The 54735-nt window shown below is 35.8% G+C and overlaps 2 protein-coding genes across 3 annotated transcripts; both read left to right on the top strand.

The window, feature by feature from the left end:
• Positions 1-7515: 7515 nt before the first annotated feature.
• Positions 7516-13071, top strand: LOC111906538 (long chain base biosynthesis protein 2a). The gene is made up of 12 exons (XM_023902290.3): positions 7516-7786; positions 7884-7949; positions 8923-9011; positions 9170-9315; positions 9411-9535; positions 9617-9710; positions 9813-9976; positions 10092-10253; positions 10944-11070; positions 11163-11329; positions 11437-11544; positions 12598-13071. Exons 1-12 carry the CDS (start codon positions 7661-7663, stop codon positions 12691-12693), a joined length of 1470 nt encoding a protein of 489 aa, XP_023758058.2. The 5' UTR covers positions 7516-7660; the 3' UTR covers positions 12694-13071.
• A 3911-nt stretch (positions 13072-16982) lies between these two features.
• On the top strand, positions 16983-32585 carry LOC111906533 (uncharacterized). Of its 2 annotated transcripts, XM_052764144.1 has the most exons (4): positions 16984-17393; positions 17741-17951; positions 18867-23639; positions 32416-32585. In XM_052764144.1, exons 1-3 carry the CDS (start codon positions 17223-17225, stop codon positions 23630-23632), a joined length of 5148 nt encoding a protein of 1715 aa, XP_052620104.1. In that variant the 5' UTR covers positions 16984-17222; the 3' UTR covers positions 23633-23639; positions 32416-32585. The 2 variants fall into 2 exon arrangements, with proteins under 2 accessions (XP_023758052.1, XP_052620104.1); XM_023902284.3 differs by lacking the exon at positions 32416-32585 and having other exon boundaries at positions 16983-17393; positions 18867-23784.
• Positions 32586-54735: the final 22150 nt, after the last annotated feature.

Here is a 54735-nt window from a genome sequence, read left to right as displayed (position 1 = left end):
TTTTTTTACTATTTTTGTAATGTAATTAGTGTAAATGGCTATTTTTGTCATTTTCTCTAAATGAAAATGTATTTGTTCTGAATGAAAATCTATTTGCCAAGTGTCATTTTCTCTTTGATTTGGACAAATGATATTTTCTCATATTTTTAGATTTTATTGTTTTCCACATGTAATTATCTTATTTGAATAAATGTCACATACTTACGTATTCTTCCCTTAAATCTAATAATTAATACAAAATCAATCTTGAAATAAATCATAATCAATGCTATAAATAATACAACAAGAAAATCATTCATACAAACTTTCCATATGTGTCGATGTCTATTTCCGTAAATAATTTTTTAATGTTAAAAAGTTTATATTGATTCTTTTTTCAATAAACTCGTGTAAAACACGGGTCTCATACCTGGTTATTTTATAGTTAATGATAATAATTTAATTAGTTAGTTTTAAATATATATATATATATATATATATATATATATATATATCATTTAGTATTTTAGTTATATAATTTTTTTCTACAACACTTATCATATATATACATACATACATACATACATATATATATATATATATATATATATATATATATGGAAAATTGGTGTTAACCAATTTATTTTTTAACACGTTCAAAATGGATTTAATATGAATGAAAAATTAATCCTTAAAGTAACAGTGTTGGAAGAACAAAATAAAAGAGTTTAAAGGCGGGAGAAAGAAAAGAAAAGTTCAAGGACCTTTCTTGCAAATATTTCTTTCTTTTGTAACTGAAATTGTAATTAATATTACAATTTAATTACATATTAACACACATTAATTTTGTGATTAATAGATGTATTTAATTAGGAGGTTATAGAATGTGTAGTATAAATACTACTACTATACAACCATTTGAATACACCAAAAAGAATGTAAGAAAACTCGCTTCTTCCAGACTTCATCTTATTGTTTTTCTAGCTATATTGAAGATATAATACAAGCCTATTAAAGGTTTGAATGGTCTAGAAGAACCACTTCTAATTGTTGTATCCTGGAAAACAAACACCCGACAGCGGACGAATTTGTTTTAAAGACAATGTGTTAAACACATGCCTCAACTTTTCCTATTGCTTATTTATTTTCGTACATTTCCGTAATATTATTCCTACAATCTTAAAACAAAATTCGTTTGTACGGATCCAACTAGAAATCGAAAACAATTTTACTTACATTATTTTGATATTATACGATTTTCATAGGAAAAAAATGGATTTTTTGTGATTTTGAAGCACCTTTGGTCATTAAGTCATTAAGACATGTATTTGTTTTTAAGTATCAGATTTTCCAGCTTCGATACTGATTCTATTAAGTACCTAATGAGTTAAGAAGCTAGCTTAACTCAAAAACACAATTTACATGTTGCTGTGAAATGCTCTAATCTGTCTCAATCTTTGAAAAATCATAACTTAGTCATGGACACTCTTTTTTGTTGAATCCAATTCTCAAAGTTTGGTATATGAGTCTACTTCGTTTCATTAGTTTTTGCTGAAAGCTGAAAACAAATCTAACTAGGGTGAAAAATACGATTTTCGTTGACTGGTTAGATTTTAACAGCAATGACACACAGTTTTGTAAAATTCATAATAATTTGTATAAAAATCGTGTGCACTTGTGCAAGTAGTCCTTTGAAAGCTAAGAGATAGGGCTACTGGATTATGAAATTAGATTGTCGTGTTGACAGGTTTAAGTGGAGCTAAAGAAGTCTTTAACAGACTGCATTGTTTTGTGAAAAACAAAAAGGCTTTGTTTAGTAAAAAACGACTTCAATTTTATGTAAAACAACTTGGTTTTACTTAAAAACATTACATTTTAAATAATTTTGTTGAAAGAAAACATCAGATTTTCTGATATCATAATTTTTGCATAAGTTTTCTTCATGAGAAATCAAATTTTAGAATTTTTGCATCAAAATCAAGTTTTATAATTGTTCAAATATAGATTGTTAATTATGTTGAGTTTTTTCCAAGCAAGAGGCAAACATATTTTCTGGTAATTAGAATTATAAACATTTATATTTAGAGTATAAACGATTTCAGAAATGTCATTATCCAAAGTGGAACGATTTCCGAAGTAAACTCTATGGATGCTAACTCCATTTAGTGATGGATTGATATGGGTGCTACACGCCATGTGTGCTCAAAGAGGGAGTGACTCGAGAATTATAATTTTGTCCAAGTTGAGGCAAAAATTTGTTCTTGAAATTGTGATTCTAAGCACTTAAATTTGGTGTTTAAAGCATTCCATAAATGGTATAACATAGAAAAGAGCCAAAACTTAATGATGTGTTGTATGTTCCATAGAAGAACTTAGTGTTTGGATGGTTTTTCAACAAACATGGATTTTGTTTGGTGTTTAAGTCCAATAAGTTTGTACTAACTTAAATGGTATGTTTGTAGGCAAGTGTTATGCGGATGGTGAAATGTTTAAATTCCATATATTAGCTAATGAGCCTAATATCAATGAGTTGGATAACTCTTCCGCTTACTTGCTTAAATTTCTAATGTGTAACATGCTAGATTTGGACATGTTAATGTTGACACGTTAAGAAGGTTAATCAAACTTGAACACATGTCTCGCTTTCATATAAGTCAAAATATGGATGCAACACTTGTGTTGAGTCCAAATTAATACACCAATCATTCAAGTTCGTTGAAAGTACAACTAAACCCCTTGGATTAATTCACACAAATGTGTGTGATATGAAGTCGAATCCATATAACGGTGATATAAGAACTTTATCACTTTTATTGACGATTGCATTAAACTTTGTTATGTTAATTTACTTAAAAGTAAAGATGTACAAGTTTAAATTGTACAAAAGTGAGGTTGAGAATCATCTCAACAAAAAGAGTCAACGTGGATGCAAATATGCATCACCATTTGAGGAATTCTTTACAACTCATGGTATTAAACATGAGCTTAAGGCACCTTATTCACCATAACAAATGGCATCACCAAAAGGAAACATCATATCTTAAATGAAATGATGAATGTCATGTTGTTTCTTATGTTTTGGGTTGCCACACTTAATGTGGTGGGAAGTTGTGTTGTCAACTAATTACCTTTTAAATAAGGAACCCCAAAAGAAAACGGAAAAAAAAACATCTAATTTACGGTCGGGTATAAAATCATCTTACAAATACATTCAAATGTGGGGGTGTCTCACAAAGGTTTTATACATAACCCCAAGGTTGTAAGGATTGGACATTAGATTGTTGGTTGCATCTTTATTGGTTATGCATAAAACAATAATAGTTCTTATTATATTCCTCTATATGACTCTAAAATGTTGGAGATTTATAAAGGCATGCTAATAGAATCGACAAACGCAAATGTGCTTTTTATGTTTTGATAAGTGCTCCAAAAAATAACTGGGCATAACAAATTTTCTCATGAAGAAAAATTGGAGGAAGAAATTTAGCCTCAATGGAGTAAAAGGCCCTAGGGCATGATTTGAGAAATCTTTTGGAGATGATTCTTACAATTATATGGTTGAAAAAGAGCCTCAAACTTTCAAAAAAAAAAAGGAATTAACAATGAAAAAGATTCCTATGAAATACCTCAATGGAGAGAGGCAATTAAAAATGAAATAGATTTTATCTTGCAAAATCACACATGAAATTTAGTGGATATACCTCTACGATGTAAGCCACTAGGTTATATATGTATTTTCGAGAGAAAAATGAAAGGAGATAGATCCAAAGAATATGAGAATCAGTTAGAACATAATGGTCTATGATTTCAATACAAATATGTACTGATTTCTTGTTTGGAAATTTAGAATCAAATGTTACTTCTATATTCGAAGAAGATATTTCCATTAAATCGACTAATATTGGTTGGAATTCATCAAAATAAGATAAAGGTTTTGGTGAATATTAAAATATTCAATATGAAGTTGAAAGGACTATGAGTGGAATTTGAGTATTCTAAATTTGGAATCATATGATCGTTTCTTAGAAGATCATATTGGATTAAGTTGTAAGAACTAATAATGGTTCTATCATTTGAACTATTGAGTTTGAGAAATCATTGCGATTTAGTGGATTTCCAAATGAGAAGTAAGTGCTAATGAGATACATGTTTGGATTACAAACATAAGAATGTCTTGATTAATTTCATTTGTATGCTCTTATAATTATATGTGGGTTAATTTCTCAAAATTTGGAAGCATATCAATTTGATATGAAACTAAAACTTCTAAACATAGTTTTGTTCTTAGAAATTTCCATAGTTTTACTTGATGACCCATAGTTTTGTTCTTAGAAATTCCCTTGGTTCATAACCATATGGGCTTGGTTTATCCTATATTCTTGGATTCCCGGATTTTCTCATACCTCATACTTGATAGATTGACGACTTTTTTTTTCTTCATATGTTAGCATTAAGACAAAATGAAAATAGGACATGAGGAACTAAAATTTTATAACTAGGATGCAAGAAACTAAATTTTCATAACAATGCACATCGATTGTTTAACTTTCATCCGATTGTCTTATTTTGGGCCTCTCTATTGTGCACTTTTTAGTGAATACCCTCCTTTTTCCCTCACCCAAAGCTAGCACCACAAGTTCCACCTAAAACCAAAGATACCCCTAGCTACTTCTTCACACTCCATATAACTTTTTTCACATCATCTGCCGTCAGTGGCGAGGGTATGTTAAGGTTTGGTGGGTCACTTGACCCACCTATTTTTTTTTCTCTATATAATAAGGTATGTGCAATTAAAATCGGTGACCTATCTTAATTAATTTGAGTGAACTACCCTACCTTAGTATTTTAGAAAAATAAGAGAGACGATGCTACGTTATAGTCAAGATTGTCGACACCCCTGATATTGGATTTTTTTTTTGTGATTATATGAAAGTTTTCATATGGACGCCTATAAAAAGCTATAAGGACACCCGTTGTGAACCAAAAAAAGAAACCGATAATGTTAATCTTTCAAAATTAACAAAATTTCTATATGGTTACCCACATTTTCGGAGGATACAGTCATACAAATAATGTTAATCTTTCAAAATTATAAAATTTAAAATAAAATAATATCACAGACAGGGAAGAATAAAAGAAGATTGAAAAATGAAAAAACCCCAAAAACAAAATTTACAAAAAAATTTAGGTCACCGAAAGATGTTCGCCGTCCTCAACATCTGTCTAAAAGTGCTAAGTTTTGTCGTCGATAGCATCACTTAGGTCGGCCAATCTCCACCTATTTCCATCGATTATTTGTTGTCTCTTAGTTGCTTTAACGGTTCTGTCCACCTTCACCCACCTCCGTCGATTCACTGTCAATTTATGCCGGCCGGAGATCAATCGGACGCCTACTTCTCCACTTCGTCTGATGGCTAGCCTCGTTTATCTCCATGTATCAGTTTTCACTTTTTTACTTTGTCATCTAGAAGTAATTTATATATAAAGATATCCAAATAAGTATAAAGCAACACGTCAATGTCTAGTAGCCTAGTCTAGAAAATATAAAGTATAATAGATGTATTAAGCGCCATTTTGAATATAACTAGACTAGAAGGTAATTTATCTTTTGAGTATAATGTAATCGATTTTACTCATTTTAGTTGGAGGTTCTTTTTTTTTTTTCAATCTTTCCAACAAATTTTTTTAATGATTGGTAATTTTTTTAGGTTATAATTATATACCATATACAAACTTTGATCAAAGATTTTAGAATAGTCCTAATAATTTATTTGTTTATTAATTACTAAATCTTCATTCGTTTATTGTTTTTATGATGTTTATTATTTATTTCTCATGTTAAAGTTAATAATTTAATATTACATTTTGGCTTATATAGTATTTTTGATTCCAAACGCATAACTTTTTGACCAGTTTATTTTTACATCTAATTCAAATCGGTTCACTTGTGAGTTTAAATCCTATATTCACCGCTGCAAAAAAAGTATATGTATAAATCTGGTTTTTATAGTCCATACTTTATATTTTAATAGTCCAATAGTGAACCATGTGGTTTTACGTTCTAGACTCGCCGCTGACTGCCGTTCATAAAAACAAAGTTTAACTTTCATCCTAATATGTATTTGATTTTAGCAAGTATGTGAAAAATAAAATAAAAATAACTTTTAGTAGTTGGACGCTACATACTTTTTCCTTTCATCTATTAACCTTCAAAACTACCTAGAAAAACATAAAAATTCAACTTTCTATTGTATTTTCTGTTTTTTCCACGTGGAAGTGACAGTTGCATTCAAATGGTTAGCAATTGGTTAACAACAAATTAGCAAATATCAATATATCTAATTCTAGCATATTAAACATTGACTAAAATAAAAAAGGATGTTAAATAAAAGCAAGATGCTACATTAATCAACAAAATGCAAGTAAGAAAGTTTATGAAAAAATTGTGTTTCTATTTGTGCATGTAAAATGACTTACTAAGAATAAAAAGTAGGAAACTTTCTGATGCAAAAGCAAAACTAAATGAGATGTGATGATTGTGGTTTACCTAAAACTACAACGCATAGTAGACTATGATTTTACGTCATAATATAATTCCATAATTAAGTAGATCTTCAAAGTATGATGTATTAAATGGAATTAAAAGTAAAAATACAATATCTTAATATGTAGACTTTTTGAAAGTTTAATGCTATAAATAAGAATATAATACCTATCCTGATGGTTGATATGCAAGGTGGATGGAGAATGTTTGAAGTTCTGCTTGGACATGAAATCAGGCGACATCAAACATAGACTCTTGATTATAAATGCAGGTAATATTGCATTTTATTCCACAAAATTAGGTTTTTGATATCCCTTGGATTTGTATGTGTATTATAGATAATGATGAGATCTTTTCAATACTTTTAGAAAATAATTGGAATACACTTTGTTGGCTTCTTCTTTTTCCTATCTTTAATGTTGTGGTGCACATATGAAAAAACCAATGACTTCCTATCTCATGATACCTTTGAATCATAAAAGTTACTATTTAAACTCCTGATGCAACTTGCAACTTTAACACCTTAACTATATTTACAATTATGATTGAAACAATATCTATTTAATCTTGAAATCTTCAACATAAAAAACTAATAACAATGAATCTCTAAACAAAGATTAAAATAATAAAAAAAAAACATAACATTTCTTTGAAGTTAAATATCGGTCTATATTTTTTTTATTCATCTTCCTATCCATATTAAATATTAATATGTATCATATTTAATAAAATTAAATACATTTTAACGAAAAATGAACAGAAAAAGAATATCGAAGAATATTTAAATTTAAATTTATTTTATTTAGTCGGATAATAAGTCATTTAGTTTAATGGGTTAATCAAGCTCAAGTTGAGTTGACGGATTTTTGCTGGATCTAACTAGAGCCCATTAGAGCCCAATTGGTGAAAAAAGAATAATTAAAAGTAGAGGGGCTGAAACTACAATGAAGTATAAGTGTAGGGAGAAATTATATAACTTAAATCAATCGAAAGCCACCGGAAGCAGAAAGTTCCACTTCCTCATATCCAATCACTCAATCTCTCCTTCTCTCTGAAGTAGCCGGCGTTGTGTTTCCTTGCCGATCTTCGATCTCATAACAACTTCGTTACTGAAGGGAACGTCATTTACTCGTCAAGATGATTACGATTCCGTATATAACTGCCTTGACAACCTACTTCAGCTACGGATTGCTCTTCGCTTTTGGTCAATTGCGCGATTTCTTCCGTAATATCGTTGACTGGTGGAAAGCTAGCAATCTTCAGGTGCATCATATCTTACTTTTGCTTTCGCTTAGGCGTTTCTCCCATTGAAAAGTGTTGTTAGTATGCTTAAAAGGATCACTCTGTTATGTATTATCAGGGATATGCACCGATCTGCTTAGGGCTAGAAGATTTCTATATTCGCCGCCTCTATCTTCGTATTCAGGTAAACGTAATTTGCGCTTTTGTTGCTCGGTTTGTTATGCTTGTTGATAGAAATGATGCAGTTGGAAACGTTTTCAGTTAGTTGATTTGTTTTTTGTAATTCATAAAGCATGATTGGGATTGTTTAATTAGTAAGGGACATGCTAAAAGGCTAGTTTGATCAACCAGAAAGAATATGCACGTTATTGAATGTATCTGGGCACGTACCGAGGCAGATCCCTGTAAAGATGCGATTTGAGTTGGATTGGGATCTAACTCACGAGTTGGAAATCATAAAATGGAAGCTCAGATAGGGGATCTAGTGCGTACTTGAATTTGCCTGCAACTCCTCAACCAATTTACAAGTAATTGTTGATTGCTCGGAGAGGGGATCTAATTACCAAATTTAGTATCGAAAGGATTCATTTAATCAGGGGTGGGGGTTGTTTGGATGTGTGTTTAAAGTGATTGTTTGCAATAAGCAATTGAGTGTTTGGCAAAAAGAGATTATGATTAATTGATTATGATTTTCTGATTATTTAGGGTCAAAATAGTTAGATTTGGACAAGTAGGTAAGGAATTTCCGTAAGCTGATTATTGAGATAACTGTAAGCTACCTAACAATCCTTACTTTAATCAAATGTATTATAAGGGATATTGATTTTTATCCTTTAAGTTGCAATACCTACTTTGTAAATCCACATCTAAAGTCTAAACACACTGGGAGCTGTAAGTTTGGACATGTTGGTTATTCCTAAAAGGAGTCAAGACTATTTTTTTGGACAATGTGGACTATATATATATATTTTTTTTGGCAAAAATCAAGTTTTTCTTGATACTGAATCTCTAAAAGATCCAATGGGGATGCAATTGTTAGTCTCATTATCACCCTTTTAAGTAAAGCTCTAGTAAAATTATCTGTCTGCCTGCTTTTCATGTTGATATCTGGTTTAATTTTCTTGCCTGAAAAATTAAGTTTGCTTCTTAATATGTAGGATTGTTTTGGACGACCTATATCAAGCCCCCCTGATGCTTGGTTTGATGTGGTGGAGCGTGTTTCCAATGATAATAACAAGACACTCAAGTGAGTGTTTAAACTTTAAACACACATTATATGTTTGCAACATTATTATGACATGTTATGATTTATGTCATCATCACTTCTCCTTGTATATAATGAATCTTTAAAAAAGCTGTCCCCACTACTTATCCTAAAATTACCAAATTTATATATTTTTGCAGGCGAACTAAAAAAGTTAGCAGGTGTCTTAATTTGGGATCATACAACTACCTTGGATTTGCTGCTGCAGATGAATATTGCACCCCTCGTGTAATCGAGTCTTTGAAGAAATACTTTGCAAGCACATGCAGTAGTCGTGTTGATGGAGGTATAATTCTATTTGACTATTTGTAGTAGTTTTATCGTGAATAAAATTTGAATTCCTTTTTTTTTTTTTTTTTTTTTTTGTATAAATTTATATAGGCACAACAGCACTGCATGCTGAATTGGAGGAGGTGGTGGCTGATTTTGTTGGAAAACCAGCTTCTTTAGTTACTGGCATGGGTTATGTCACTAACTCTGCTATCCTTCCTGTCTTGATTGGAAAAGTAAGTCCTGATATATCATAACTAATCAATCTGTATAACATTTTTTATATTGTTTTTCATTTTTTATGTGGATTTTCACAGGGAGGGTTAATAATTAGTGATTCTTTAAACCATAACTCTATTGTAAATGGTGCTCGAGGTTCAGGTGCTACAATTAGGGTATTTCAGCATAACAGTAAGTCTATCCACACGGTTAAAGTTCTATCTAAAATACCCACGTTTTTATTTTTATTAATTGTATTATATTGACTACTTTTTTTTTTTTTAAAATATAAAGCACCTTCTCATTTGGAGAAAGTCTTGAGAGAACACATTGCTGATGGACAACCAAGAACACATAGACCTTGGAAGAAAATCATTGTTGTGGTTGAGGGAATATACAGCATGGAAGGCGAAATTTGCAAGCTTCCGGAAATTGTTTCCATTTGCAAAAAATACAAGGTGATGCATTTGTTTTAACTTTTAAAATCTATAAAAATAAAATTCCAGAACACGTTATTACTAAAAAACTGGACACTGTTCTTATTTATATGCTGCGTATATATATATGTAACAGGCGTACGTGTATTTGGATGAGGCTCACAGTATTGGAGCAGTTGGGAAAACAGGAAGAGGGGTGTGTGAGCTTTTAGGTGTGGATACTGCTGACGTGGATGTTATGATGGGAACTTTTACAAAATCGTTCGGATCATGTGGTGGTTATATAGCAGGATCAAAGGTCTGTTTTGTTTCACACATGATTTACTGGGGGTTAAAGTGGAAAATTACAGAAAAATCATAATATTTTGGGCAATTTTGCGTTTCAACCACTTAATACTTTATTTTTTTCTCCAAATTAATCCTTTTGACATGATATATAACTGGTCAAAATGGTTAATTTGGAAAATTACCTTTGAAAGCTGAGTAACGAGTGTCACCACAACCTTATATAACATGTGAAAAAGGTTAATTTGAAAAAATATCTGAAACTTCCGTGGTTTGATTCGAAAAAGGAGTAAGTTACATTTTTGGTCCCTGAGTAATGAGTATAGCTAGTTTTTGGTCCCTGTTCCAAGTAAAATGACTATTTTTGGTCCTTGAATATAGCTGAAATTTGCGATTTTGGTCCTAAAATATAGTCGTTTTAGTTGGAGCAGTGTCCAAAAACGTTACAAAAATCTCGAATAAAGACCAAGGCTGCAAGAGAACTATTTAGGAACAAAATTGAAAAAAACAGCTATACTCAGGGATGAAAAATGTAACTTACTCTGTAAAAAATTAAGTATTAGTGGAATAGTGGTTAAACCACAAAACTTCCCATGATATAATATAATATATATATTTTTTGTAGTTGTTCCCTAATAAAATGATTCTTGTCCCATGTGATAAAATGAAATATGCGCTGTTGACATATCTATTTGGATTCCAGGAACTCATTCAATATTTAAAATATACCTGTCCTGCTCATTTATATGCGACATCCATATCACCTCCTGCTGCTCAACAAATTATATCTTCCATTAAGGTTATTCTTGGAAAGGATGGCTCTAGTCGAGGTCCAAATAATTATAATTATAATTCTCAGCACTAATTTAATCATTCGCACAATAATTAGCTGACTTTTTTACTTTTTATTCGTCCAAAATAGGTGCTCAGAAGCTTGCTCAAATTCGTGAGAACAGCAACTATTTTAGATCAGAATTGCAGAAAATGGGGTTTGAGGTTTTAGGGGATAACGATTCGCCTGTAATGCCTATAATGCTCTATAATCCTGCAAAAATCCCTGCCTTTTCAAGGGAGTGTCTTAAACGGAATGTATGTTTCTTCTATTTCTATTTTTTTTTATCTTATTACAAATTATGTTTTCTTAAGGAGACTATGGTTTGTGTCTTTGTGATTGAGTTGTACTTGTATGGTGACAGGTGGCGGTTGTTACTGTTGCATTTCCAGCGACTCCTCTACTGTTAGCTAGGGCACGTATATGCATTTCTGCTGCTCATACACGGGAAGACATGATCAAAGCCTTAGAGGTAAAAACTTTACCTTTACCTTTACGTAATTTATTTCTTTAGGTTTTCTTTTTTTATAATTTCTTACCTTTTGGTTGTTTTACATTTATTATTGGGCTTGCCTCGTATGGTTGTTAGAGCATCCACTCTGGTGATTTTTTATTTGTTACAGCTTTTTGTGCTCTCCACCATAACAAAAATCTTTCATCAGCTTATTCATGGGCCCCACCAATTTTAATTTATATATATCAGTAATATTACAATTACAATAAGTATTAAAAATATAAAATATTAAAATAATAATAAGTGCTCATATATTTTTAAATATTATGAAATTTCTGATTTTATACTATTTATGCATTTCTAAACATTATCAAATTTCTAACTTTTTTTATATTTATATTTTTACATAACTAAAAAAATATATTTGATATTTGATATTTTGAGCGTTACGGAATTTCCAACTTTAAAAAAAAAAAATTTATGCCTTCATGTAATTAAAATAAAATAAAGTTTAATTGCTATAAAATTTCTTACACTTTATGAAAAAAAAACATATAATAAAAGTTGAAAATGATGTAAAATAAAAAATAAAACGAATGTGAATAAGTTGCTTGTACAAGTTACACATGAGTGGGGCTTTAAAAGGAAAATGACCCCCACCCAATGGTCATAAGCTTTTTCAAGCATTAAAAAAGCTAATCTTAAAAAAGTAAAAACCATACTTTGGATGCTTTTATAATTTATACATACGGTGAAGTTTAAGGCTGGTCAAAACGAGTTGAGAGTTGACACTTGAAACGCCTACACTTTTTTGTCAAACATCTTAGAATTTCATAAATATTTATATATTAAATATGCTCTCAAAATACCAGTACAAAAGTAATAATCCGAAGAAAGCAACTGAGTTAGTTTTTTTCTTTGGTATCATACATTTGAGCATGTATCAACAACCCAAAATTGACAAATATAATATGAGACCTTTAGCTAGGTGCTGAATGAGTAGGTTTGTTTACTACAATACAATGTAGTAGCATGTGTTTTGAGTATAACATAGTGAGGTGAATCTGTCAGGTTATAAGTAGAGTGGGTGACATGGTGGGCATAAAATATTTTCCAGCGGAACCCAAGAAGGCGCAACTTGAACAAGGCAGAACGAAAGTGGAGTAAAATGTTGGTTTTCAATCTGTTAAAGCCGTGAATGGAATTGCAATTGCTCTTCCAAAAGTGTAACTGTATTTTAACTCACCATATTCTACAGATGCAGCTACAGCTATGCTATGTCCCTCTCTGTGAGTGTGCGTTTTAATTCTTGTACCTCTTATCTTCTCCAGTCCTTGAAACGTTCTTCACTCCAATCCCATGCTCGGGCATGGGTTTGTTTCGTTGGAGAATGAATGGGATACCAGTAAATATTTGTATGATTTGTTCTTGTTTTTTCTTTATAATAGATTCTTGGTCTCATAATTGCTCCTCTTGTATTGTATCATTAGTCTTGTTATGGTTTAACTCGATTTTTCATGGATATGATTACTCATCTTTCATGTCTTTTTTGTACCTACTCCCATCTAAATGCCGTATAACCTTTTCTAATTCAATTCATGATAAACGCGGTTTAATATGCTCTCTTCAGTCTCATTTATATTAACTAATGTTTATGTCGCTATGGATGGTTTGGTCATTTCTTATAGCCTTAAAGTTTTATTAGTTCATGAAAACAAACACAATGTTTATGCATGATTTGAGAATATATATATATATATATATATATATATATATATATATATATATATATATATACTCCGTCCCATAATTATTGTCTACTTTTGATTTTTGAAGTCTTTATTCGTCAACTTTGACCTTAAATATTTTTATTTGTGTTATATATTACTTTATGCAACTTATAATAATGAAAATACATATAAAATACAATTCATTCATATATTTTGCATCAAATATTATGTATCAAAAATAGAAATATTTTAGATCAAAGTTGAAGAATAATGACTTCAAAAGTTGACAATAAATATGGGACGGAGGTAGTATATATATATATATATATATATATATATATATATATATATATATATATATATATATATATATATATATATATATATATATACTTCCGAAGTCAAACTCAACTCTAGCTAGACCTGACAATCGTGTCTTGTTCGGGTTGGCGGGTCAAAATATATTAATCAAAACCCGACTTATTTAACTATACACGTCACGGGTTAACGGGTTTGGAACATAAACCAATATATGGCCTTTCAATCTATTATTTATTTATACGGGTTCACAGGTTGGAGGTTCGTGGATCAGATTTGAGTTCGTGTGTTCTTGGGTTGGATCGCAACAAATGAATTGTCTACTATGTTGTGCCTCCATAGTTCACGTTCAAGCATTGACGTCGTTAGATAATGATTCAATCATTCATGCCGCCGTTCTTTGTGAGTTTGTTCTGTCGTTCGTCACATAGGGGGGAGTGAAAGAGAGTTTCTTCGATTTTGTTTGTGAGATATTGAAATTATTTAGGACAAACACCAAATGCCAAATGATCAATGGTATCGGACATCCTATCCTATTAACCTGTATAATGTATAATATTTAATACATTAAAATAATATAATTTTTTTATTAAAATTCTAAACGGGTTGGTGGGTCAATCCGTATATTTTTAAGAAACTCATATATGACCTGTTTAATAAACAGTTTGACAGGTTAGCGGGTTAACAGGTTGAAAAACTCAATCTAAACCCGTTTATTTCGTGACGTGTTGTGGGTTGTATCGATAATTGCTAATCCTAACTCTAGCTTTACTGATAATTATCGCCTAAACTAAAAGTAGCCGATTTCATGACTTGCAAAAGGGAAATAGATAGAAAGATGATCTGAATATTTAAAATAATAATATTAAATATGAGTCATAATTTTTTTAAGTGGATAGGAAGATGATAGTAGAGAATAAATGAAGGATATTTGATTTCTCTTGATATTATTGTGATTTTTCTTTAGTTTGGACTAGCATTGTAGTGCTTGCAAGTCTTGATGGATTAGAGTTATGTCTATTATTTTACTTTAGACATTATTAGACATAGATTTGGATTCGTCTAAGTTTATTCTACTGAATCATGGAGTTGTCGACTAATTGATAGATGTTCTCCTTCACCGTAAAAAATGATATGTTTGGCGTACTAGCTGAAAAACTAGCTGTTAAATAAAAAGATAGCTAATAGTTGAAAAACTAGCTAATAAAAAATGACGTTTGGTAAAATTAACTAAAAAGCTAGCTGAAAAATATGAAATAACATAAAAAGACATTTAAAAGAATGTGTTTTTATAATTAATTAAGGGGTATATTTGAATTTTTTTTTAAAAAGCTTCTAAAAAGCTAGTCTAAGTAGCTTTTTTAAAAGCTAGCTTATAAGTTACTTTTTGATTTGCCAAACATGACAACTTAAAAAAGCTCGAAAAATAAGCTAGCTTTTCAGCTAGCTTGGAGCGCGCTAAACACAGCCAAAACATGCAAACATCACATAAAACAATCGATTGGGAACCATACATGAGGCTAAGCCGCTACAAATTGAAGTAATTCAAAGCCAAAACAACTTGTTTGATGAAACTAAAATCTATTATAATAATTGAAGATAATTTTGCCACATGTCAAACTCTAATAAGTTTTAACATTTGTCATTTTATGATATTTTTTAAAATAAATAATATCCACACGTCAATTTATGGTTTTTTCTTTTAATTTTTAAAATTAAAAAACTACATAATACTTATACTTATATATGTACACTATCAAATGTAATAAATATTATACTAAATTGCAATTAATATGTTTCTTATTTCAAAATTTTATTTTAATAAAATACTTATTATTTATATTTTAATATTTTATTTTTTTAATTAATATGTATAATACACAAGTTTTACACTTAGTTTCATTATAAACTAATACAAATAGAAAAACCTGATTTTTGGTATAAATTTTAAAATAATCAACACTAGCAATCCCTTCTTGTTGCTGATGGATGTCATTTTAAAACTAAAATGATCCAAGGGTCGTAGTTTTCTCTAGGGGTGAACATTTGGACCGAACTGGACCGGACTGGACCGGCGCTTGGACCGGACCGGTTATGAAGAATATTGTGGACCATGGACCGGACCGGATAAGTCGTGTCTGTGTCCGTGTCCGGGTCCAGGTCCGAGGTTTTTGGTTCTTGGACCCGTTTGGAACGGTACAACTTTAACTGTATAGGGTACAAGTCGTTAAAATAAGTTTTTAGGTTTGATACAATACAACTTGTAAAAATGATTATGTTTCCGTTTCATGCATAACTAATCTACCTTAATGTTATAATATTATAAGTTGCAAAATTAATTTTCCAAATAAAATCAACTAACATATAAATCAAGTTCATCAAGATCTCTTTCATATGATTTATCTATCAAAGATACATAAAATTCAGAATTATAGTATAAAATGATAGTTAAAAAGTTGAAATATTTCAACTTTGATAGCTCAACTTTGAAGGATTGTAACTTACTGAATATAATACCAAAATCAACAAAATTATAGTCTAAATTTATCTACAAACTGTAAACTAAGTGTTGGAAAAAACCTTAGGTCAATCCGACTTCAAACGAATGAGTTATGGTTGTTTAAAAAATTTCACAGATTACAAAATTTTAAAAAACTTGCTGAAAAGCTGAAAATTTTTCAGCTTTGATAGCTCAGCTTTGAAAGACTGTAACTCTTTGAATATAATATCAAAATCAACAAAATTATAGTCTAAATTCATCTACAAACTGTAAATTAAGCGTTGGAAAAAACCGTGTGTCAATCCGACTTAAAATGAATGAGTTATGGTTGTTTAAAAATTTTCACTGATTACAAATTTTTAAAAATGTTGCTGAAAAGCTGAAAAATTTCAGCTTTGATAGCTCAACTTTGAAAGTCTATAACTCATTGAATACTATACCAAAATCAACAAAACTATAGTTTAAATTAATCTACAAACTATAAGTTAAACGTTGGAAAAAATCGCGTGTCAATTCGATTTAAAACGTATGAGTTATGGTTGTTTAATAATTTTCACAGATTACAATTTTTTTTAAATCAGGTCCAATTGGTTCTAAACCCGGTAAAAATCAGACCGGACCGGGAAAAAAACCGAATCGGACCGGGATGGATTCCTAGAACCGAGAACCGGCCTGGGGGTCCAAAAAAACGTTCCGGTCCGGTCCGGTCCACCGGTCCAAATGCTCACCCCTAGTTTTCTCAATTTGGCTGAGGTGAACTTTGGAAATGCCAATATATATATTTTTAAAGAATTACAGTTTTGAGTAAAATGTGAAAAATATATTGACTTTCGTATGATTTTCTAAAGTTTAAAAGGTTAATTTGTAGTTAACGTATTTAGCAGGGGTTAGAACTGAACCTTGCCAAAAGCTGGCCGGCAAAGGGAAAGAGTCTCATTTTCTCAAGACTCGGAACTGACGAATCATTTACAGTCGCTTCTCCACTCCTTTGCGTTGTTCCTATGATCTACTCGTCCTTCCTCATCAATCTTCTCTCCATTTCAATCTACATAGTATGTGATTGATTGATCGATCAGGTTAGTTAACGTCTGTGTGTTAGTTGTTTGTGATTTGAGACAAATCGTGCATTGTATGTTTGTACAATTGCAATGGCGTCGACGAATGCGGCAGCGAGGGAACATGTTGATGAGATACGGAGGAGGAAGTTCTCCATCGGCGGAGAACCGAATCCGTTAACGGAGGATCTTCATCAGGCGGTTAAAAATCTCTCTGCGGAGCTTTACGCCAAGGATGTGCATTTTCTTATGGAACTAATTCAGGTATATGATCTTGCATGTAGTACTTGTTTAATTTATTTTCTCTGTTATCATTTCAAGTAGAATATATAACTGTTCAAACATGGTGTTTTCGCTGTACATATTATGTTTCCGCTCTGAATTCTGATTGTTCTGTCTATAAATGTTTATGGTGGTTGATCGGTCACTGCTTCTTAAAATTTAAACTTGATTACTTCAAAAATCTCTGAATTCTTTTGTAATATATATATTTTTTAAGAATTATAAAGTGATTTTAAGTTTTTATCAATTAAATAACCGAGTTAACTTGCTAAAAGTTATGGCTCTGTTCGTGACTATAAGCTGTTATTTGGTTTAATGCTATTTCACAGAACGCGGAGGATAACGAGTATCCGGAAGGGGTTGATCCTTCCTTGGAATTCGTGATTACGTCCAAGGACATAACAAACACCGGAGCTCCGGCGACATTGTTAGTTTTCAACAACGAGAAAGGGTTTTCCGATAAGAACATTGAGTCGATTTGTAGCGTGGGACGTTCTACTAAGAAAGATCTCCGTAAGCGTGGTTATATTGGCGAAAAAGGTAACCTCTGATGTTTATTTTACTTTTGTACTCGTATTATTTTTTCTTCTGCATCTTGAATTTCTTGCAAATAATGGACAATGGTGCAGATTACGTTGATGGTAAATTATTATTCGGTAATCTTTTTTTTTTTTTTTTTTTTTTTTTTGCTGCTAACTTAATACTTAATAGGATAATCTATTAAAAATGACTATGGTTACATGATGATTGCGTTTATGTAATTAAAACGTTTTTAAAGATGTTTGGATAAAGTAACTATGTTTGTTAGGTGTGTGAGAAAAGTAAATTGTCTTCTTGGACATAGAGAGGTCAAAATTCAAGCTTGAACATCGATAGTGTGTTTGGACTATTTCTCTAACCACACCTTGTTCTAAACATCAACATCTTGTAAACTTCAGGTTATTTTCATGTTATGAAAGGATTTTTTTTTTTTTTTTTTTTCCTTTTGTTGATGGTCCTAGAATGATTTGAACAAAAACTTCTGGCGTTTCATTTTTAGGTGCATCTAGGGATTTTAAAAAAAATTCCACCTCAAACATTGATGCTTATGTTACATTCACTGAATAATTTTTTTTTTGCATGTGTGATCAAGCTTGATATTTAATCTTAACCCAGTTCCGAATTGACAACAAGAAGCTTCTAAGCATGCATGCATAACAAAGACAATGTTGTTACATACGGGACTGGTGGAGTATTTTTATTTATCAAATGGTATGGATGAGAGTGATTCACATAGAATGATTCATGTTAATACCACGACACAATTCAGCAGCCTCTATATTAAATTAACATTAGATGATTCTTAATTAACAGGTACATTCCACATGCTTATGGATTTTTTTACATCGGATCTCTGTTTTTGTTTGATCTATTATTTTCACTTGTTCTGATACATTGTGTAATTTGTGATTGCAGGAATTGGATTCAAGAGTGTGTTTCTGATAACAGCTCAGCCTTATATTTTCAGTAATGGTTATCAGATAAGATTTAACGAAAAACCTTGTGAGCATTGTAATGTTGGTTATATTGTTCCTGAATGGGTGGAGGAGGATCCAACACTATCTGCCATTCAAAGTGTATATGGTTCTGCTACTTCCCTGCCTACCACAACTCTGGTATTGCCTCTAAAACCAGAGAAAGTCAAACCAGTCAAGGATCAGCTTTCCAGTGTCCATCCTGAAGTTCTCTTGTTTCTTTCAAAAATAAGGCGGCTTTCTGTCAGGAAAGGTAATGAGGATCCTAGGCTCGACACTGTTAACGCAATATCTATTTCCAGTGAGAAAAACTTTTTCACATCAAAGAGCATGGACGCTGTTTCTTATACAGTTCATCTTACTGCTGATGCTGATGATAGTGATGATGAAGATGAAACAGAATGTGGGTACTACATGTGGAAACAGAGGTTTCCAGTGAAGCAGGAAAACAAAGTTGATGTTAGAATGGAGGTAGAGGAGTGGACAATCACCCTGGCTTTTCCAATTGGGGAAAGACTCAGTAGAGGTTCAACTTTGCCTGGCATCTATTCCTTTCTACCAACGGAAACAATCACAAATTTTCCATTCATAATCCAAGCAGATTTTCTGTTGGCCTCATCAAGGGAAAATATCCTCTGGGACAACAAATGGAACAAGGGAATACTCGATTGTGTGCCTCTGGCGTTTCTAAATGCATTTACCTCACTGGTGAAATCAACAGAAAATGCTCCCGTTTCCAGTCTCCCATTCATGTTTAGGTTCTTACCTGTCTATGAGTCATCCCATCCAAAACTGAACCATGTCAGGGATGCCATCAAAGCAAAGCTGATGAACGAGGCTATTGTCCCATGCGAGTCACACACTGAACAGAAGTTGTTTTGTAAACCCAATGAAGTTGGCAGGCTGAAGCCTGCTTTTTGGAGCATACTCAAAAAGGCAAGGAGACAAGGTGTTAGTTTTTCCAATATTTCGTCTCATGGAGCATATCTTCTGGCTTCTTCGTTTGATAAAAGTGATTACAATGTGATTCTGGATTTTTTGGAAATCAAACCTGTAAGCCATGAATGGTATGCCAAATGCATTGGGAGCTCCAATCTTGTAATGGGTGTCTCAGAGGATGTTTATATACAGCTTCTGTTATTCATTGCTGGGAGTTGGGGGTCTTGTTTTTACAAGACCAACATGAAGAATACACCACTGATAAAGTATATTGGGCGAGATGGCAAGGTTGATGTAATTACTCTAGTCTCTGGTACAAACAAGCTGCTGGCTGCTGATTCTGATTCTGATGATTCTGATGATTTCTCATGGTTGATAAACTGGAACACCGAGTTCCAATGTTCACTAGGTAAATTTTTTCTGCCAAAAGTCACACAAGAAGCGATGCAATCATGTTCGAAGAAGACAACACTAGTGAAATGGCTTAAAGAGAAGGTGAAGGTTGAGTTTGTTAGTGTTTGTGAATACGCTGAGCTTCTTGGTCCTTCACTAAAAAGTAACAGCAAGCTGGCTGTGATTTATGCCCATTTCCTACACAACTCTTTACAAAAGGATTACTTGCGGATGTATGAAGTTCAGAATCTGTGTTGTGATATGCCGATTGTTGATAACTACGGGCAAGTAACCAGAGAGCATAGAGAAGTTCTTGTGCCTGCTAATGGAAGCAAATGGGTGGAGCTGATCGGTTCAAATCCTTGGAGGCAGCATAATTATGTTGAGCTGGGTGAAGATTATACCCGTAGTATGACCCATTTTGGTGATGTCACATCAGGGAAAGAGCTTGTTTTGTTTCTTCAAAAATATGTTGAAGCTTCTGATGTTCCTAATCTATCCCCCCCTAATGCTGCTATTCCTACTCTCTCTTCTCCTCTCACTAAAAAGAACACATTCTTGCTTCTAAAATGGCTACGTAATTTAAGGTTATCAGAGGTTAGTTTACCAAAAAGGTTTTTGTCATCAATAAAAAATGGCAGCTGGTTGAAGGTTTCTTTGAATGGAAGTCCAGGCTACCGCCCGCCCTCAGAGTCATTCATGTTAGACTCTACAAAAGGGAGTCTTCTACAGAATGGTTCTGTGCTTGTTGATATTCCATTGGTGGATGAGAAATATTATGGTGTCACAATGAAGAAGTACAAAGATGAGTTAGAAACAATTGGTGTTAGGTTTCAGGATTCAGACGCCTGTAAATTTATTGGTAAGCGTCTCATGGATCTTGCAACTTCTTCACAGCTTACCAAAGACAATGTCCTTTCGATACTGAAGTTTATTGAGTATCTAGGAAAGCATTCTATCCCCTGTGGAGAGTTCATCAAAGTTATCAGAGAAAAAGAGTGGCTTAGGACAACTCGAGGTGATAAGACTCCTAGCAAGTCTGTTTTGTTCAGTCAGGATTGGAATGCTGCTTCACAAATTAGTGATATTCCGTTCCTTGATCAAGATTACTACGACACAGAAATACTTTCTTACAAGAATGAACTTAATCTGCTGGGTGTGGTTATGAATTTTGATAATAGTTATCAGCTTGTTTTAGACAACCTCAAGTCCTCATCTTCATTGACTTGTTTGTCTCCTGAAGCCATGTTACTGATACTAAGGTGCATACAGAATTTGCAATCATCGGATAAGCTTGTGCAAGCAATTAAAAACAATAAGTGCTTGAAGACAAACTTGGGTTACAGATGCCCATCTGAATGTTTCTTGTCTAACCCTGAATCTGAATGGGGTTGCCTTCTTAAGGTCTTTGGATCATTCCCGGTTCTTGATGAAAAGTTTTACGGGAGGTCTATCTTTTCTATGTCGAACGAATTAAAGAAAATAGGTGTGATGGTGGATTTTGAGGATGCCAGCAAAGAATTCTCCCGAACTTTCAAGCAACAGGCTTCGCTATCTTCAATCAAAAAAGAACATGTCCTTTCGTTTGTGCAATGTTATGGAAAGCTAATGAAACTGGAAATCAAATTTTCTTCGGATTTCAAGAAGTGCATACGAGAAGAAAAATGGATAAGGACGAGACTTGGTGGCTACAGACCACCAAAAGAGTGCATTCTTTTTGGTGCTGAATGGGAACCAATTTCTACAATCTCCCTGCTTCCCTTCATTGATGACAACTTTTATGGCAATGAGATCCATAACTATCGCGCCGATCTCAAGGGGTTGGGTGTTATCACAGATTTCAAAGATGGAGCCAAGTTTGTGGCTAATGGGCTTTTCTTACCTCAAGATTGCAGTAGTCTTACTCCTGCAAATGTTTACGCCCTTCTTGATTCTGTCAAGAAACTGAAAGAAGAGAGTGGAACAGATCTTCCTTCTGAATTCCTAGACAAAGTTTCTCAAAAGAATTGGTTAAAAACCTATTTTGGCTACAAACGTCCTGACGAGTGCTTGCTTTTTGATTCTTCCTGGGATTCCTTGTTGAAACGCAAAGATGGTCCTTTTATCGATGAAGGATTCTATGGAACTCGCATTGGATCCTACAGAAAGGAGCTTAATGTTTTAGGAGTTATCACCGATTCCAACAAGGAATGCCAGTTGCTTGCTGGTTACCTTGAATGCCACTCCAACTTTGAAACAATTGGTCGTATCTACAACTACTTGTCTACATTTAAGTGGGAGCCAGTTGATGAAGACAGTAAAAGGATATGGATCCCAAGAGGAACCGACAATGGTGAGTGGGTACTGCCTCAAGATTGTGTGCTTCATGACAAAAACAATTTATTTGGCGAGCAGTTGAACGTTTTGGAGAATTGCAAGTATGATGGAAAAATTCTGGACTTGTTTGCAAATACTTTGAATGTGAAGGTTCATCCCTCGATTGATGACTATTGCAAGCTTTGGAAGGCATGGGAAAGTTCAGGAAGCCAAATTGTAACACACAAAGAATGCTGCGCCTTTTGGGAGTTTGTGGTTCGAAACTGGAACCCAAGAACAGAAGATACTTTCAAGAACAACTTATCCAAACTCCCTGTTTTGGATCCTGCTTCCAATGTCATTTTTCTGTTTGACAAGTGTGACGTGTTCATTGGTGATGATCTTTTCTTGACGGATCTCTTTACAAAAACCTTCTCTCGTCCCATATTCGTATGGTTTCCTCAGCCAAGTCAGAAAACCCTAACCCGAACCAAGCTTGTGGACATCTACACCAAACTTGGTGTCCGGATCTTGTCCGAATCTGCACAAAAAAACATATCTGATATTGATCATGCTGGATTCGAGCCAGTGAATTTGAAAGAAAAGATCAACAAAAAGGGTTTGTTCAAACTCATTCTTGCCTTTCTGGCTGATCCTAATCTGAAAATCGAGCCAGACAAGAGACATGAAGCTGTTAGCCGTGTGCTTGCGATCGAAGCTTTTGAGACACCGGAAAAAATGTCGGTCAGATACAGCTTGACTTTTTCATGTGGAGAAGTTGTGGATGTGGAGCCCAGGAGAATGATCCGTTGGGACAAACAGCTGTCTAAATTATATATGCAGAAGATGGAGAGAGCTTCTGGTCATAAGAATGTTATTGAATACGCTTCTCATTTTGCTGAAGAAATAGCAGAGGGAGTTCTGTGGGATAATGAAGAGCTTGTTCCAGATCTGTGTGAGCTCATAAGGCTGGGGTTTTTGTTGGAGTTTGATGAGGAAGCAGTGGAGTTCCTCATGAAGATCAAGAATCTGCAGATCTTTCTGGAGGATCAAGACTTCCTTTCTTCTACCTTCTCTTAATTATGAGGTATGTGTCATATTTGATGCTTCATATATTTTTACTTTATTCCTTCATTTGGTTATTGGTTTTGCAAGTGTTTGATTTATCTGGTTTTAGATTTGAGGCTTCATATAGGAACGCTTAGCCAGTAATGATATTTACATTCCTCTGATTTTAGATTTTTGCCTAATCTAATTTGATATAAAAGTTTTATTATATACACACATATTGTTTTTGTGCATATTCCTTGTTCGGTTAACTTTTTGTATGACTTGTATCACTCCTTGAATGATTTTCTTAATGCTTAAATTCTCGTTCAGATATTTTCAATTATCATATTGTAGATGATATTTATAAGCGCTATGTTTTATCATGATTGATATTCAAAACTTCTTCATACTGATGTTTTCGACATTATGTTCATATAAAACATTTGTTATAATTCAGTTTGGTATCATGTATGAATAGTTGTTAGATAGTCTCGACTCTTGACATCACACAGTTCCTGTATCCTAAATATTTTACTCTATGTTTATTTTCTTTTTAAGCATTGTATTTTAGATAATTCTCGCTTTATAGCAACTGATTTTCTTTGGTTGACCAGCTAATATTCTGATGTCAGTCTATGTTGCTATTTCCTGCTGTAGCTTTTTCTATACAAACTTTTGCATTCTGTAAAGTGGCAAAAAGTTTATTGACTAAGCTTTTACCACTCTAAGTTGCTTCAAGTGATTTTGATTAATCTTACATAACAAATGATGAAAAATGGTTATCTTAATGGTAATACTTTTTCATGACTTCTTTCTAATCAGTCAAGATATTTGCATAGAATCAAAGATTGTGCACTACAAAAAAAATGCCAATTAGTGACGACAGCGGAATGGTCACTAACAATAGAAAGAGTCGTCATTAAGTGATTTAGTGACCAAATATCTAGTTGTCACTTTTCGTCGCTATAGGTCCATCACAAAGTGATTTAGTCACCATATATATAAGTGGCCACTAAATAGTGACTAAAATATAATGGTCACTAAATCTGTGACAACCTGTTTCGTCACTAAATCTTGTCACTAATCATTGAAAGTTGTCACTAATTTATATAATTAGTGACCAAAAAAAGTGGTCACTAAATAAATATTGTTAAGAGACCCAAAAAAAGTGGTCAATGTTTAAGAAACTATGAGAAAAGACAATATGCTATAATTGAGTTGCTATACATTTTTCATAGATATAATTGGATAGAATTTTCATAGCTAACGATAGAAGTAGAATGTTATAAATAACATATCATCTAAAGTATATCACTATTTCTTACATATAGATATCAAATTTTTACAAAACAAATATTTTAAAATTAAATGACATCAAAATAAAAATAAACATTTTCAAGTGTCTTCATGGCCATCAAATTATGGTGCTTTGAGAATCTTCATGAATGTTGTTGGTGATTTGTTATCATCAATATTATTTAAGTGTGATGAGATTACTTTGTTGACCAAAAGTGATCTTGATAAATATTAAAAAAGTAAGGAAGGTGTGGAGTACACACTTGTTTAAGTTTGATCAAGTTTTCAAAGTACACTGTTATTTAGGGGCGAAGCCCCTAAACGAACAGGGGTCCGGGGGCAGCGCCCCTAGGAGCGGGGTCCAAGGGGCGACAGCCCTTGGCTGGGAACAAAGCTCTCAACATTAATTTATATTTTCTTTTTGTTTGCTCAAATATTTTCCACACATCATTTCTACTGACAAAACTTAATGGAGAGGAAAAAACATAAACAAGGATTTGTTGTCCTCATTAAACCATGTTATATATATATATATATATATATATATATATATATATATATATATATATATATATATATATATATATATATATTCAATAACAAACCTTGATTCTTTCAGTTTCCTATTTATTTAAGTTCTTCTCTTGACATGTCCCAGCCTACAAAAGAATTTCTCATTAGAATAATGCATAGTAGCATTGAGAAAAACAATAGAAGAGGCTCTTGTATGACAATAAAAAATATACAAAAATAATTTGATGAAAAACATTCTTGTTAGTTAAAAATCCTGGAAAAGAGAGAAATTTACCGACTCAAATACAACAATTTAACGATGTCTGTCTGGATAAGAAACATTGTATACATATATAGTGTTTCTTTTCTGGGCAGAATAAAATGTCTAAATGAGACCAAATGACCATTTTACCCTTATATTCAAAACAACAAATCTCATAGTATTCATCATCAACTTTAACTAAGTTTTTTTTACTTAAATGATTAAGCCATTATGTCGAGATCAAGTAAAAAAGAAACAACCAAACCATGTATTTTCGTCCAGAATAAGTGCATAACTCATTAAGTAGAAAAGAAATAGTAATGTACTTACAGTTATTTACCGTTAATAGAAATGTACTAACAATGTACTTACTTTTCTTTAAGAATATGGCTACAGAAATGCACATTAATTGATGTTATTTGTACAAAAACATAAGTACATAATGTTGTAAAAGAAGCATGTACATTACTATTATGGTTTACAGAATAAAGTACATTACTATGTTGGTAAAAAGAGGGAAGTACATTGCTTTTTCTTACCATTATCGGGCATATATAATAATCCATAAAAATTCATATGAATAAAGGAAGTCAAGGCTTACTCTATTCAGAGTTCTTGGAAGCACAAATCACCCGCACCCCATCTAATTTTAACCCTAGAAGTTTCCTGGTAATTTCAAATTTACTGCAAAAAGGGAAAGACCAAGTAAGAACTTTATTATTATCAGAAATAAAATACCAAATTAATAAATTTGCAAATTATTATCAATATTACAGTTTAAGGTAATGATTTTTTTTCTATACTCGTATTCATAATCATTATCTGTTTTAGCATTTGTGAGTCATAAATCATGAAAGCTACACGCCTACACTCACCTAACCTCATTAACAATTTATATTAACTATTTATATAATTATTTTTTAGTAACACATAACTAGTAGCCTAATAGACTATGAGTTCACTAAATAGATTCACTCCCTTTTAAAGGAACTATAACACCCAAACATCTATTATGTAGAATGAATGGTTAAAGCTCACACTTTACATAAGAACCCTAAACCCCAACATGATTTGTGTTCATAGCTAAATATATTAGCAAACAAAGGAATTTATGTTTAAAACATATAGAATGTACATAAAATAAACTGAGACATATATGAAGTGGTTATTCAAATCCTTATTTCATCAAAAGTTGGAGATTTTCCTTTTTCCCCAAATTGTTATCCGATCCGATTAGAATACAATAGAGGAAAAGACTCCATATTTGTTCCACAATAAAACTTACCAGAAGATATAATGTCCATAATACACATCATTATAAAAGCTCCAGCTCCAGGTGTCCCCCTATTTATATTACAAGAAACGATCAACATCATCATATTGATGGCATCTTATGTTAATATGCCAAAGAGGGTAACTCGGTCATTTGTATTAGAGATTATGAGGTTTGGGTCCTGTTGAAAGGTTATTTCAGGTTGGAGTTACTTTTCACTAAGACAAGAAGCCTAATTAATAACAATTATAATATGTATCTTAAATAAAAAGAATAAGAACTCAGCCTTAATCGCATTATTATTTTGACTAATCTTGAATACTTTAGAAGCAACGTTATATATGTATGACTTCTGCCTATATTCATGTTGAATCCAACCCAAATGAAAAATCTGAGACCTGATATAGTAGGTTCTTGGTAGAACTGCAAGTTGTTATCACTTCCTTTCAACATGAAGAATCCAATAACCAAAAAAGGTTAGATTTTTAGAAAGATAGAAAATATAAGAGCACTTAGGAAGAATAGAGTTTTTAATTAAAAACAATTGGTTTCCAATGATAAAGAGTAAGAATTACCTATTACCTTTCTTGCTTTTGAGGACTCATGAAAATCATATTCCATTGCCTTTATCTGCAAACAACAAATTGATAACAAAAGGAATTTTTATGGAACACAATAGTCAAGCAAAGTCAAAATGATAATATTCATCCAAAATATGCACATGGTAAGTAAAAGACAGTCCTTTGGTCCCCTTCGTGGATCAACCTTAGGCTCCACCACTTCTTTTATATCTTTTAGTCTCTTGTTACTTAAATAACTAACAGTACAACCAGGGAATAAATCAAGAGTAAACACTGATCAAAGCTTTTTACATCTTCATTCCAATTACTTGTGAATCATGATGAGAAGATAAATGACACTTTCACCTTCATTTTGATTACCTATGAATCGAGGTGAGAAGATAGAGGACACTTTCACCTTCATTAGAACAAAATGAACACCATAACAAATAAAAATCACAGTTAATAAGCTTGTTTTTACCATCATTTACACTTAATATCGTTTTAGGCTATGTACCTTTCTATGCATAACAACATAATTAAATTCTTCCATACATTGCTAAGGTATATATACTGATATCAGCTAAATAGTTAAATTATCAACTTTAAATGGATTTGGAACTCTAAAACAAAAGGTAGTTACTAATTTACTGTAAAAAAAGATCAACAATCTAAATAATTAAAGCAAGAATAAAACACCTAGAGAAAGCCACTGTTCCCTATGAACGTTAAGCTTGTTGGTCATAAGAACATGGATTCAATTATCAAAATTGTGAAAATAACAAGAACAAAATAAATAAAATTAGGTCAATTGATGCTGCTCATAACAACATAGATTCAATTGCCCATCTAACCTTCTTTCGAAATCTAATCCAGTCGATGAAATTGCACGCGAGAGAGAGAGAGAGAGAGAGAGAGAGAGAGAGAGAGAGAGAGTTACCACAAGCATGTTGTCGTTTTTGTGCTTTCACCGCAAGTAAGAAGTAGCGACGGCATTGAGGCCAAGGAATTCCTTCGCCAAGACGAATTCTTCTCGGACTTTGTTGATGACATCCTGACTTGGATATAGACGGTGGTAGTCATCGAACTTGCCATTTCCCAGATACTTGAAACTCTCGGCTGACACAAAAACCCTAAGCAGTAGAAATTGGATTTGGAGTTGATGAATTGGAGATTGCAGAAGGTTTAGGGCTTGGAGATGGGGGAGGAGAACGGTGGTGAAACAATGGAAGAGGTTTGTTTGCATACAATAGTCTACATGTCTTGTTACTCTATCACTCATAGTTTAGGGTAAGTCAAATTTCACCCTTGTGGTTTGATGACATATATTTATTTTGATCCAAATTATTGTCACACCCCCAAACCAGAATAGCGGAAACATCCGGGGGTGGATGACTTCACGTAGTACCATAACAATTGAATATTATAAAGAAAATAACACAACCATCATATATATAATAAAAATGTATATTGTTGCGTTATACATATTTCCAAAAGAATATTACAATATGATGATGTAAATGTTTAAAAATAAACGTCCTTAGCGTTCCTTCTTCAAAAGCTGGTAGTTACCTGTATTACTGATTCCCTGAGAAATACAAGTGGTTTCGAAAAAGTGTCAACAATTAAGTTGGTGAGTTCATAAGTGTTTTGTATTGAAAAGTATGTCCTTTTGGTAGAAAATCAATGAACGAGGTTTTCAGAAAATCCAATATTTTCTATAAATAGTTTGAAAAGTTCCCAAAGTTGGAGTGCGTTAGTATTTTTCGTACTTGAATGATAAAGATAAACTTTGTGCTCGAAATAATGTAAATACTGAATGCATATATGAATCTCGTAAATCAAACTTGTTTTTATACTTTCATGTGAGTCTTATAACCATACTATTGACACAGACTGCCTGTAACAACATTCTTCAGGTGTTGTAGTGTTATGACATTTGTCACCCCAGACCTGCCGGTCTAACTGTAGCTAACAGTTTAGGTGAGGGGTTGTCAATCCCGTATAGATCTATACACAAGTATCACGCTCTCCCTCCAAGAGATTATGGTATATAATACAGGACTTGAAATGCATACATAAGAGTACGTTGAAGTTTGAATATCTCACATCACTTAGTATAAATAGATTTACGATAAGAAAGACTTTACTTCATTTTTGTTGAAAGTATTTCGTTTTTCAATATGTATACGTAAGAATGTATGAATAACTAGCTAACTATACTCATTATAGTTTTTCAGAAAGTGTGTTTCATTTGGTGAAAATAACTTGATGATATACTAAACTTTATACGTAAAGTAAGATGTTGGTATCGATAAATAATAAGATGGATGTTGCATTCGTGTTTATAAAACGATACGTTTATTTGTAATGTACTTGTATTTCCCCCCTAAAGCATGAAAAGACTTGAAAAGTAGGGGTATGAACTCACTTGTTTGGTTTGAAGAGGGTGGGGCTAGAGTCGAGCAGAACTTCAACCGCGGAAAGCTGCATCTTCGAGCTCTTCGGGGATCTCGGTAGCGTAGAATCTTCGTCGGGGGCTTGGGTGCGGAAACCGAGGGCGTCGGGACAGCTTCTGGTGCTTGAAAGTATATGGGAGTAAGTGGGAGTTTGAGAAGGTGTGCCAAAACCCGTAGCTCATGCCTTCTATTTATAGTGCTGGAAAGGCGAGTACGCTGGGCGTACTTCGGTTACGCTGGACGTAACTTTGCGTCATGGCTTATGACTCGAGTCTAGCTAGGCGTAGAGCTGCAGCCGATGGGACTCGACCCTGCACCTGAGTACGCTGGGCGTACTCCTATATTACGCTGGGCGTAATCTTGGCTTCCGTCTTCTAAATTCCGTAACTTTCGCGTACGGGCTCCGTTTTTCGCATTCTTTATATCCACGCGTAGGTGAGATTATGCTCTACAACTTTCATTTAGACTCCATCGGCTAGTTTTGTAACACCCAAATTTTTGAAGACCAAGAAAGGGAAGAAAACCCTAAGTTTAGGGGTCGACTCGGCGAGTCCGAGCGGGATCCGGGCCGAGGAGTAAGTGACCAACTCGGCGAGTCGGCCAAGGTGACTCGGCGAGTCTGGTCTGTGCGAGGAAAACCCTAATTCCGGGAGTTGTATCCTATATAAAGGGTGTTATGTCCCTCCCTCAGCCCCCATATCACTCCAGAAGACCTGTAAACCCTATAATTCGTGTGAGCCTCCATTATTGAGAGAAATAGCTTTGGGAGGAAGGAAACTTTGGAGAGAAACTTGAAGATCAAGAAGGTTGCTTCAAGGGAGAAGTGTGTGCTCGAGATCTACTTCAGTTGTGTTCATCTTGGAGGTATTAAGCTGCCATTTTCCCTTCTTTGCATCTAGATCTATTTTGTCATGAGATTTGGGGGTTTTATGGTTGTTTGAGACCCAAATCGGGTTAGGGGCTTAGATATGTTGTTGCCACTTCAGATCTATTGTTGGGTTGGTCATTATGTCATAAAGCATCAGGGGATGAGTAGTTGGTGAAGCCCTTGTGTCCTTAAACCAAACCCTAATGTGTTTTGAGCCTAGATCTCTTTAGTTATACGTAAAGTTTGCAACTTTATGTAGGGATTGAGTTTTGGAAGTATGGATCTATGGATTGGAGTCCCTGCATGACTCAAAAACCCTCTGCATGTTGGGAGATCTGAATGGACTCGGCGAGTCCTTTGAGTGGACTCGGCGAGTACCATGAAGATGAGGAGGAACTCGACGAGTGGGATGAACAGCTCGTCGAGTCGGATGAAGATGGGCATGAACTCGACGAGTTGGATGAACAACTCGGCGAGTTGGATGAAGATTTCCTTGTACTCGACGAGTCTGTTCTTAGACTCGGCGAGTCAGGTCGCGGAGTCCCAAACCCTTCGAGTTAAGACTCGAGTCAGCAAGTCGAGCAAGGACTCAGTGAGTTGGACAGGACAGGAATCGGGAATCAGTAGACTCGGCGAGTCAGGGGCTGACTCGGCGAGTAGAGTCGCGAGTGGAAGGACTCTGGACTTATGAACTCGGCGAGTCAGTAGGGTGACTCGACGAGTGGGGTTGACCTGGAAGGTTGACTTTGACCAGGACTTTGACTTTGACCAGAGTTGATTTGGTTGTCTTTCGGGGGTCAGTTAGACTCAATGTTGCTTTGATATTGGTAGCTTGGGGAGCTAGTGGAGTAGGAGTTCGGAGAGTTGTCGGTTAGCGACAGAGGATTATCAGCAAAGTTCAGCAGTGCGAGGTGAGTCTCCTCACTATTTGTATGGGTCTAAGGCACCAATGCCGACCCATTTAGTATATGCATGAAAGACCAGGGGGCGGTTCCTGGCACACAGTATGTTATTATGTATGATAGGAAGACCCGGGGGTTAGCCCTAGGCAATATGCATGAAAGACCAGGGGGTGGCTCCTGGCGCACAGTATGTTATTATGTATGACAGGAAGACCCGGGGGTTAGCCCTAGGCAATATGTATGAAAGACCAGGAGGTGGCTCCTGGCGCATTGTATGCTATAGATATGAAAGACCAGGAGGTGGCTTCTGGCACATTGTATGCTGTTTAGCTAAGTAGAGTAGTATGTACGGTTGTCTTTGTGATACTTGCATAGAAGACCAGGGTGTGGCCCTTGGCACTTGTCTGTAAGACCAGGGGGTGGCCCTTGGCACTTGTCTGTAAGACAAGGGGGTGGCCCTTGGCACTTGTCTGTAAGACCCAGGGAGCGGCCCAGGCTTGACCAGGAAGACCACGTGCGGCCCGTGGCATAATGGCAAGACTATGTTTGGCACATAGCACCTTACTTGGTTATGGATAAGTCGGTTATGTATGGTTCTTGGCTATGAATGGTTTGTATGGTATGTGGTATCTGGGGAACTCACTAAGCTTCGTGCTTACGACTTTCAGTTTTGGTTTCAGGTACTTCCGGTAGCGGATGATGGAGCTCGGGATGATCGCATGGCACACACCATAGATTAGTCAGCTTGGGAATGTTTTACTCTGATAATGAACATGTATTTTGAAAACTAATACTCTGTTTATGTTTTGAAATGATGATTTTACTTTAAGTGATACTTTATTAAAAGAAATTTTTAGTCTTGAATTTTGGGATGTTACAAGTTTTGACTTTATTTTTAATGATATGTTTTTAATAGGCCGGGCCTGCTAAAGTCCGTTAAAAATTCATAGTTTCTTTATCCGACGTTGGTTTTCGTTTGTCTTTTTATCATTTTACTCCTATCGTGGAGACCTTCAACTTTCGTTTAGGTTGTGTTAGCTAAATAACGCTCGATCTTCAATTCGAGTTTTTAGCCCTTTACTACTGTTACGAAAATTAGAAAATTCGTAACTTCTTCATACGAGGTCCGATTTGGGCGATCTTTTTATGTTCGTTTACAGTTTAACGAACCCTACAACTTTTGTTTAGATACTTAAGGCTAAAATGCATTTTATTGTAATTTCACTTTTTACGTTAAATAATGTTTTATCGGTGTGCCGTAAATATTCGAGTGGTTATAATTTCTTCAATATAACCCGGTTTTGAATGTTCTTTATGTTTTTGGAAACCTTGGCACGATATCTAACATTTGATGCATGCCAACTTAGATATTTGAACACTTTATTTTTGAGGTTAATTTCGTTGATTCCAAATAGTTTTCGTTGTATTTGACTTTTGAGTGTTACATTGCTTTTGGAGAACATAGGGTTGTCACATCATCCCCCCATTAGGGGAATTTCGTCCCGAAATTTAATCTAAGATAGAGTTTACAGGTTAGGAAAAAGATGCGGGTACTATTGTTTCATCTGATCCTCGTGTTCCCAGGTGTATTCAGGTCCTCGCTTGGCGTTCCAGCGGACCTTTACAATAGGTATGCGGCTTTGTTTAGTCCTTTTTATTTCCCGATCCATGATCCATGTTCTCTCTGATGACCTTCCCTCGTTGCATCAGGACACACCCGAGTCCTTGGTTTGATGCATCGCAATAGACTACGAAGTCCTCTGTTCCTTCTGGCAAGGTTAGGATGGGCGCACTACATAAGGCTCGCTTTAGTGTCTGAAACGCGATGTCTTGTTTTTCTCCCCAGTCGAAGGTCACACTCTTCTGAGTTAGGGTGGTGAGTGGCTTGGCAATCTTTGAAAATTTATGTATGAACCTTTGGTAATACTCGGCGAGTCCCAAAAATTGCCGGATTTCTGTAGGGGTTCTTGGAGTCGTCCAACTCTCTATTGCCTTGATCTTAGAAGGGTCTACGTGTATCCCTTCCTTGCTTACTACATGTCCTAGGAAATCCACTTCCCGAATCCAAAATTCGCACTTTGAAAATTTTGCGTATAGCTCCTCTGCCCTCAATGTTTCCAAAACTTGGCGGAGGTGTTGGCTGTGTTCTTCCTGGCTTCTTGAATAGATGAGTATATCATCTATGAACACGATCACAAATTTATCCAGGAAGGGACGACATACTCGGTTCATCAAGTCCATGAACACCGCTGGAGCATTTGTCAACCCGAAGGGCATTACTACAAACTCGTAGTGACCATAGCGTGTTCGGAAAGCCGTTTTGGGGATGTCTCCTTCCAGTACTCGCAGTTGGTGATAACCAGACCTTAGATCGATCTTTGAGAAGTAGCTCGCTCCCTATAGCTGGTCGAACAGATCGTCTATGCGTGGTAGGGGATATCAGTTCTTGATCGTGAGTTTGTTCAGCTCCCGGTAATCGATGCACATGCGAAAAGATCCGTCCTTCTTCTTCACGAATAGGATCGGTGCTCCCCATGGTGAGAAGCTCGGTCTGATGAAGCCCTTGCTCAGCAGCCGTTTAATTGATTGGACAGTTCCTACATCTCGGCTGGGGCTAAACGGTAAGGCGACTTTGCTACTGGAGTAGCTCCGGGGATTAAGTCGATTCTGAACTCGACTTGGCGTTCTGGTGGGATTCCTAGAAGATCTTCTGGGAAAATGTTGGGGAAGTTGCAAACTTCCGGAATGTCTTTAATGTTCTTTGGTTCTTGTTTCTGGTCTACTACGTGGGTTAGAAAGGCATGATATTCCTTGCGAAGGTATTTTCGTGCTTTAACACAGGAGATAATTTGTAAATTTATACTAGGTTTGTCACCATAAATGACAAGAGTTTCACCGTTTGGCAGATTGAGGCGAACGACCCTTTCGTGACAAAGTATATCGGCATGGTGAAGACTTAACCAGTCCATATCGATGATGACATCAAAACTTCTTATCGAAATGGGCATAAGATCAATTTGAAATAAGTGCTCGTTTAAATTTAATGTGCACCCTACGTACATATCGCTTGCGCTTTCCGTTTTACCGTTTTCCATTTCTACAGTGAATATTTTATTGAGTGGTTGGGGTTTTTGATTAATTAGGTGTTTGAATTTATGACCCACAAAACTTCTCTCTGCACCGCAGTCAAAGAGTATGCATGCATAAATGTTGTCGAGGAGAAACGTACCCATAACCACCGTGGGGTCAGCTATTGCTTCATTTTGACCTATTGCCAGCACTCTCCCAACACCGCCAACATTCTTTGCTTTGGGGCAGTCCCTCTTGAAGTGCCCAGTTTCTCCACACCCATAACATGCCTGGCTTATCCCAGTACCAGGAACTTGAGTGATTGGTCGCGCCGGTGCCTTACAGAAACGGGCGGTGTGCCCTTTCCTGTCGCAGTTCTTATAGTGCATCTCGCGACAATTACCGTGGTGATGGTAGTTGCATTTGCTGCACTTGGGCAGGTTCCCAATATATTGTTTTGTTGGCGCAGGGGTAGCAGGAGTTGTAGTGGGAGCAGTAGTGGCATGAACCGCCATCATTTTTTTCTTTGAAGGTTCTTGCGAAGTTTTCCACTTTCTCTTGTTCCAGAATTTCTTCTTCTTGTTGTTGTTGGCATTGCTATCGTTGTTGTTGTTCCCTTTGGTTGGTTCAGCGACGATAGCCGTGACTCCTTGAGAGACACCATGATCAACGAGAGATTGCGCCAGTTCCTTGGCGCTGTCGAAGGTCATGGGTTTGGAGGCTAACACACTTCCTCGAAGTTGGGTTGATAGTCCCCAGATATACCTCTCCAACTTTTGGCTTTCCAGGATCAGCATCCCTGGGCAGAGTATTATCAAGTCACTGAATCTGTTGGTATAGCCCGCAATGTCCGAGCCTACCATTGTAAGGCCCCACAGTTCCTGTTCGAGCTTCTGAATCTCGCCCCTTGGGCAGTACTCTCGTAGGAGCATTCGTTTTAGGTTTTCCCAACCCATGGAGTTCGCCACCACTAGGGTTAGTTCCTTGATGTGGCCGTTCCACCATGTCAGGGCTCGTTCAGAGAAAGTAAAAGCAGCAAATTTTACTTTGCTTTCTTCAGGGCAAGCGCAAATTTCGAATACAGCTTCCGTTTTCTCTATCCATTGGGATAGAGCCATTACTCCCCCAGTCCCATAAAAAGGAATAGGTTTTCCGTTGGTGAAGTCCTTGTAAGTACATACCGCTGAACGGCCTTGACTTTGGCCATTTGTAAAGCTGTTTGTTCCTCCTCCCAACCCGTTGTTGCTCATTTGAGCCATCGCTGCGGTTACAGCAGCAGTTACAGCAGTTTGGAACATAGCGACATCCATAATTGGAGGAGGTGGTGGAGGTTGTGTTGGAGCTGAGTTTCTGCGTGCTGATCTACGAGGAGGCATGTTCTGGTAGAGAAATAATAATGAACACTATAAGTTTCTAATGATTTGACAATCGTGTACTAGAGGGTTAGTTGTATCTTGTAATTTGTTTTGACTTTAGTTTATGGTTTCAAAGTAGGTATAGCAATTTAGTTAATCCCATAAGTTTCGAGAGGTATATAAAGAAGTACTTCATATTTATATATATGTCACACCTAAGGTGTGTTACATTATGCTTCATGTTTAGGAAAATTCGACCTATCTAGAGGTCTCTGATTACAAATACAAAGGAAATAAGAGAAAAACTTTATCCGAGGTCCTATGCTATATCAAAATTGTTGAAGTTGAGCAAGTTCTACTTGTGGTGTGTTGTGCGTTTGGAGCTAGACTTAGCATCCGACTGCTTGACTCCTATTAGGCGCCTTTCAAGAATTGCTTGTTGTTCATTCATCTCTTTTATTTCTGTCAGTGCTGTCACCATTTGGTTCTGAAGCGTCCCTGTGTGGAGTTGGGTACTTTCGTGTAGTCCTTCCAGACGACGGATGTCTGCGGCGTTACCCTGTGTAGCAGCATTGATCTCGCGAACTCTGACCGCTTGCTTGTCCGCATGGTAGTTCTGGGTAGCTATAGTGCCCACAATAACAGGAAGTGCTCGATCAGTTGAGCCTCCCCCACTGACATTGTAAAAATCTCAACACATGCCGAAAGGAGGGCGTACACCTAGTTGGCGGCTCCAGTAGTAGAGGTGGCTTCCCCACATGGGAATGGGTCTTGGTTGATATGGTCTAATTTCGGGAGGATGAGGGATGGGAGGGTCGGTTACTTCCGGCTCGGAGTCTGTTCCACTAGTAACTTCCTCGACCTCCTCGTCGACTTCGAATTCCTCTCCGACTTCGACTTCGAATTCTTCTTCGACTTCCTCTTCGATTTCCTCCGGGTCTTCTTCTATCCATCTGCCGTTGCCTTGGTTTGGGTAGTAGGGATCTCCTGGTAAATGGAATCCGGCCATTTGTCTGTACTAGGATAGAGGTATGAGAATTTTATAGGAAAATAAATTTCTATTTAACGACATCCTACGTTTAACTATATCTTACGGTGTGCAAGTTTTTCATTGTACTATTATTTTATTATACTCCTATAGTATTCCTAATTGGCGAATCTTAAAAGGATTTTTATTTGGTAAGTTTTTGGCTTGCTTTCCACTACGACCATTCCTCGACGTACGTTGGTCAAATCCAGGATAAATATAGTTGATCAGGCTATATTTATTCTTGATTTTGTTACATACCCCGAGGCCCAATCGTAGTGTCGCAACTTGCCTTAATACTTTTTAGAAAACTTGTCATGATACGAGACTAATACATGCGAGTAAAAATGTATATTTTTAAAAGAAAATCTATTGTTTATGAAAACGTTTTGTCAGAGGGTTTTTGGTCCCCTTTGCATTTATAGTTTGTATATCTTATGTGGTTCGATATACTTAGTTCACTATAAACAATGCTCTGATACCAATCTGTCACACCCTCAAACCAGAATGGCGGAAACATTCGGGGGTGGATGACTTCACGTAGTACCATAACAATTGAATATTGTAAAGAAAGTAACACAACCATCATATATATAATAAAAACGTATATTGTTGCGTTATACATATTTCCAAAAGAATATTACAATATGATGATGTAAATGTTTAAAAATAAACGTCCTTAGCGTTCCTTCTTCAAAAGCTGGTAGTTACCTGTATTACTGATTCCCTGAGAAATACAAGTGGTTTCGAAAAAGTGTCAACAATTAAGTTGGTGAGTTCATAAGTGTTTTGTATTGAAAAGTATGTACTTTTGGTAGAAAATCGATGAACAAGGTTTTTAGAAAATCCAATATTTTCTATAAATAGTTTGAAAAGTTCCCAAAGTTGGAGTGCGTTAGTATTTTTCGTACTTGAATGATAAAGATAAACTTTGTGCTCGAAATAATGTAAATACTGAATGCATATATGAATATCGTAAATCAAACTTGTTTTTATACTTTCATGTGAGTCTTATAACCATACTATTGACACAAACTGTCTGTAACAACATTCTTCAGGTGTTGTAGTGTTATGACATTTGTCACCCCAGACCTGCCGGTCTAACTGTAGCTAACAGTTTAGGTGCGGGGTTGTCAATCCCTTATAGATCTATACACAAGTATCACACTCTCCCTCCAAGAGATTATGGTATATAATACAGGACTTGAAATGCATACATAAGAGTACGTTGAAGTTTGAATATCTCACATCACTTAGTATAAATAGATTTACGATAAGAAAGACTTTACTTCATTTTTGTTGAAAGTATTTCGTTTTTCAATATGTATACGTAAGAATGTATGAATAACTAGCTAACTATACTCATTATAGTTTTTCAGAAAGTGTGTTCCATTTGGTGAAAATAACTTGATGATATACTAAACTTTATACGTAAAGTAAGATGTTGGTATCGATAAATAATAAGATGGATGTTGCATTCGTGTTTATAAAACGATACGTTTATTTGTAATGTACTTGTATTTCCCCCCTAAAACATGAAAAGACTTGAAAAGTAGGGGTATGAACTCACTTGTTTGGTTTGAAGAGGGTGGGGCTAGAGTCGAGCAGAACTTCAACCGCGGAAAGCTGCATCTTCGAGCTCTTCGGGGATCTCAGTAGCGTAGAATCTTCGTCGGGGGCTTGGGTGCGGAAACCGAGGGCGTCGGGACAGCTTCTGGTGCTTGAAAGTATATGGGAGTAAGTGGGAGTTTGAGAAGGTGTGCCAAAACCCGTAGCTCATGCCTTCTATTTATAGTGCTGGAAAGGCGAGTACGCTGGGCGTACTTCGGTTACGCTGGACGTAACTTTGCGTCATGGCTTATGACTCGAGTCTAGCTAGGCGTAGAGCTGCAGCCGATGGGACTCGACCCTGCACCTGAGTACGCTGGGCGTACTCCTACATTACGATGGGCGTAATCCTGGCTTCCGTCTTTTAAATTCCGTAACTTTCGCGTACGAGCTCCGTTTTTCGCGTTCTTTATATTCACGAGTAGGTGAGATTATGCTCTACAACTTTCATTTAGACTCCATCGGCTAGTTTTGACTTTATTTTTAATGATATGTTTTTAATAGGCCGGGCCTGCTAAAGTCCGTTAAAAATTCATAGTTTCTTTATCCGACGTTGGTTTTCGTTTGTCTTTTTATTATTTTACTCCTATCGTGGAGACCTTCAACTTTCGTTTAGGTTGCGTTAGCTAAATAACGCTCGATCTTCAATTCGAGTTTTTATCCCTTTACTACTGTTACGAAACTTAGAAAATTCGTAACTTCTTCATACGAGGTCCGATTTGGGCGATCTTTTTTTGTACGTTTACAGCTTAATGAGCTCTACAACTTTTGTTTAGATACTTAAGGCTAAAATGCATTTTATTGTAATTTCACTTTTTACGTTAAATAATGTTTTATCGGTGTTCCGTAAATATTCGAGTGGTTATAATTTCTTCAATATAACCCGGTTTCGAATGTTCTTTATGCTTTTGGAAACCTTGGCATGATATCTAACATTTGATGCATCCCAACTTAGATATTTGGACACTTTATTTTTGAGGTTAATTTCGTTGATTCCAAATAGTTTTCGTTGTATTTGACTTTTGAGTGTTACATTGCTTTTGGAAAACATAGTGTTGTCACAATTATCTACTTCTAACATATGTTGATCAGTGACCACTACTTGTCACTGTTTGTGTTTTAGTTTGTATTTCAATGACCATATCGTGTCGTCACTACATGTCGTTTAGTTGGGTTCAAATAACGAAATTTTTTTAATGACCACTATTTTTTGTCATTAGGCCTCTAGAGTGGTGACGACTTTTTTTGGCCATTAAAGCATCCAATAAAATGACCATTATTTTTAGTCATTAAACTAGTTGTGATATTAAGTAAAGACTGGTTTATTTTACGGTTAGTGACGACAATTATAGAACTGATCACTAAACTTATAGCATTACCAAAATTAAGCGACGACTTAATATATGGTCACTAAATGATGATGTTAGTGACCAGATTTTTGGTGGTCACTAAAAAATTAGTCATTACAAAGGACTTTTCTTGTAGTGGTGGTTGATTTTGGAAGCAAACATGTGGATTCATAATATACAAAGATTTGATCAGTTTTCTTTTGTATGTCGTGTTAACATGATTTTAGGTTACACACAGTTGAAGGTAATTAAACCATATCAATTGTTTTTTTTTGATGACATATGCGTTGCAACTTATGTCACTTGTATACTTTCAATAATATAGCCATCAAAACTTATATCTATAAATAGTTGTTGTTGGGATGGATTTGAATTAGGGCTGATAATTCTCGACACGAACCACGATACAACACGAAATAAATGAGTTTGGGTTGAGCTTTTCAACCCGACAACTCGCTAACCCGCCAACACGCGAACTCGTTTATTAAATGGGTCATACATGAGTTTCTCAAAAAGTAAACGGGTTGACCTGCCAACCCATTTATATTTTTAATAAAAAAATATTTTATTTTTAAATGTATTTGTGTATCAAGTATTAATATTTAATAAGTATTATATAATATATACTATTGATTCATAGACCATTTGACTGTTTTGACATTTTGACTCGTGTTTCTCAAAATCAAATCGCGTATGAGCGTATCCCCCTCTTCCAGACTTCCAGTCTCCTGGTCCCGCATAGTCTCACTCTCCTCTCTTGTAAGCCCCCAATTTGCCTGTATATCAATCAAATCCGTTTGATGGTACTGAATCCCAATCAAACTGATGATGTCAGATCAAATAGAAGAGAAGGAGAAGAAGAAGATGATGAATCTCATTGTATTAATGAATAGAATGTTGATCCGGATACAAGAGATTCACACACACACTAACACACAATAGTTCTTCTCTCTCTCTGGCCGTAAACTCTCTTCGTGTTCATCAATCTCTAGGGTTCATCAATCTGTTCCTCACACCTTAACACCTATATTTATACAAGGGGAACATGGGCTTGGTGGACATGGGCCGTAAATGGGTTTACGGCCGTAAACCTGTTTACGGCCGTAAACTCAACCGTAAACACCACCTGACCGTAAACTAGACTGAAAGCTCATAAAATATTACATACAAATATAATTACTCAGAAAAACAAAGTATACACCATATTTTGACCCAACATCTCTGTTACTCTGTGATCGAAATCAGGTATCGAAATGGTGTTGGGTAATTGACTTTGTTTTTGGGGAGAAAAAAATATGAATTGTGACTATTACTTTAGCATTTGAATTATCTATGTTTGTATGAATGTTTAGTTTGAACATGTTTCTATGAATGTTTTTAATTTTCATTTGGATGTTTAAGAGTTAAACGTCTAAAATTCGGATATGATTGCATCAACCATCGCGAATTTATTCATGTTTAATTGTCAATTTTATTTATGAAATCTGACCTACGAACTCGCCAACCTGTGAACCCGTATAAATAAATGGGTTGACAGGTCATATATGAGTTTATGTTCCAAACCCGTCAACCTGTGACCCGTCAACCCATGGCCTGTATATTTAAATGGGTCGTGTTTGGGTTGACATATTTTGACCCGCCAACCCGCGGTACGCCAACCCGAATATGACACGATTGCCAAGCCTAATTTGAACGGGTTATAAGACTAAACTTATTGGTGACCATGTCACAAATAAAGCAAAAAAAAAGTGAAAGAAAATAAAAAATAGAGCTTTGTATTATCTGATCGAATTTAAACCGGTTCAAATCCGATTAAAACAAACCGACCAACATTGGATATTTAGTTGTAGTTAGATTGATTGGTTCTAAGTGTTTAATACACAAAATGGAATTGTTGTTTTATTAGACTTTTGATGGTATCTCTCAAGATCAAATAAAAACCAAATCCATCCAATCAAGTTATAATTGAACTAAATTCATCCAATTAACACCCACTTTGATCACTGCACTAAAGTGAGTGGAGAAAAATGGAACTAGTTTTCACAATGAAAAATTGTTAGATGTTTCCAGAGAAATGGGATAAAAAGCAAAATACGTGTTTTGAGATGACCAAATTGGAGGAAAACATGTACGTAACACATAAATGTGACCATAAAGGAATAAAAATATATTTTGCTAGTATAATTTTCATAGAAGTCTTGTCATAAATTGCATCACATGTGTATGAGTGCTCGTATGATTACCATTACTCTAGATTAAATAACGTATCTACTCTAATAAATGAAGGTTTTTTTGTTACATGTTACACTATCATTCATTTTGTCAAATGTCATTTTGTGGTTATTTGAAATAATTTTTTTATACATGTCATTTTATGGTTTATATATTTTAATTATTATTATATATACTAAATCTAAAGGGGCTTAGCAATAGTAATTTTTTGACCTTTAGGTTTTTGCCACAAGTATTTAGTGAGTTTCACACTTTTAGTCTCTAAAGTCAAAATTTTTACATTTTTATGTTTTGATTGAGTTTTTGTGACTTTAGGTTTTTGCAACAAATCTTTAGTGACTTTGACACTTTTAGTCATTGTAGCCAAAACTTTTATATTGTCGTGTTTTTGCCACAACTCTTTAATGAATTTGACACTTTTCGTTATTGTAGTCAAAACTTTTACATTTTGACATAAAAAACACAAAAAACCTCATTTAGAATTTTGCCACCATATTTTCCCAACTTTGGCAACTTTAACATTATTGTCACAACATTTTTAGATTTTCTCCACCAGTGTCCCTTCTTTTAGCTGTATACTTTTGACATCTAATTTTAAGGGTTGTCAATTTTCTCCATTATTTGTGGTGATTTACAATTTTAGCACATATCTTTTAAAGTTTGCCCATTTATTCCATATTACCCCAAAAGTGGCGTAGCCGCGAGTACTTTGCTAGTTTTAATAAATTCCACATAATACTTTAATATAATAATTACAATAAATGTAGTAATAAATGAATATCAATTTTATTAATGGACCTACCTTCTTATTTCAAAATTTCTAAATTAAAGCTCATTAGTTTATTTTTTTTTATTTATTTAAATTTTAAAGAATTTTTTTTCAATAATTCATTATTTTTCTTATTTTCTTATAAATCCAAAGTTTTTAACTATATATATATATATATATATATATATATATATATATATATATATATATTAATTAATTAATTAACCCATGTAATACATGGGTCTTACACCTAGCTGTTTTAATATTTCAAGAATATTGTTAACCAATGGGGTGACATGATTATGAGTGGTGAACACGCACGAGCTTCACATTTTTTTTTTTGGAAAATGAAAAAAAATTGTATAAGGTGGGTTGGATGAGTAAAATGAAAGTACAAACCCAATTAAAAAACATAAATATATTGAGCTAAGAAAAATATTTCTCTAATTGTAACTTATTGGAATTGTACTTTTTGACGTTGAATGCAACTAAAAAGTCTGAAAAGACATTTTGTAAGGGGGAGCAACACAACATAATATTAGTCTAAGACTAAAGGGAGTCCACTCGCTATGCACGATCGCTAACACTCGCCAGACATATTGAACACCGCCCCCTAGCACTCGCTAGGGGGCTTACTACTATTAACTCGTTGTTTCTTTGGTGAGAAGAGAGAGGGAGCAGTGAACAATTTTGATTGGTTGAAATGAGTTTGGCAGTATTGCATCTTTATTTTTTGCATGTATTTGGAGGGTGGCGAATCTATTGATTGAACCTACATGAATGCTTTGTTGACTCCATAGTCCATAAATTAATTGTTGCATAAATATTTCAACAACTTAACTTTGATTTAAAAAAAAAAGCATTTGTAATAAAAAAATATTCAACTATCATTCAACTAATATGTAACATCCATAAAATTTATGCCAAATTTAAACTTTTAACATTAACAAAAGAAACAAATAGTAATTGTTTTTACAAAACATTTCCAAATCATTTATCATCAGAGTGTCCCAAAACAGATCATAAGGAGGAGGAGCGGTACGGTCACGCCTTCGCCTTCCCTCGATCTCCTGAATTACCTGAAACAATAAACTGAAAACTGTAAGCCCGAGGGCATAGTGAGCTACCCCCAAAATACCAATACCGTACAGACAGAAACCATATCAATAACAATCAATCAATCAACATGCATACTGGGCCATCGGCCTGACTGGTCCGCCCTTTTGGGCCTACAGTCTATCTGAATCTATCCCGAGCCTTCGGCATGATTGGTCCGCCACGTGGGCCTACAGTCTCCCCGGACCGCTCATAGGGTATGTTGGCCTTTAGCACAAAGCAGGACCGCCTCAACCCGACCAACAAGCAAATAACCATGTGCGCATACTATCTTATACTGGCATATACAAACATCAAGCATATCTATCTCACTGATCATCAATCATAGAATTCTCTTGTAACTAGAGCACCGACCTAGCAGGTCACTAACATACCAATCCCTACAGATCATAAAAGCATAACATACTGTCTACCCTCATTTCGATCAAACTGATCATATCACATGTAGCATACCATAACAATAACAACTAAAGGGTCGACCTTGGTTCCGTAGACCCTATCGATATAGTGAGGATAACTCACCTCGCAGATGTCGACTCGGAAGGTAACTCTAACTATCGGATCACTTGTCACAGGCTCCACCACCTATAACCATAGCACAATATACTCATAAGTCCTTAGCCTTATAAGGCACTCCATAACCCACTAGTCAAATCCTGATCAATGTCAAAGTCCTTGGTCAAGGTCAACAATCCATGTTGACCTCAACTCGCCGAGTACACTCGGCTGCTCGCTGAGTCCTTGAAGCACATTCCAACTCGTCGAGTCATCGGGGTGACTCGTCGAGTCCCTTCGAATCTTGATCAAATCTTAAGGTCACCCATCGAGTTTCCTCCTTGCAACTCGACGGGTATACACGCAAACATATCCTTGGCTAAAACTCATACGAATCGCCGAGTTGTTCTTCAACTCGTCGAGTTTCATGACCATCTTCATCTAACTCGCCGAGTTGTTCAACCAACTCGTCGAGTTCACGACTTCCTTCATCTGACTCTCCAAGTTGATCATCCAACTCGTCGGGTTTAATGCACATCTTCATATGACTCGCCGATTCCCTTTAGTCATTTTAACATGCAGACGTCTTTAAGCCATGGTAAGGTCCCAAATTGCAGATCTAACTTCCTTAAGCATGATTATCACGTAAAGTTGCAAACTTTACATGCATGCATTGCTTTACAAGCTCTAAATGCCAAAACCCAACTCTTAATGGGTGTTCATGGACCAAGGGGACCTTAAACTCAACTAAAGCTGGAACTTTATGCTTGGATAATCCAAAAAGGGTCCAGATCTGAAGTTACAACTTCAGATCTAGCCCATAGATTGCCATACCAACTTGATACCCTTTTTAAAACCTTAAAACTCATTCAAAGATTGAGGTCTAAGCTGAAATAACTGAGGGTAATGGTTAAATACCTTCCCAAGATGTAGCACCTGGTTCCTGGTACGTATTCTTGTGATTAATATTTTAATTTTATGCATTTTTGCCTTGGACTCGGCGAGTTGAAGGACCAACTCGCCGAGTAGGAGCGGGACAAGGCGCAAGGTTTGAACTTTGTACTCGGCGAGTCGGTCCCCGGACTCGGCGAGTAGACCCTATTTGGACAAAAACCCTAATCCGGGCGTTTGCACCCTATTTAAACGCTCTAACTTGGCCTCCTTAGTCCCTAACACTTCCAGAGAACTATAGAAAGAAACCCTATCCCCCATATTGTTCTTGAGAGTGATTTTGGCCTTGTGGATAAGGTTTGGAGCTTAGAGGAAGGAAGAGGAGGTTGAAGTGTGCAAGGAGGGGAGGTAGATCCGGAATCTACATTGTGAGAAGCTTCCATTCAGGTAGAAAAGTTCTTACCTTGATCATTAGTTCATTAGATCCCCTTTTTGTCCCAAATTAGTGGTTTCAAGCCCTAAAACCTCAAATTCCATGTATTTGTGCTTTAAGTTCTGAAAGGACTTCAGATTGGGATCTTATGGACATCCTAGAAGTATAAAGTCTCTGTGGTTGGAGTTATTGAGGTCCCTATTGAGTGTATGACCCCTTAAAGAGCTTGGATTTGCCTTCTTGAGCTTATAGGGCCATGCATGCACATAAAGTTTGTAACTTTACGTGATAAGCATGCCCTAGGAGTATAGATTTATGGGTTAGAAGCGTTGCATGTCTCGGTTTTGGTCTGTATGGGAAGTGGGTCGTAGAGACTCGGCGAGTTCTATGAAGATGGTCTTAAACTCGGCGAGTTGGATGAACAACTCGGCGAGTCCTATGAAGATTGCCTGGAGCTCGCCGAGTTGTTCTTCAAACTCGGTGAGTCATATGAACTTTCACAGAGTAAGAGGGGTTTAAGTGTTGAAGGTCCAACCCTTCGTATCTACACGCGGTATTAGCAGTGTAACGTAGTCCCAAAACCCCAAATCCTCTTCGGAGTGTTCTGGTGAGGATTGGAAGCGAGTAGGAGATCTGCTCATGGAACTCGGCGAGTTGCTCTCGGACTCGGCGAGTCGGATCACGAGTCGGTTCCATAGTCCCGAGTAGTGAGTCAGAGGTGACTCAATGAGTGGAAAGAGGGACTTGGCGAGTAGGACCGGGTTAGTAGGAGAAGGACTCGGCGAGTCTGTGCCACAACTCGGCGAGTCCAGTCAACTGGAAGTTGACTTTGACCAAGGAGTTGACCTTGGACCAGGGATGGGTCAGTCAATTGACCTAAGGGTATTTATGAGTGGCTAATCTATGTTTATGGGTTTGTAGCCGGAAGATTGCCGGTGCAGCAGCCAGACGTCTAGCTGTCAGACTTTCGGTAGCTACTCTTCGAGGTGAGTTTCCTTCTAGTAGTAACGGGTCTAAGGCAGCAAGGCCGGCCCGTATAGACGATATGTTAGTGTTGGAGTGTGGGCAGAGCCCGTATCTCATAGTTGAGTTGATTATGATATATGCCAGTATGATAGAATTGTTTATACTAGTTGTCTGTGTGATACTTGTATGTTATGGTTGAGCAACTGAGTGTGGGTGAGGCCCGTATCTCTCTAATAGTGGAGTGTGGGTGAGGCCCGTATCTCTCAGATAGCAGAGTGTGGGCGAGGCCCGTATTTCTCAGGTAGCGGAGTGTGGGCGAGGCTCGTATTTCCCAGCTAGTGGAGTGTGGGCGAGGCCCGTATCTCCTAGCTGTTCATTGTATGTTTGTATGGTATGATGTATTATGGGGGAACTCACTAAGCTTCGTGCTTACAGTTTTCAGTTTTGGTTTCAGGTACCTCTTCTTCGAAGGGAAGGAGCTGGTGCGGTAGCGGCCCATCACACACATGCCTCGTATTCCGCACTATGAGATCTTCCTAGGGATTTGTACTCTGACATTTATTATGTTTTATGAAAATGTTTTCCAGACATGCGATATCTTTTATGAAATGTTATGACCGGTGAACGTTTTATTTCTAATGTTTTACTAAGTATATGTTTTAAAAATGAAATTTTTGGCTCGTATTTTTGGGACGTTATGTGACATCCCCAAAATCTCGGCCAGAAAAGACCGATTTCATTTATGCTTTTTAAAATAATTTTCAGAGTAAATCCTTTTAATTTTAAAAGAGATGCGGAATTTGTTCCCAAAAACAAAACATGATAAAATAGATATTTATCAAAACATTTCATAAAGAAATATGATTTCATTTCATAATCAAAAGTCGGGATGTCATGTTCCGATACAGATCATAAAGCATAAACGATAGCATTACAAGTCTTTCAACAAATATATACATATACAGACTTGTAAAGAAAACAACTTGATGTTCGCCCATCTTAAGCTCTTGCGCCACTTCCTGTAAAATAAATCAACTGAGTGGGTCAGGCTTGGGAGCCTGGTGAGCATATAGGGTTTTCAACCCACAATAAATAATTTAATTAATTATTATCAACCAACAATAACCCAGTTACCCATTCCCGTTATTCTCACTTTATGTCCCTAAAATAACTAACACAAGGGACCTAGTCAAAGAATATTTCATCGGGGCGACTACACATGCTTCGGGGGTTCCTCAGCAATATAAGTCAAATAAGGCAGCCATGGGGGGGATGGAATACAGCGAATGAACACCCAAGTTCATTAACACCTACAGGTTATGAGCCTGCTAGCGTTCCACTGGACTGTCTAGAAAAGTCCGTGGTCGTCATCTAAATTCCGCTAGATGACTGGATCAAAACAACATCGAGGCCTCTCATCTGTTTATTACACACCAACTATCTACCCATATTCTACCCAACATATTAGTAGATAAAATATACATTTTTATACGTAGTTTCAAAACCTGTATAGCATGCTCAATCAAAACATTTTTCACATAACAGATGAGGCACACACACATAACACGTATTTCATTGAGAAATAATCAGATCTATAAGATAGAGAGTGGGTATACATTCACATATATAACAACAAAATATATACACATAGCACGTATTTTATATAAAATACTTCATAATATTGTGTTGGAATGAAAGTAACTACACACTCACCTGATCAGAAGATGATCGGGCAGCACTACGGCTTGCAGAAGAGGTGTTTCTCCGTAGATCTGGAAGATCTTCACAAAACCGGGCTCCTCGCGGGCAGCGTCTCGGCTTGGGAATAACGCTCTTCGGGATTCTCGGGGCTTCGGATCTTGCTTCGGGGCTCGGGAATATTACCGGGGCTTCGGGGTATAAACGGCACGCAAAACGAGGCAAAACTTAGAGAGAGAAGAGTTTGAACAAGAGAAAATGGCTGAATTCGAGTTCTATTTATAGGCTGAGGGTCTGGGATTACGCGGGGCGTAATCTTAAATTACGCAGGGCGTACTTTGACGTCACTGCATGCGTCGATCTGTGGCACTCGAGTATTGGTCAGACAAGTTGCATCCGACTGAGTACGCGGGGCGTACTCAATTACGCGGGGCGTAATTGACTCGTCGAACTTCTAAATTGCGTAACTTTCGCATACGAGCTCCGTTTTCGACGTTCTTTATATCCACGCGAAGGTCAGACCATACTCTACAACTTTCATTTAGACTCCATTGGCTAATTTTTACTTTTATTTTTATTATTTATTTTTAGAAGGCCGGGACAGAAAAACTTCGTTATAAATTCATAACTTCTTTGTCTGACGTCCGTTCTCGCCTAAATTTTCATCGTTTCGCTACTAACAACGAGATCTTCGATTCTCATTTAGATTGTTTCGGCTAAAAACCGCTCGATCTCAAATCGAGTATTCGGGCTGCATACTGCCACGTCGAAACTTCAGAAAATCATAACTTCCTCATACGAAGTCAGATTTGGGCGTTCCTTTTATGCACGCTCTCGGTTTAACGAAATCTACGACTTTCATTTAGATTGTTAAGGCTAAATATCGCTCTATCTTAAATTCATATTTTACGTCGCTCGGCGTCGTACCGGTTCTGTCTCGAAACTTCGACAGGTCATAACTTCTTCGTTATAACTCGGATTTTGGCATTTCTTATATCTCCGGAATCCTTGTTTCAACCACTACAACTTTATGCAAAGATATCGGGCGTATCTCACACTTTAATTTTGACGCTTATTTCATTCTTAATTCATTAAATTATAAAAATCAAGAAAATAAACACATAAATCACATAATTCACATAATTCACAAATAATACATTCTTATTATTTCAAGTTGAGTTACAAAGGTTAACCTAGACTATTACATTGCTAAAAATGGCAAGCCCAGAAACACAGGCGTTACACGTTACACAAGAGATGTTCATAGAAGTAGAAATCGGATCTCTTCCTAGCTCCTTGCCTCAATCACTTTATTCCCCAAACTCTTACACCAAAATTCTTCTCTCAAAGCTTCAGCACACAATGGGCACACACACATACGAGTTAGAGATGCAAAGGGGGCTGCAAAGGAACTGAAAGAGGCTTGAGCTTCTTTAAATAGGGGTGCAAACCCCGGGAATTAGGGTTTCACTTTCCAGCTCCTACTCGCTGAGTCTCACAAAGGACTCGCCGAGTAGGTTACTTAATTCGCGATCCAACACGCTGCTACTCGACGAGTAAGGCAACCAACTCTTCGAGTAGGGCCAAAACCCAAAAATATTTTATTTAAATTATTACCTGAGAATCGGGGCGTTACATAATATAAATTAAACCACATTCTCACCAATTTACACATACAAAATACCATATCTCTCTCACAAACTCTCTCAATTCAAGAAAAAATGTATGCATCTTACCCACACAAAACCCTAATAAACAACAAAAAGAAATCTTCAAACCTTCCATCACTAAACTTTCCATCTCCAAACACTCAATCACCAAACCTTCCATCACCACCATGTTATCGACCATCATTTGATCAACCAATTCACTATCCCACTAGCTTCTGCTATCCTATAATGGGTCCGCAAATGTTTCCATTTAATCCGTACTCTTCTCAACCAATGGGATTTTACCACAACCAATCTCAACCAATACCTCGTCCGAATGTGGATCTTGATCCGTTTGAAACGGTTTAAGAAATTCAATTCTTTTCTTAACCCCAACCATAAACTAACTTTCAATCCTAACCACGCCACCTACTCGACGAGTCAACTGATTCTTCCGATGAAGGCCCCGTTGAAGATCCTATTCAAGAATCATTTCAAGAGACGGAAGTCCAACCACAAGCACAACAAAAAAGGAAAATGGAGGGTTCCATGCCAAGGGTGGTGTAACACCTGTTCCGTGTATCCTTTATTTTTCTTAAAATTTAGGGTTTTATGTTGGAACTCGACGAGTTGGGGAGCTCCAACTTGTCGAGTAGAAGTCATTTATGAGGACGCATAATTTAGATCCTACTCGACGAGTCAGAAGACCCCGACTCGACGAGTAGGCGCTATAAAGGACTTAATCTTACTACTTTTGGCCGACATGATCCGTACACACTGATGAAGACTTATGTATTTGAGATTCTGGGATATGTTTAATTGAGATAACATTTGATACATTGAGTTTTTGGAATGATTTATGCGAGACATGTTTTGTTTTAAGAATGAAAAATTGTTTTAAATTTCCATGATGTTACAAGTTCCATAGTCCTTAGAATGCTAAAAACTTCGACCCTACTCGCCGAGTCTTTCAAGAGCTCGCCGAGTTCTCCTTCTAACAAAGTCAGGACCTTCTACAACTGACTCGTCGAGTTCATCCTTGAACTCGTAGAGTCCTGCATCATGTAAGATGGCACATCTAGTCCTAGACTTGCCGAGTTCTCCATGAACTCGTCGAGTTCTTCTTCATGCAGTTGGGGCTTAGTCTTGAACTCGCCGAGTTCCATGATCTTCAGGTCCACAATGAACCCAATTGGTTGAGTCTTCTTCCAACTCAACACATTGTTCATTATCATAAGAGGTTTGGGGGAAACTGAGACCCGACTCGCCGAGTCGTATGAGCGACTCGTCGAGTCCCTCCATGTCTAAAAGTTATTTAGTCGATGTCAGTCGGCCTTAATGCATCCAGAACATAGATCTAACCTCCTAGAGTCCATATTTCACGTAAAGTCACAAACTTTACGTCCATGCATGGTCTTCAAGCTCAAAAGACCGAAAAATGAGGTCCACATGGTGCATGGGACTCCCATGGCCATAAAGTTGGCACCTTTATGCCATAGGAACCCTCAATGGTTCCAGATCTGAAGTCATACCCCCTTAGAACCACAAATCTTGAAAATGGCTCTACTAAAGCTTAGAAAAGGTAGAAACTTGCCATAACTAGAGATCTAAGAGATAAATGGTCAAGGTTGAAGCTTTTTTACCTTAAACAAGTTGGAAATGTGCCAAAACTTATGGATCTACTAGCCTTCTCTTGATCTCCCAAGTCTCCTCTTTTTTCTCAAACTTCTAACACACATAAAATGGCACAAGGAGCTTAAATCACTCAAAAATTGATTAGGGTTTCGTAAGGATGGTCTGAGGGTGCTGGAGGCTGTAAAGGAAGCCGGTTAAGGTGTTTAAATAGGATGCAAACCCTTAAAATTAGGGTTTCATCCAGACAAGCCTACTCGTCGGGTCGGGGCATCCGACTCGTCAAGTAGGTCCTTGCATTGCGTCCAAGTTTCGCCTCGACTCGACGAGTTGGGGCCTCCAACTTGCCGAGTCTCAGAGTAAAAATGCAAAAATTCATATTTAAGGTACGTTCCAGGAACCGAGTGTTACAAATATATTGAAGTTAACAAGTTAAATATATTATATTGATAAGTAATGAAGTCTTCCACTTACTATAATGTTTAAAGCTAAAAACATATTTAAGTTAATAAATTAAGTATATTATATGGAAATACGAAGAATTAGGAGTTTTCAAATGAATGTGGTGAAAGAAAAAAATGTTTCCTATATAATATATATATATATATATATATATATATATATATATATATATATATATATATATATATATATACACACACACACACACAAAGTTACATGTGATTTAAGGTGTAGTTATATATACACATACATAGTTACATGTGATTTAAGGTGTAGTTGGTTGCAGGTGGTATGAAAGCTCATGAAATGGAAAAAATGTCATCAAAGCTTTAATGGTGCCACAATATACATTGTGGTGGGGACACCTTATAGGTTTTGTTATTATGTATAATATGTGAATTATATTTTTATTATTGATGTGTTTGAAATGATGGTTTTAATATTATTTAAATATTGAACTTTTTTTCTTTTATATTTATTAGTTTTAAAATATGGATTTGATGTCTATTTTGAATATATAATAAATCTGGATATTCATGAAATCTAAAAATTACTTTTATACTGCCAAAATTCGTCAGTAATCCATTACAAGAAAACATGTAGATAATTTGTGGCAAAATATTTCGTTGGAAGTCCGTTACTAAATTATTCTGTTGGTATTCCGTTACCAATACAAATCCGTCGGTAATTTGTTATTGATTACCAACAATTAAATCCGTTGCTAAAATTTGTCGTATCCGCCGAAAATCCGTTGCAAAGAACTACAGACAAGAATATACCGACACATTTGGATCCATGGCAATTCCACTGGTAAAGCCATTAGCGACGGATTACTGACGGTGTTGGCCGTTGGTAACGCCCTTCCTTTTGTAGTAGTGAAGGAAACCTATTATACTTTTCTGAGTGAATGTGGTGAATATCAGAAAACAAAAATTTGAAGGGTTTAATTCAAGGTTGTTAAGATCGGGATCTTAACCAAGATCGTAATCGTAAGATCGGACCAGGATCGGAAGATCCTACTAAAGTGAACTTGTATTCAAATTTGCTCGTAAGATTTTTGGTGTGTAGTATACATTATAATTTGACGTCGATTAAGCCATCAAAATGAAGTCAAATTTACATTTTTAAACATGAATAATAGTTTTTGTTGCTGTAGACCGTAAAATTAGGAAGAAAACATCTTAATTACAAACAAGATATCATGAGTGTAAGTTGTGTAATTTGAGATGAAGTGACGAAGTAACAATGATTTATGAGGATTTTGCAACTTGCGATTTCAAGTTGAATATAAATTTTTTTAAGGTTTAACTATATAATAAAACTAAATTGGTGGGATGAGATCGTGTTAAGATCTTAAATCCTAGTTGGGATCCTAAGATCTCAGATCTTGCTTCAAATAGATCCTAATGAAATTCGGAATATTTTTGGGTTGTAGGATCTTAAAATAAAAAGATCTTAAAGATCAAGATCGGATCTTAACAACCATGGTTTATTTTATAGTTAACTTATTTAGCAAGGACTAGAACTGCAACGTGCTAACAATTTGCCGCAAACAAAGATTCTTATCGGAAAAGAGTCGGAAGACTCGGAATTGACGTTAACGTCTGAGTATTGGTTTGTTTGTGGTTTGCGTACAGATAAATACGAATCGTCCATTGTATTTTTGTTCAGTTGCAATGGCTTCGACGACTACGGCGGCGAGGGAATATGTGGAGAAGATACGGAGGGCGAAGTTCTCCATCGACAGGGAACCGAATCCGTTTACGGGGGGATCTTCATAATCATGCTGTTAAGAATCTGTCTGCCAAGCTTTACGCCAAGGACGTCCATTTTCTAACGGAACTAATCCAGGTATTTAATCATGTATATCATGTGTTAATTAATGTAGTATTTCGTTTCATTTTTTTTTTCTTTCGTTAATATATTTAAAGTAGAATCTGGTGCTCATACTTGATGTTTTCACTACACATTTTATGTTTTCTTTTGATTCTTCCACACGTAAATGTTTCCGGTGGTTAATCAGTCGTTGCTTCTTGGTTTTTGAAGTTGATCATTGAGTTGGATTACCTTGAAAGTGTATGAAACTTTTTGTAATATATTTAACAATTTTAACTTGATTTACAATTTTTGAAATATAAAACAGAGTTGTTAAATTTACTGTGAAAGGGCTATATGCAAGAAATAACAATGCACTTTTTTATTCTTCTTGTAGCATTGTACTTTTATTTTTCCTATTGCACTTTCAAATT

The sequence above is a fragment of the Lactuca sativa genome, chromosome 5 (genome assembly GCF_002870075.4).
Source record: "Lactuca sativa cultivar Salinas chromosome 5, Lsat_Salinas_v11, whole genome shotgun sequence".
Lineage (NCBI taxonomy): Eukaryota > Viridiplantae > Streptophyta > Magnoliopsida > Asterales > Asteraceae > Lactuca > Lactuca sativa.
Note: the sequence above shows the minus strand (reverse complement) of the source record. Positions and strands in the feature narration are given on the sequence as shown.

Coding starts and splice junctions, on each gene's coding strand:
- LOC111906538 (XM_023902290.3), top strand. CDS start 7,661: ATGATTACGATTCCGTATATAACTGCCTTGACAACCTACTTCAGCTAC. Junction 7,787..7,883: donor GGAAAGCTAGCAATCTTCAG/GTGCATCATATC, acceptor ATGTATTATCAG/GGATATGCACCGATCTGCTT. Junction 11,330..11,436: donor GGGAGTGTCTTAAACGGAAT/GTATGTTTCTTC, acceptor GTATGGTGACAG/GTGGCGGTTGTTACTGTTGC.
- LOC111906533 (XM_052764144.1), top strand. CDS start 17,223: ATGGCGTCGACGAATGCGGCAGCGAGGGAACATGTTGATGAGATACGG. Junction 17,394..17,740: donor TTCTTATGGAACTAATTCAG/GTATATGATCTT, acceptor GCTATTTCACAG/AACGCGGAGGATAACGAGTA. Junction 17,952..18,866: donor TGGTTATATTGGCGAAAAAG/GTAACCTCTGAT, acceptor TTGTGATTGCAG/GAATTGGATTCAAGAGTGTG.